The 72089-nt window shown below is 43.3% G+C and overlaps 1 protein-coding gene across 2 annotated transcripts; it reads right to left on the bottom strand.

Moving 5' to 3' along the window:
- Positions 1 to 27854: 27854 nt before the first annotated feature.
- LOC147902657 (acireductone dioxygenase 3-like) lies at positions 27855 to 55187 on the bottom strand. Of its 2 annotated transcripts, none has more exons than XM_087373183.1 (8): positions 55128 to 55187; positions 55064 to 55095; positions 54856 to 54964; positions 54683 to 54777; positions 54454 to 54568; positions 53978 to 54102; positions 53810 to 53880; positions 27855 to 28334 (listed from the first exon to the last, which is right to left on the bottom strand). In XM_087373183.1, the coding sequence occupies exons 2-8, from the start codon at positions 55073 to 55075 to the stop codon at positions 28277 to 28279; spliced, it is 585 nt and encodes a 194-aa protein (XP_087229309.1). In that variant the 5' UTR covers positions 55076 to 55095; positions 55128 to 55187; the 3' UTR covers positions 27855 to 28276. The 2 variants fall into 2 exon arrangements, with proteins under 2 accessions (XP_087229309.1, XP_087229310.1); XM_087373184.1 differs by having other exon boundaries at positions 55064 to 55101; positions 55135 to 55152.
- Between the last annotated feature and the right edge of the window lie 16902 nt (positions 55188 to 72089).

The raw sequence follows: 72089 nt of genomic DNA on the forward strand, positions 1-72089 counted from the left end.
AAAGACCAGGATGAAGAGGACCCCCAGTGAAAGGAGGAGTTACTATGGGCATATAAGTCGATAGAGTCAAGCAAGCAATGTGTAATCCGAGTGTGTGAAAAGGTCTACCATTGTGCATCAGACTGGCCTAAAGAGCTGGAGATGCTTGCCATAGAGAGTCCGATAAGATAGTTGGGAGTTTGGAATTTCCTTGAAAAAGCAAAATGTCATTGTGTTTTGAAACAATAAAAATCTTGCATACATTTCTTGGACTTGTGGACTTTCTCATGGTGCTCGTAATACCTAATTTTGTATCGACCTGCTTCCATGTTAGTACTTAAATGTTTTAAATAGCCCGGTGGTTGAAATCTGACGATTAATGATAACCAGTCTAAAGGGCACTAGCACTATGCAACAAATTTTAGGATAGCACGACAGTAGTGTAGGGATAGCATGGTAGTAATGCAAGATAAGTTATCCCCAGCATGGTGGTTGGTTACATTAGGATATTAACAACCACCAGCATGGTGGTTTGCTTCTATTATTACAAGATGAATGGATTTGTAGGATATGTGGATTCATTATGGGAAACCAGTGCAGTGGTTGTTGGGATATACTAAAAACAAGCATGGGATCAAATCTGATGGTTAACGAAACGATAAATAGTCTAAAGGGCACTAATTTAGTATAGCACTATGCAACAAATTTTAGGATAGCATGGCAGTAGTGTAGGAATAGCATGGTAGTAGTGCAGAATAAGTTATCGCCAACGTGGTGGTTGGTTACACTAGGATATTAACATCCACCACCAGCACGATGGTTTGCTTCTATTATTACAAGATGAGTGGATTTGTAGGATGTGTGGATTCGTTATGGGAAACCAGCATGGTGGTTGTTGGGATATACTAAAAGCAAGCATGGGATGAAATCTAGCAGTTAACTAAATGATAAACAATCTAAAGGGTACTATTTTAGTATAGCACTGTGCAACAAATTTTAGGATAGCACGGTAGTAGTGTAAGGATAGCATGGTACTAGTGCAGAGAATAAGTTATCGCTAGCATAGTGGTTGGTTTGCACTAAGATGTTAATAGCCACCAGCATGGTGGTTTGCTTCTATTATTACAAGATGAATGAATTTGTAGGATGTGTGGATTTGTTATGGGAAACTAGCATGGTGGTTGTTGGGATATACTAAAAACAAACATGGGATTTGTCGTTTGGGATTTACAAAAACAATTTAATAAAACCAGCATGGTGGTTGTTTGGGATATACTAAAAAGAAGCAGTCTCAAATACAAATTCCATTTTGTAGGACAAGTGGACATATTGTTTCCTTGCAATAAGACTACATACATTTTCTTAGTACTATCTCAGTCGTCCTCATCCATCGCTCCAAGACACCCCAAGATGTGCTCATGCATGTCTAAATCCAATTTGAAGACTCTTGCCCTTCTTTCGTTGTGGCACAGGTTGCATCTGGAACGTCATAGCTCTACTAGATGAGAGTACACACATGTTTGTGGAATCTTATGTAGCAGTTCGTAATTGTAGCCTCTCTTGGATGTTTTTTTGTACCAAAAAGATCCAACTACTACATCCCACTTCTCATAGGTTGTTCCCCAATTATCCTTAAATGTTTTCTCAACCTTGTACTTAGGTTTTGTGCACTGCAACAGAAAGTATGGGTCATCTTCCTCGTTCTCCCCAGAATCTGTGACAACTGCAAAGTCATTCCCCTCTTCCAAATAGTCAGTGAGATCATCGAAACTATCCTCAAACTATGGCAAGTTATTGGTCTCTCCATTTTTTGTCACTCCATCTGAACGTAGAGGGAAAACTTGAACTCGCTCCCATGTATTCACAGTTGCAATGTTGTCACAATCGTCATGATCCCCTATGATGCGCGCATTTGATGCGCACATTGCAGAAATAAGAAATTTTTCTTGTTTTAATCTGTATATTGAATGCACGCATGTGGAGAGGTTGGCTGTAAGCCATGTTACATCATCATGGGCATCATTGAGTTTTTCTTGAGGGCATGCTAATTAGTGTTTAAACAGAGCTTGCTTAATAATAGCACCGCATCCATCATGTTCACCCTTGCCATGGCTAGACCCAAAGAAATTCCACATCATGTCTAGACCGGTCAGGGATTTGAATCTTGAGACGAAGTAGAATCCATGGGCTGATTTAAATTGAGAGGAAGCACCATTTGACCACACCCAATGTTGTTTTATATTTTCTACATGGGGATTTTTCTTTTTCAGCCATTTTCAATGAGTAGAAAAGCATGCTGCACAAATAGGATGTCATATTCCCTATCATCTGAAATGTAGAAATGGTACGTGCATTGCACTATCCTAGATCTTGTGAGTCAGCAAGCATATTGGCATCAGGCGTGGAAGAATCAAGCAAATGACTCTATGTGATATGCACAAGAACTGTTATCTGCTTATTGTACCAGTGAGCACTTTGTATCTCATCTTGTTCTTGAAAAGAATAATTTTCTGCAAAATCTATGACAGATACAATAGTGTCACAGGGAAAATTGGCAAGGCACATCCTAAACTACTTATCCTGCTAGCTGGCCGTGAAATTGTGAAGCACATAATTTGGGATGGATTGAACCACATGACCTACAAGCTCCCTTGGTTGGGTGCTCTTATATGATAGTAGCCATCTCTTTTTATCGAATCCTTCAACATTGACATTTTCAAATCTCCTTCTTTTTAGAGCAACATGGTTGTCTTCCCTCATTTCATTTGGACAGACATTGAATGTCTTCTTCAACTTCAAACTGCAATGCTTGCATGTTCTACAAATGCATTCAATCTTGTGCCACTCATGGTCTCCCTTTGGACAAACCACTGGCTCCCACAGAGACTCTAGGCTACAAAACCTACCCTCCCTTGCAACACATGGTGAGGATCCAAGTGGCCTACAAACTGTGCATTCATTGGGGAGACATGGGCATTGATCCCCATGGAGCAATGGTCCAGCACAACCAGATCTCAAGTCATTTATAGCTTGCTGAGAAAGGTCAAAGTCTATGTGTGTTTTGCAACAACAAACATTCATGTCTTTGAGTTTCCTAATATACTAGGGCTTACCATGCTCAAAGCTCCTCTGCCCAATTGAAATGTCCGGATTCTGATCCATAAACTTGAGATACAACTCTGTCTACTAACCCAACATGCGGGAACAATAGAACAATGAGCCCCTTTTTTGTTACTATTAAAAGAATACAAAACATAGTCTTATTAAAGTATATAATGAAGCAAAACAATTTTGAACCACCGCGCTGGTTTAGGATAGTCACAATTTCAATCATCGGGCTGGTTTATGACACGTTTAGGATAGTCAACCACCGGGCTGGTTTAGGACACATTTAGGATAGTCATCATAATTTCAACCACCGGGATGGTTCAGGACACCATCACAGTTTCAACCACTCGGATGGTTTAGCCTAACAGTCTCAACTTCACATATTAGACAATAACAAGTATATTGCTTCTCATTTTTGAATTTCACCATTAGAAAATAACAATATATTGCTTTTCATTTATGAATTTCACAATTAATAGTGGTATATGACCCGAATAGCAGGAAATTAAATTTAACGAATTTAAGTACTAAGAAACACCCGAATTTCAACCACCAGGTTGGTCAATCACTAATGTATGCTCAACCACACTGGTTCAGGATAATCACATAACTAGTGATTGAGCTAAAGCAGCCATGGTTGCATGATGTTCCAACCACCAGGCTGGTTTAGTAAAATAACAATATATTGCAACATATATTGCTGTTAATTTTTGCTCAACCATGCCACTAGACTGGACAACAACTAACGTCTCTTTAATCATTCTGGTTCTGGACAATCACATAACTGGTGATTGAGCTGAACTAGCCTACGGTTGCATGATGTTCCAACCATCAGGCTGGTTTAGGACAATCACATTTAGTCCAAGCTAGGTTTAAGAAATGAAATAAGTAAACTATCCCAAAGCTCAATCACAAACAACCACCGGGCTGGTTTAGGCACCACTGACCTATGTTGTATCTAGCATGTGTATGATGTGCTCCTCAAACACCTTGCATCCCATCTGCTTCTTACAGATGTCTTTTCTATTTGAAGAAACTCTCATATTTCCTTACCAAAACGTCGTCATTGTAGGAATGACTTCCACACTTAGGTTCTCTCCTTTTCTTGCATTCTGTTGAAGCCCATAGACTTCTCGGATTGGGACAATCATGCATTGCTTCTGCTCTATGTTCAACCATTGAAGCCACGTTGGTCCTTCTAATTTACAACATCTTCGACATTGTGCGCCCAAGCTATTTCTCCTTTGTTTCAGGGGACACCAACATAGCTAATGTCTCCCTCTTTGTAGCTAGTTGATCTAAGCTGTGCACCCCTTTCACTTTCTATAGGCCATTTCTCAGGTTAAAGAGCATCGCCTCTTTGGGGTGCATCTCTCGAGGTGTTGGTATGTTTGTTACTCTATGAGCTTTTGGGTGCAAGCTAAAGCTTGTGAAGACTCAAGACTGGTAATCACCTAAATGGCTTGATGTTGTTGCCTCAAATGCTCCCACCAATTGTGACACCACAGCTCATGTTCTTTGCTCCGATGGCAATGATCGAATGCATGCATCTACAACCGCTTCTTGCTACTGCTCTATAAGGAGTCTTATTTCTTCTCGTTGTTTCTCCCTTCATAGATGTTGCAAAAGTGTCTTCCGTTGCTGATTCGATACTGTGCCAGCGCTTTTCTTGACCCGCACTCTGTTCCTTGTGCCTTGACCTAGCTTTTTGGCTTTCTTGTCTCGTAGCCTCTGTTTGCTTCTCTTGCAAGCCATGGGTGAGCTGCGTGTTGCCATTGATGCCATGGCCACGATCAGTCCAAAATAGACCCTGAGAAGCTACCAGGTGAGGCAAGTAAAGAATAGAATACAACTTACCCGAAAGAAGACAATGAAAAACCAAAGTCTGTGTAAGGTCACGTCAAGGTCCGTGTGGGTTTAGGGTGTTTTCAAGACGGGGGTAGGTTGTAGATACTTAATCTTCCAAGATTTGATGGGTGGGAGGTATAAAAATTCAAATTTTGCGAGAGCAGCAAAATTTCAACTACCGGTTTTTCCCCCTCCGATGATACACGTTAGCAGAATTGGATATCCCAAACAAGTGCAATGTGGCCTAAAATGCTTCAAAACACAAATAAGCCAAAGGGCATGCTATTGGGTTTGATGCTATGTATTATTAAATGCAATGACCTTTGGCATGCTTATGAGCCATATAGCAAGGAACTGCATGGAAAAAGAAACAATTCAAAATTGTACATAGTGTTGGATTTATTAAAATATCTTTGCACATGCACAAATGCACTTTTTCAACTTCTTCCATTTTAGGGTGAATCTAGATACAAATACCAATAACTATCAATGTTTTAAGACCACCATGTACTAGTTCCAATAGTTTGGATTCCAAATTTTCAATCCGTTTTGGCTTTCAACAAATCAAAAAAAAGTTATGAAGCGTGCCCTCAAATGGGTATGTATCACTTTAGCACAACATTGGAGGCCCTTTAACCCATGCATAATGATATCATTTATGTGTGTCCTTGGGTTGAGGAGAAGCTCATGTAGTGTACTTTTGAATGATTACTTGGTTGCATGTATGTATAGAACAAAATTTTGATGTTTTTGAATAAATTTCTATATCCTATAGTCTTCAGGATGCATGCTTCACATGCAATATAGCACTTGTAATGCTTTAACGGTCTTATTCCAAATCCTTATTCCATAATTTTTTGTCTCATGTTCAATTTTGAATGTGTACTACAACTTGAAGACAAAGTTTGCCGAATTCCATTGAGTAATGCATAAGTTATGGGTCATGCAAGATACCTATATACAAAAAGGTCCTTGAACCTCACCAAAAATGGCTACACCCAAGCAAACAATGACCCGATTGCTGCCCCCCCTCAATGACAAATTCAACAGGGTGTGGAAACCAAGATAAGACTCAGGAAGAGAATTGAGAGTGATGGTAATCAGCTCTGAATCTAGAATAACTTCATCAATATTCAGCAACTGCTCCCTCTACTCTAGAAGCTTTTTGAGATGAGCCCTCATCCATATGCGTATGAGATAGCTCTCTCTTCAGGAAGGAAACTCTGGCATCATTTCTTGTTACAAACATACTCTCTAATATCTCCTAAGCTACCTTTGAGGTCTTGCATGACCGAATGTAAGGAATAATGAACCTCTTGACAGAAAGAGAAATCATTGATTGAGCTTGTGCATCCCTAGAATCTCATCTTTTATGTTTTGCTGTGGGAGCCACTGGAGCAGCAGTTGCTCCAATTACTTGTGCTGAATTTTGACCTCTACCCCTGCCTCCAGCTATAGGAGTGACAAGTGTAGCCACAGAATCTGGCCTTGCTTCATCTCCATTAACATAATCCCAAAGATGTCTACCAACCAAGATGTTGCAAACCATAAAACTCCACAAGGGTAGTTGGCGCCATCCAACTTATCCCCCTATGTGAGGACTCCAAACACCTCATTGGGGTTGTGTTGAGCCATTTTTGCTAGATAAAGTCAAAAAACATAGCAAACTGAACAAGTAAAATCCCTTCTTGGGATGTAAAATGCACAACCAGAGTCTGCCAAAGAAAACCTACCCATAGTGACAAATACTGTCATAGCCTATCAAAGGCTTGAAATGCACCACAATGCTCTACAAATGCCCAAAAATTTGCAAAGTAAATCTACATAAAGTGGCAAAAGTTTGCAAATTGACTCACACTGAGTCCAAAACTACTTGCAAATGTCCAAAATGATGTTTCAACTACCAAATTGCATCAAAATGCCAAAAGCCCCGAATTTCTACAAGAAATTGCAACCAAAAGGGGGAAATTTTCTTGAAAGCCCCAAATGTTTCCAAAATTACACTTTGCCTACAAAAACCCCAAATTTCACTGCAAAATTGCAGTGTAAAACCAAAAGCCCTAAATTTCTTCAACACCTGCAAACTAACTGCAATGTCTACTCACAAATACAAAATGCCCCAAAATTCTGTAGTAATTTCTTGCTACAATGGCATTTGATTTCAAGTGCTCCGACAATCTTGCAAATAGATCCTACAAAAAATAGTGACAGTACACCCACAACTACCGAGTTATCTTCAACAGAGATGAATGCATTATCAAAGACAAATCCAAAAGATTTTAGCTAGTAGGAAAAGGTGTCAAGGAAGGACACTTGTACAGAATGCTAGCTATAGTACCAAATTTTCATGCCATGTCAGTTCAACCCCAACAAATGCCACTATCCGCAAAATGGCACAAGAGATATGGTCATGTCATTTTCAAGAGCTTATTAGATCTCAAGAATCAGAATATGGCAATTGGGATTCCTAAGCTACAGTTTCTTAGAAAATTTTGACAAAAGCAAACCAACTTCAACAAAAGCACCTCTTGAGCATGAGGTATTCTTGATTTGATTCACACAGATGTATTGGGTTATGCCTAGACCCGTAGCATCAATGGTTCACTTTACTACTTGACTTTCATTGATAACTACAACAAATATTGTTGGGTCTACTTTTTGAAAGAGAAATCTGAAGTGTTTTCCAGATTTCAAGAATCCAACGCCATGGTAGAAAACCAGACAAGCAAAAAGATCAAAGTCATGAGATCAGATAGAGGAGGTGAATACATGTCTTTAGCATTCATGAACTTTTGCATAAGTCAGACTTTTGAAGACAATTCATACGTGCAGATACTCCTCAGTAGAATGCAAGAGCTAAAAGGAAGAATGGTACTTCAACAAATAGTGCTAGAGAAATGCTTAGTGAGAAACATCTTCCAAATCAGTATTGAGCAAAATCAATAGCCATTGGAAACTATTTGCTTAATCGGCTTCCTACTGAGCTGATACAGGCTATGACACCTTATGAAGCATTCACTAGACATAAGCCACACATTGGGCATCTTTGCATATTTGGTTGCATAGCATATGCCCACATACATGATGATCATCGCAGGAAATTGGATGCGAAGTCAAGAAAATGCATCATGGCTGGCTATAGTGAAGAAAGCAAATCATACAAGTTATATGATCCCATCAACCGCAAGGTCATTATCTCCATATATGTAATCTTTGATGAGGAATCAGAATGGAAAACCTCAAATACACAAGAGATAGACACACTGATTACTCAGTCATCTACAGAAAAGGTTGATGAAGAAGAGCTAGAATTGCCACAAATACCCCAAGCAGAGCCATAGCAGCTCAGATGTTCTATTAGGGAAAGCAGACCTCCAACCAGATTGACATATGCTTAGAAAGGCAAAGCAATTCAGGTCGAAACCACCAACTATGCTCTTATGACTACCATCATGGCTACAAAAGAGCCAATGTACTTCGAAGATGCAGTAGACAAGCCAAAATGGCAAACTGCTATAAATGAAGAAATGGATGCTTTGTACAAGAATAATACTTGGGAATTATGCGACCTTCCACTAGGAAAGAAGATACACAATCAAGTATATGGCGTGGATTAAAGAGCATTCAACCTCCCATCTCCTCCATGAGAATTTTTTTTTGATCAAGGGTGGATATATTATCCCTCTATCCTTTGATGGCATAGGAGTGACGATCATGGATCCAAACTATGGGTTAGATTGATGGCATAGGAGTGACGATCATGGATCCAAACTATGGGTTAGAGGTCTCCCCACCCTTAAATTCTTTTTTCAACTTTAGCATACCATTGCCTTACACCTCAGAGCACTGTCATTGGTACACCTTAAATTGCTCTCTAATTCCTTGAAATTAATTTGAGGCCCTTACGAGATCTCATTTCTCCCCAAATGATAATTGTATTTTAAATGGCATTATAACTAGAAATTTCTAAAAGTGTAAGATTGATTTCCTATTCTTCTAACAATATGGTACCAGCTCAAAGGTAATCTGAGCCTACGAATTAGATGGTGCTAAGTGCACAGCTATATTTCTAACAATATGTTCCAATAGTTTGATTTCCTATTGTTCTAATGATCTAATTCTAGCTCAATTCTAATCCAAGCCTACAAATTAGATGGTTCTGATGGCACAGTCATGCAAACTGGGTGTTAGAACCATATACATTTATACCCAAAAAATGAAACTAGCTACATCAAAGTAGCATAGATTTAGTATCATACATTGGATGTATTCAAACATGTGTATACATTCATGATGTCAATACATTTAAGTGTAGTCACTTGGGCTTTAGATGTATTCCAAATGCAGAGCATTGTCATATCATTAAGCACTTTTTGAACCCCTTTTAAGCACATTTTTACTTATTTTCAACTTTTGTCACCGTTCCACCTTTGAGAGTTTTTGAGCACTACAAGAGCACTTTTGAGGACCTTTTTAAGAAAATTTGGGCATGGCCATTATTGGTTTCTTTTTGCTTGTTATGATGACAAAGCTAAAGAGCTAGGATTAAAGCTTTAAAATTTGCATATATTAGCACATGACCTAAAATGGCTATCAAATGAATTGATCTATGAGTGCTACAAATTCAATATCAATTCATGGCATGGGATCTCAATCATGAGCCCAAAACTCTGGTGGCCTAGGAGACAGCTCTTTGTGTCCCTTTTTTCAGGACGAATTCTTCAAAACATTCCTACTTTTTTTTTGCTTCGTAAACACCACTGCAGTGGAGGAAAGAGTCTCCTATTACTTTTTAATGCTCTCATAACACCTTTTAGCACTCTCATAGCACTTTTTAGTGCTTGTTGAAAACTTCATGCCATTATTCTACTCACCAATAACTTTCCCGCATAAAATCACGAATCCAAGAGGTTGATGACAAAGATCACAAACTATATTTCATGGGTAAAATACTTCAATCAACATGCTCATGCCGACCAGCCTTGTTGCAATTCATACAATGAAGACGACTCGACTAAGAACCCTATGACTCTTGATAGCAGCTGCTCTATATCTAAGACTAAGAACCCTACGACTCTTGATAGCATCTGCTCTATATCTAAGACTAGAGAGTTAAGCCTAAGCTCCAAGCTCACGACTCACAAAACCTCGACAAAAGGATAGAGAATGTCGACTCTTCATGCTTTAATAGAATCACTGCATGACTCTGCCTCAAACACCACCATGACCAGCTACAAGTACATTCTAAAGCACCATGTGTTAGAAGACCAATCACCACAAAGCTTTCTACTATGTAGTCGCGCATGCACTAGTTAGCCAATCACATACCCCTTGTTTGCATGGTCAATCACCAACAAGGTTCATGTCAACAAATAATTCATAAGTGTCCTAGCAACCTTAGGGCAATACATGCCTCCCCATGAGGATGACTTTCCAACACATACCTCCCTCAACCAAAATGGGGAGAAACAATCCAAATAGGCTCATCCCTACTGGGCTTGTTGCCATTTATTACATCACAAAACATACGCTCACAAAGAGCATCCAAAAATAAAATGATGCTCACGAAGAGCATCTCAAACACACACCAACAACTACTAGTGTTCACAAAGAACTCCAAACATTGCAACAATCTACTCACAAAGAGCCCAAATCTCAATAGTCAACACTGCCCTTCCTATCTCTCAAAAATGTTAGAAGGCCCAATCTTAATCATTAAGATGATCAGCTTACCAACATAGTAACTTCTTCCTTTTTGATTTCATTCATTGTAAGTGCCTTCTCTTTTCCCTTATCCAACTTCAGTAGCTCATCACACTGCTTAGTATAGCAAAACTTTTCAATGTGCCCATCCCTACCATAGTAATGACACTTCTTATCCTTTCAAGAATCACAAGTAGGTTTCTTCTTGTCAGTCACAACATATACTCTTGGATCATAGACAACAGATACATTATTGCACTTCTCTTCACTAAGTAACATCCCAACACAATCAAGAAAGTCCATCTCCTCATCAAGGCATAGTATACATGCCACTTCTCCATATTGATCAGTAAGTAAACATTTTAGTGGGATTGCCTTTTTATCTTCATCTTCGATCTTTGCTCCAAGCTCATTTAGCAGCCTCAACAAGTCTTGCATCCTATTTAGAAACACACCAAGTGTCTCATCTTCATGCATACATAAGTCGAACCAATCTTGCTTAAGATTAGCTTTGGAGTGTTTCATGCGAACTCCAAACAATGTCGCTAGCATCTGCCAATTCTCTGCTGCTGCAATGGCCTTCACATCAAGATGGTGAAAGAACTCAAGTCCTAGAACTCAACCCATGTAACCAACGGCCTTCTCATTCTTTGTCTCCCATGCACTCTTCTCTACTTTTGATGCGTTACCCTTTGGTTTCTTCTCTGTGTTTGCCACAATTCCCCAAAGTCCATTTGCCATGAACAGTAGTCGGGTAGCCAGTTGCCATGACACGCAAATTTTTTCATTGAATATCACTAGAATTTCTCTGCTCCTATCTTTATTTGATGTATCCATCACCAAGACCTAAAGGGATTTAGAAGAACATGAAAACAAGCTTCAGCAAGCACATTCGGTGGTGTCTTTGACAAAACATGTGTGCCTTAGGATCTATGGAGCACTCTAAGGTGGATGAAACCTATGTGGAGACATGATCAAGAGAGTGCTCATGACATGTACCTCAAGTCAATTAGGTTCCAAGATAGATTAGCTTGGACTCATAAAGAGAATCTTGAGATAGTGCAAAGTGCTTGATTGATATTACTTCAAATGAACCTCCCTTTTATAGGTGAGGGTACTTACATCCATATGCTTGCTCACATGTGGGATATCTCCTCCATGCCATGTGACAGCTTGCTCTTTACTCATACCTTTGCTCTACATGTGCTCATGGCACCACAACTCTCAACACCTCCCCTTGGTGCCATGATCCTTTGGCTACTGCAAGGTGGTCAGATGTGAGTTACATTCCATCACCTCCCCTTAGTGCATGCATTGCTACTTAAGGTGGTTAAGTGTGGTTTTTACATGTCAATACCTCCTCTGGGTGCTTTCATAGCTACTCTCAGGTGGTCAGGTTTGATTTACAAAATATAGGCAAGGTTGGCAAGGTTTTTGTTTCTCAATACATTCCATTGATGTCACCTTTTGGCTCATGGCTTGATGACGATGGCATTTTCTTCTTTGCTTGGTGTAGCTTCATGCATGATGCTTTGTTCTTCCATGTGCCTTGATGCTTTCTGTGTGGATGCCATGCTTTCTGCTATGGTCATCTCATGCACTTGTGCTTTTGGCATGCTTATGACAATGATGTGTGCATTCATGCTTTGATTTGTCATTTGTTGCAAAGGTCTTACCAATTGATTTCTTTTAATATTGTTAGTGTCTAATTGCATACAATGATTCTGACTTAACAAGCACATAGATTTTGAAAAGACGACCACTTTTCCTTTTTGGAGCATGGCCAAATTCTTCCTGGATTGCAAGTTATGGCTTGTTGAAGATTTTGTGAAGAAGAGTGCCTTTGATGATGTGGCACAGGGATTCACATGCTGAATTCCACACTGTGCTTAGCAAGGGACTCTGTGCTTAGGTGGCACTTAACTAACCTTGAACTTAAATCTAACCATGGTTAGAGTGGGTTGAGTTGATCAAACTTGGGTTTACTTAACCATTGACCGAGGTAGAGTTAAATTTAACCATAGTAAAGTCTTATCTTCACCTTGCCACGTGTCCTAAGGTTAGACCTTAGAACTTTTCTTGGCTTGGAGAAGAGTGTGAAGGCAGGGAATGTGGCTATCTGTTGATGCTTCGTATCGTGTCTACAAATCCTCTGCAGTGAGCCATAGGAGAAACCAATTGATGAAGACTTGATGCTAGAGACGGAGCCATCGGTGGGCTGGTAGCTCTGTGGAGTCTTGCTGAAGAGTTACATGCTGGAGGCGTTGCAGTAGGTTCTACCGTTGAAGCGAGGAGGTTGACAGTTTCTTGAGGGAGGCATTGCCTTGTGTGCAGAAGGTGCACTGGTTGTCGGGAGTCTATGAAGCAGTGAACCTATTGCTACTTCTGGCTCATGAATGATGGGTGACTGATCTACTTGGCGGCTAGCTCATCAATGGAGGGCCATGGGCATTGAAGGGAAGCTTGGAGCAGGAGCAGCCACTGTTGGGTGCGCTGTTTGAAGGAGCAGGCCAGTGAGCCATGCGACTGGCTATTTGTTTTTATGTCGTGGTTGCTCGTCATGTGTCGTGTGTTGTGGCTGCTCATCGTGTAGGTGGCTTGCAGCGTCTGTAGAGGCTTGTCAAGGGCTCTTAGATGGCAGTGAAGCGGTGGTCATTGAGGGAGGCTATGGAGGCCATAGCTAGTTGTTAGGAGATAGGAGCACCTCTCTAGAGCTGTCGAATGGAAGCACTGCGAGCCTATTGATAAGGCTATGATGGCAGATAGAGTCGCACTGTAGATAGGACCTTGAGAAGGCGTTTGATTGTTGGGAGTTGCAGGTAGAGCTCTTTGATGGAGAAGTAGTCGTTGAAGGGAGCTTGTTTGCAGAGCTTGGCTAAGGCACAGTGTTTTCGAGCTACTTTGGGCCACTCTGTGATCTCCTTACTGCTTGCTTGGCCTTGCTTATTGCTTTCTTGCAGGTCTCTCTTTTTCTCTCTCACACAATGCTCTATTCATGGTGTAGAATTCCTCCAAATGAACTCTCTCTCGCAGACAAGACTCTATCTCAAAAGAAAGAATGACACTCTCTTTCTCTCAAATCTCTCTCAATGATGGAATTCCCCCAATGCAATGGAAGGAATCAATGGACGGAAATTTTCTCTCTCTAGGGACGGAAATTTGTTTTCAACCTAAAAACTAAAACTAACCTAGGAGAACTCATGAGCTCCTAAGACATGCCTACAACTAATCTAGGAATGGAAGCAATCCTAGTGAACTACTAATGAGCTAAACTAGGAGAGCTAAACCTAAGCTCTGATATCATGACAAAACATGTGTGCCTCAGGATCTATGGAGTGCTCTAAGGTGGATGAAACCTGTGTGGAAACATGATGAAGAGAGTGCTCATGACATGTACCTCAAGTCAATTAGGTTCCAAGATAGATTAGCTTGGACTCATAAAGGGAATCTTGAGATAGTGCAAAGTGCTTGATTGATATTACTTCAAATGAACCTCCCTTTTATAGGTGAGGGTACTTACATCCATATGCTTGCTCACATGTGGAATATCTCCTCGATGCCATGTGGCAGCTTGCCCTTTACTCATACCTTTGCTCTACATGTGCTCATGGCACCACAACTCTCAACTGTCTTTTCCTTCCTGGAGCTTCTACTTCTTGTTTTTTTAAGCTTCTAAGAAACAACAAAGATTATGTCATCAGCGGAGCTATACCTCCTCAACATATGCTACTCTTCTTCAAGAACATAGTTAAGAATCTCACCCACACCATAGCTCTCACAACCAATGGATGCTCTGATACCACTTGTTGAAAACTGCATGCAATTATTCTATTCACCAATATCCTTTCCCACATAAAATCATGAATCTAAGAGGATGACAAAGATCACACACCATATTTCATGGGTAAAATACTTCAATCAACCTGCTCATGTCGACCATCCTTGTTGTAGTCCATACAATGACGATGACTTGACTAAGAACCCTACGACTCTTGATAGCAGCTACTCTATATCTAAGACTAGAGAGCTAAGCCTAAGCTCCAAGCTCATGACTCACAAAACCACAACAAAAGGACAGAGAACGTCGACTCTTCATGCTTTAATAGAATCATTGTATGACTGCCTCAGTCACCGCCATGACTAGCTACGAGTACCTTTTGAACCGCCATGAGTTAGAAGACCAATCACCACAAAGCTTTCTGGTAGGTAGTCACCGATGCTAGTGAGACAATCACACACCCCTTGTTTGCATGGTCAAATCGCCAACAAGGTTCATGTCATCCGACCAATCATAAGCATTCTAGCAACCTTAGGGCAATACATGCCTCCCCATGAGGATGACTTTCCCCAACAGTGCTCTCCTAGCACTTTTTAGCGAGACCAAAAGAGCTTATAGAAATTAATTTGCCTTGATGAGTTAGGATAACTTGGAGCAAAGAGGATGGTGACAATGTGATGAATGCAAAAGCCAACAATGGCAAGGGAAATGACAGACACACAGAGAGAGAGACAGAGAGAGAGAGAGAGAAGGGGGGGGGGGAGGCGGGGTTAGCTAGAAAGGTTTCCTTTCAATTATGTGGAGTAAAATGGCAACATTACAACATCACTTAGGTTGCACTCCATAGAGGTGTAAACCTTTATACTAAGCTAGATATTGATATTTGTGTCCCCGCAAAAAGAATCCCTCCATCAATGTGTCTTTTCTGGTGTTCATCAATGGCACTTACTATGGTTACTACTTCAAGGTTGGTTGGCATTTATGCCACTTGCTTTTGCCACATGGTGGAGGCTTTGATCCCATCGCCTTCCTACAAAGAAGGGACAACGTGTCATAGGGAAGAAGGTAGGTGGTTGGAGGCTTTAATCCCATCATCCTTAGCCTTCCTACAAAGAAGGTTGACCATTTGCAGTTATTCCTTTTAGAGATTCTGGCACTTGCTATGGTAATGCATCCTATTTAGCTTGGTTTCCCATCTTGCAAATTCCCTCGTGTGCTTTGGGTAGCCCACTTGTGCCTAAGGTGACCCATTTGGCTTGGTTCACCATCTTGAAACTCCTCTGGTTGTGGTTGCGGCCAATAAGTATTGGAAGATGGTGAGCCAAGGAAGACCATGCATTCCATGATTTGGGTAGCATGATAGACTTGCCTTTCTCCTCCATGAGTGTTGCAATCAGTAGGGCCCCCCAAGGTCCCAGAAAAAGATTTATTAGCAGAGGGGAGGAAACAAGTACATTTAAGAGAGAAGGGTGCTTTGAGACCATGCAAATGGGGGTGGGAAGGGCTTTCCCTTGGTGCGGTGATTTTTTTCTCCTCTCTTAAGTCTTAATATAGTTGGGGTTTGGGGGCTTTCCACCCTTCTTCCCCCTTCATTCTATATGTCAATTCATGTGACTCTAGGTTTGTTCACTGCTATATCTTCCCCGAGATTTTGCCATCTCAAGACCATTGTCACTTTGGATATTGGCACTCCCTTAAATGATATCACACAATCCCCTTGGAATTCCATCATCTCAAGACTATTCCTTGACTATTGTCACTCTTGAGTGGATGGATTTATGTGTTTTGATGAGGGGAGAAGTTGAAGATGAGAACTCTGGAGATGAGGGGGGGTCATGTGTAGAGTCCCACTTGAATATTCCAACCATCACCCGCCTCATTAGTAGCCTATCCTAATATAAACAGTCATTTTGGTCATTGGAGAATATATCTCAAACGTCAGAGCCCATGATGTGTGAATTAGATGGTTGCCCCCAAAAGAGAATTCCTCTTTCATTGGAGCCCAGATCATGATGCTTTGGGAAGCCTAATTCAATGGCAATCAAATTTAAAATTGTAACTGGACTTTGAATGGCGTTTTAACTAAAAATTCTAAAATTCTAACGGTCTGGTTTTCTATTCTCCTAATAGTCTAATTTTGGATCAATGCTAATTTGAGCCTACAAATTAGATGGTCCTCATCATCATTCTAATAGTTTGCTTTTTTGTTGTTCTAACAGTTTGATTTCCTATCATTCTAATAGTCTAACACAATTGATCCTACAAATTACATGGTTCAAGTGCATAGTCATTTTTCTAATGGTATGATTTTCTATTGTTCTAATGGTCATGATCACGCCCTCATGCAGTCCCAGTGTTAGAGCGATGTATGCTAGCCCAATGGCCATCAAGCAATCCCAATGTCTTGATTGTCCCTATGGCTATTTAGATCATAGGTCCCATTTAGAATGAATCAAAAGGAAGCAATTATCAGAGATAAAGGCAAGCTTAATGATGCTAAATATTAGCTGTGCAGCATGAAATATGTAAGGCCTATGTAACAGATTTGGAGGATTGAAATAATAGTGTCTTTCAGCGTGCGCGCGCGCACACACACACACACACACACGTTCCTACCATCACAATGGCCCATAACCACCACCATGGTGGGTATTAGGTAATCCAAGCCTAAAAATTGCAAGCCCAAGCAATCGAGAAAAATGTTGAGAAATAATCCTATAGTATTGATGAGGACACATCACACCATTGCTACATGAAGTAGCGATGGATTGCTTGAATGCGTTTGCCTACATAGACATTGCCACTACATTGTGGTTCCATGACTAGAGAGCACAAGGCTAGCATGTTTGATACTTATTATACAAAATTCTGCTACATGGTATTATGTGAAAGTGGCCTAACTTATATTTCCATTAATAATGGCAAACTTAGATACTTAGTAGATTCCATGACATGTATCCAATTATTCAAATCTTACAATGCTACTTCAAGGGTTTAAAGCCAGATTTTGTGCATAAATTGAAGGATTAAAATACCTACCATTGTATTGCACATGTTCAAATGTGCTATATAAAGGATTTAGGCAATCGAATGTGCCAACAAAAGTTTGGAGTCCATGGAGTATCATGCTCCTATTCATATGACATTATGTGTTGGTCAGATCAGATCCCTCACTTGTAGATTCTCAAAATGTGTATCCAAAAGTGTAATGGTTCTTTGGGAGTCCATATTATGTGCAAGATTAACTGGATCTACCTTCTAGGCACACAAATGTGTCATGGGACAATGTAATGACTGTGACATAAGATTGCCCTTGTGCTTACATGAGGTTGCAGCTGAGAAAGTGCAAGTCTGTAAATGTTTTCAAGACATTGAAGCTAACATTAGTAGAAATGGAAAGAAGTCAAAAAGAAAGGAGTTGTTATGCAAGAAGATTCTTTGCAGGGATCTTCTTCATTTACAAAAGATATATTTTGCAAGATTTATCAATCACAACTTCATATATAGATGCTAGGAAAACCATTCAAGGAATTTTTTCTATAGACTCTATTGAAAATTACTCATTTAAAGAGAAAAATGAGATTTATTCTATACACCGGCATTCAAGACAAGTGATAGTTTTTGTTTATATAACATATTGCTACATGGGAACAAATGATCTGAAGAAGACCATTCATTTTTTATTTCAAAATGGTAAGCAACAGGACACTTTGTTCATTCAGCATTGTTTTTACTACATGATAGGTGGCTGAAATATCAAGGCTACACTCTTAAGGCGCATTGGATATGGTCCGATGGAGTGGCATCTCAATTTAAAGGTAGATTCCCTTTGTATTTTGTTGCTAGATTTGGGATGATCATAGGCCTATAGATGACATGGAACTTCGTTGGCCTCAGCCCCATGGAAAGGATGAGCATGGTGGGGCCGGAATTGTTACACATGAATAGCTAAAGAAAAGTAGTGCAACTAAAATGTGCTAGAGATATGGTTGAATTTTTTAGGACCCACTTGTCTATTGGATGCCATTCCGAGTACTTATCTAAAAGAAGGGAGGTAATATAGTATTCTAAGAGATCAAAGAAGATGACGTGCAGAGAAGTCGTATATAGGATTGCAAACTTGTCTGAAATTTGCAGTCCATGAATTTTGTTAGTGTGGATATCCTCCACTTGACCCTTTTGCAATTAAAACTAGCAGCACCGACTGTCATGCTTTTGATATTGGTGCATGCAACGACATAGTAGGTGATGCACTAGTCAAACACATGTGGAGATTTGGGAGTACCACACACATGTCCCCTTGCAAGATAGGAAATGTGGCAAAGAAGTAGATGAGTACCTATCTAATTAGAATAATGATGATGAGAACACTTCTAGGCCTTTCTATGAAGGTCATTATGATTCCTTGAGTGATGCTCTCTCTGTTGGAGATAGTTTTGCAGTGATATCATAGAGGAGGATATGAAGGAGGAGCAAATTTTTACGTCTCAATTGCAAAGTGGCAAAGGAGTTGACAACCAACGCTCAAATGATGCATGGGGAAATATATTTCAAAAGTGGCCTATGTTCTTTAGGGATACTACGATGCTTAAGTAGAGGAAGACAAGTATACATTGCTTGCTCTTAAACTAGTTGTTTGGTTGTACTCACATCTAGTTAGAGCAGTTGGGTTTTCCGTGGACCCAACTGAAGGTGCCTCAAACCTCTTGAAATCTATTTTGGATTTCACGTGAGATGTCAGAAGCAATCTACAATATCATGCCCTTTGATCTATAACCTTTATAGGGATGCTACACATTGAATACTTGTAATGTGACATGTTGTATGTTTACTTAATATTAACTTGGACACGGACTTGAATCTTCTTGACCTACAAAAATATTTGATTGTCTTTTTGTAATCACTAGGATGAAGGATACACATCATGCAATCAATCCATTATACTCAAAGTCAAACAATCAATTGGAGCAATCATGATTTGGATGCACCTTCATCTAGTTTAATGTAAGAATAGAGTCTTTTGCACTATCTCTGTGTTGTGAGAATTATTTCCATACAATTCAATTAAATTGTGATTTGAGAGAGGTGGGACACTATTAAATCTTGAAATTTTTGATGGAATATCTATCATTGGTATCATAGCACTTGAGGCCTAATGCTTCTATAATGGTGGAGTTTGCTGAGTTGTCCTATTGAGATTGATGGCATGATAGACTCCAATTTCACCTTTAGATATGATGGATTGGGCCATTGTCTAGTAGGTCAAAAGTGTCTTAACAATCCATTTCCAAGGCTCTGACAACTTCCTTCTCTGTAATCATACAAATGCCTGTTTGGTAAAGTGTCACCCATCCTATAGATACCATCGTTAGGCAACAAATCTTGCAGACAGATATAAATCATACTAGGAACTCTTTTGACTATTCACATGTCCTCTACCCCAATGGCCTCATCTCCTTCATCAGCCTGCCAAATTGGTGAAAAATGAGGTTTGTGGCGAGTTTGACCATCTAAAGCATATCTGATGGGCACGATACATTGCACAATCCTCAACATCTATTAGATTGACTTGTATCAATAGTATCATACCGATTGTGTATGTGCGTGTTCAAATAACACACCTCAAATACTATTTTTTTACAATTGTGTATAATACTTGATGGAAAACGGGATTTGTCGCGACTTTGATTATCCATAACATACATGATGGGCACGATAATCTACACAGCTCAAAATAGGTTGTATTGATGAACTTGCAAAGTATCATGGCCATCGGATATGTGCGCATTCGAATAACACACCTCAAAGCATGTTTTTTGGTGGTTGTGCATGACACTTAGTGAAAAATGGAGCTTGTGGCACGTTTGACCATCCAAATCATATTTAATGGGCACGATACTTTGAAAATACCTCAAAATAGGTTGGATTGACACGAATTCAAAGTATCATATCCATCCAATATGTTCGTGTTCGAATAACACACCTTAAACTCTTATTTTTTGCAGTTGTGCATAATACTTGATGAAAAAGGCGGTTTGTAATGACTTTGACCATCCAAATCATATCCAATGGACATGATACTTTGTACACAACTCAAAATAGATTGTATTGATGCATGTGCAAAGTATCGTACCCATCGGGTATGAGATCATTTGAATAACACACCTCAAATACTATTCTTTGGTAGTTGTGCATAACACTTGGTGAAAAACACGGTTTGTGGTGCGTTTAACCATCCAATGCATATCCGCCGATGGGCAAGATATTTTGCACACACTTCAAAATAGGTTTGATTTATACTTGTGCAAAGCATCATACCCTTTGGGTATGAGCGCATTCAAATAATACACCTCAAGTACTATTTCTTGGCGGTTGTGCATAACACTTCATGAAAAAAGGTGTTGTGGCGTGTTTGACCATCCAAAGCTTATTCGATGGACATGATATTTTGCACACGCCTCAACATAGGTTGGATTGACATAAGTGAAGATTATCGTTCCCATTGGGTATGTGCGTGTATGAATAACACACCTCAAATAATATTTTTTGACGGTTGTGCATAACACGATGGAAAATGGGGTTTGTGGTGACTTTGACCATCCAAAGCATATACAATGGGTGTGATAATCTGTATGTGCATTAACATAGTTTGGATTCTCCCCTACTATTTTGTGACTTTCAATGGATTCTTTGATAATGAAAACCTCTCCTTCAAGAAGAACAATGCCTCCATGCTCCAACTCAAATAGTCTCACCCACCTTGTCATTGTAGAGGCATGCATGCTAAGGAGTCTCAAAATGCAATGAGTGTAGAGGGAGATTAGAACTATATTCAACCGCATGTGCTCAAAAAATGCATCTAATTACCCATATTACATATATCTAATCCAACATTGGGAGATTCTCTTATCATCCTAACCACTCAAAACCAATGGTGCAAAAATATTGGATGCCAGTGGCATAGTTGTTGGAAGGGGCACACAATGCAACCATATCTATGAATTTTGACTTACAATGCCCATGTCGATATAAGCACAAGGCATGAAAATTAAGAGAGATGCAAAAAATAATGATGGTGGTGTAGACCTACCAGGACTAACAAATTTGCCATATGTATATGAAGTTTGTACGATGGGCAAGTAGCATCATCACCCATTTCCATAAGAGACAAGCAAAGCGCAGTCTCCTCTACTACAAATTGTTTACATAGACCTCTATATGAAAACATATGGAAGCATTGGGTTGTTCCTTCTACTTCATGATGCCAATCCATAACTATGACAGAAAGATTGGAATATGCTTCTTAAAGAATAAGGATGAGGCCTATGGAAAATGGCATGCAAACATTGAGAATGAATTAGGCAAGAAGCTAAAGATGTTGAGATTGAACCAAAATGGACACTTCACATTGAGTAAATTACCAAGTTACTGCAACAGGCATGGAATCAAGGAGCAAAATCCCCCTGCCCTTATACCACACCATATAGTAGTAGTAGAATGAAATAATCATGGTGAGAAGTATGATCAAAGGAAAGGATCTACCAAATATTTTTTCAGCCAAAACATGTAATAGCCTAGTGTAGACTCTCAACAAAAGCTGTACCAAAGTGGTAAATGGGATGACCCTCAACAAGCTTACTCAAGTAAGAACTCTTTTGTTGCATATTTCAAAACTTTTAAACATGATTGTTATGTGCATGTATTAGATGCATCAAGAACCAAGTGAGATCCAAAGAGCCAAAAGGATATATTCCTAGGATACAACAAGGAAATGAAGGGTTACTACATCTATGAGAATACAGAAAAGGAACATCATGGTAAACCGATATGTAATGTTCACATATCAGCCTCATCAACTAGAGGAGGTGTCCTCTCTAAAATACTAACGAATCTTTGTTCAATAGACAACCACCAAAAGCAATCCTACGTCTCGCCAAGATGGACGAAAGGCTATCTAAAGATAAAGAAGATGAAAACAAATATGATAATCCTATAGAACCATGAGGGAAAATGCCATTACCTAAATGGGTGATTTTTTATGACAAGGACCTTGTGGTAATTGAGGATGCACCATAAAATCACCTCCATTCAATGACTTAAAGAGGAAACAAATGGCCCAATGTCACTTACCCTACTATGCAGTTATCAGACTAAAGTGAAAAGCTCAAGGAGACCTAAATTGGATGGAAGCTATGCAATTAGAGTATCACTCCATCATTAAGAACAACACTTGGGACATTGTGTTTGTCCACAGAAATCCAAGGTCATCGGCATCAAGTGGGTGTACAAAGCATGTACAAGTGTGATAGTTCATTACATAAGTACAAGGCCAGCTCATAGGAAAATTATTTATACAAGTTGGAGGATCCAACTAATAGGAAATATTTTCCCCTCCAACTAGGTTAACCACAATCCATACTATCTTTTAGTAGCACAAAAAGGGTGGCTAGTTCTACAAATGGATATACTTTTTTTAATAGTAATATCAAGGAGGAGGTATACATGGAACAACCACCAAGTTTTGAGATCTCTAGTTCAAAAGGCAAAGTTTGTAGACTTAGGAAGGCATCTTATGAGCTGAAATAGGCCCCATGTGCTGGTATTAGAGGATCGACATGTATTATATGAGTATTTGTATTATCAAACTCTCTCGGATGCTAGTTTATATGTTTTAGTTAAGCAAAGCAAGTATATGGTGATTGTAACTTATGTGGATGACCTTATCATCATAGGGAGTGTCAAGATCTCTTAAATGTAGGAGATGTTGAGCAAAGAGTTTGAGATAATAGGCCTTGGGCTTATGCATTTCTGTCCAGGAATTCAAGTTTGGCAAGAGACAAATTACCTTATCTATGTTTAAGGGAGCAAAGAGTTTGAGATAATAGACCTTAGGCTTATGCATTTCTGCCTAAGAATTCGGGTTTGACAAGAGACAAATCACACCTTCACATCATAGGAAAAGTATGTTGGAGAGATTCTGAAGGCATTCAAAATGTCTAAATGCATAGTAGTCACTTATCCCTCTAGAGGATGATGTGAATCTCTCGAAGGAAGGTTCTACTCCATTGGTGGATCATGCTATGTATAGAAGGCTCATGGGGAGTCTCATTGATTTATGCAACACACGATGGGACATTAGCTATGTAGTTGGTGTGTTGAGAATGATTTCCACAAATCCCCTAGAGAACCATTGGTGGAAGGCAAGGATGTGGGTGTTTGAAATACATAAGAAGTACTGTGGAGTATGGCATCACCTATGCAAAGGGCAAGACCTTGATCCAATTTTATGACTTAGATTGGGCAGAAGAAAGGAATAGCACGAGATCAATGATAGGATATTGCTTTTCAATTAGATCTAGAGTTATCTCATGGACCTATAAGGAGCCTACTATTGCTCTCTCTTCTACTGACGTTGAGTCAAGGCAATTTGCTTTGCTTCTTGTGAGGCAATATAGTTGAAAGGATGATTTTGGGAGACATGAGATCAATCTAGGCAAAGCCAACAAAGGTACATTGTGAGAACGAGAGTTGCATGATAATTGCAAAGAATTCTATGTTCCATGCTCGTGCATCGAACTTTGAGATTCAGTATCACTTTGTGCATGAGCTCATCATGGATGGAGAGCTCGAGCTATTTTGTTGTCCAACAATGCAGGATGGGGTAGACATCTTCACAAAGGATCTTGAAAGAGATTTTTTGGAAGAACATCTTAGCTTCACACTAGAGGTGGTTTACCTTTGGGTGGACATTGAGGGGGGGCATTGGAAATCAATGTTTGACTCTCATGTAGCAAGTACTGGTGGATAGCTCTACTTTGCAAGCCTTCCTTTATGAGGAGAACTCATTAAGTAGCACAAATGCCCTGTAGGTCGAATTTCATAAATTGGATGGAGGCCGACTATGGTTTGAAGAAGCATTAGAAAGGGGATCTTATAGGTGGAAGTGATTTGGTCGACCACCGACCTAAGGCCTGATCTCCCAATACGGGCTATATAATGATAGCCTACATACCCCATCAAAATTTACTATCTATCGCCCTTGTATTTGCTTGGCATAAAACCTCCATTCTGTTGTTTGTGGCATGCCATTAAAGCTTCTTCACCAAAGTACATGGTTGGGAAGGGACTATCATCTATTGTATAGATTTATAGTAATACAGTTTTATTCTCCATATTCTCTCTCTCTCTCTCTCTCTCTCTCTCTCTCTCTCTCTCTCTCTCTCTCTCTCGCTCGCTCGCTCGCTCGTCCACAAAGGTCTATTTTACACACAAAGTTGTGTTTTTTAAATATATGCTTTCTCTTTTCAAGCCAAATTTTCCACCATCTATCAACAACTGTATCAGGTAGCACCTAGCAAATTCCCAATAATTGCCCAAAGCCAGCTAAGATGTAGCACACTTTGTTTGTCAAAATTGGTGCAATTGCTTTGTCAAATATTGGGACTCTTTATAATAAAAAGTTCAAAGACAATGTGCCTCTTGTAACACTGGTTGAGCAAAAGATAGATCTCCAATATATTTCGAAAACAAGTTGAGAGTCTATGCACCCCATGTCAATGAGGGATGCTTCCACATGATCAACTCACCTGTTGATTTAAATTTTGCTACATTATTTGTTACTAATACAATAACATTCTCACTTCCACCAACCTTGACGATTGCTCTCTTGTATGTTTTAACAATGTAAGGTGAGATTTTTCCTTTGAGAGAAGTATCAATACTTTCTAAAAACATGGTCTCCTTTGGAATAATAGCCCTCCCTTTTTTCTCTTCTTAAGAGGACTTTTATGGCCTATGGCATCCACAAACTCTACTCATTTTGCAATGTTCCTTCATTTTCAGCATGTGCACGTTTAAGCCTCGCATTGATATAGGATCGTTTGACCAAATTTTGTCAACCATTTGAACGTAATCATCATCTATGACATCAATCCTTAATACACAAGGATCTACCACCCTCATTACCTTTTGAAAATATGACTTACAAAAAGTTGACCCCATCTAATGGGGGACAAGGACACCACGACTCAACGTCTAAGCCACATGCTAAGAATGTTGCTTTATCCAAGTAGCACCACCAATGAATTTGTGATCACAATGTTTTCATTCTAAAAATTAGATTTGATGTAGATACTTTTCTCAACTCGATTACATACGACCAATTTTTATCCAACACCATGCTTTCGTTTCATTCATTAGCATATGTAAATAAAACAATCTTAAAACTCATACATATGTATAGATGTAAGAATGATTTAAGACAAAGACATTCATTCATTCACATATCCAAGTGAGAATGAGAAATTGGTTCACATGCATATAATTCATTCACATGCATATATGTGAAAATGATTTTATTTATTCACATGCATACATGTAACAATGATTTTATTCATATACATGCATAAGTAAAAGGATATCACATTCTTTCAAAAGCATAGGTATAAGAATTATTTTGTTTCTATTCATATGCAAAAGTGAAGGAATAATGCAATCATTCAAAAGTACAGGTGTAACAATGATTATTTTTATAGCTATCCATTCATATGCACAACAATTCTCACATTTTTTCAGACAAGCACAAGTATAAGAATGACTATTTTTTAATTCCATTTTCATACACATGAAAATAAAGTTTCATTTATTCATATGTATAAGTGTAAGAAGAAATACTTTTAAGAAAAATTATAAACTAATTTATATAAGACAATTTCACATAATATTCATTCACAAAAAAAAGATTCTAATATACTTTCTAAAAAATACTCAAATTCAAAATACACAAGCCTCTAAGAACTCAAGCAAAAACACACACTGAAGCTCCTTTTTATCTCAAACCAACTCTTCTTTCTTTGATCTTGCTTTTATGATCTCTTTTGCTCAAGTGAAGAACCAAGCATGAGATAACCAAATTGTCCCAATCTTTAAGTATATATAAGAAATGTTATTCTTATTACTTTGGGTACTCATATGAACATGTTTTTCGTATGAATAGTTCTTTGTACGAAAAAATATATATTCGTACAAATATTAAATAATGAAATCATGAATTCTTTAAAAAATGCAATGTCATCAAACCATACGCCAATTTCTTTGCATTTTTTGAATTACAAATTTGAATTTTTCCCACTTAGATCATATCCAAGGTTTCTTAAGTGCACCCGCAAAGTAAGACACCTCAATAGATCTAGTAGGAAGTGTATAAGCCCAAAAACTAGTGCATATATATTTGGAACCCGAAAAGAGGAAATTAGAACTTATCCAAATCTCACCCATCAAAAACTCAAACCCGCTAGTCTAAGACATGCAAAATCCGAAGCGAGTACCAAAAAAACCCAAACCCAAAAACTTGCACATTCGAAACTCAAGTCTTAAACCACGACAAGGCACATCCAAGATCCATGATTAGGAGCAATTCGTCAATCAAAATACAACAATAATTCGGAGCAAATGAACCCAAAACTTGAGATCCTCTTGAAGAAAATATTACTTACCTTATTGCAAAACAAGTAGACTTGGAGCCTTTGCTCATCCCCTGATTCCCTAGTGCACTAGTGTGTGTCCGGGTGTGCGTGATGAGTGTGATGCATGCACGTGTGAAGAACCAATCTATACAAGACTATAAGTAAGCTAGTGTGTATTTGTTTGCCTTTGGGCGTGCGTGATGCATGCCTGCATCTATGTGCGCATGTTTGAAGAACAAATCTATACAAGACAATGTATGTGATCTAGTATGTTCATGCGGGAGTTTCATATGTGCAAGCCATGCACTCGTGTGTGCGTGCGTGCGTGCGTGCGTGTGTGTGTGCGCACGCGAGAGAGAGAGAGAGAGAGACTAATCTTTGAGCTTGTGCATGTAGCTATGTTTGCACACATGGGTGCATGCATCCATTTGAGACTTTGTGTGTGTAATTGCACGTACGCATATACATACTAGGCACATACATACTTGCAAACATCATATGGTACAAATGGTGAGGCAATGATAACATTCATCAAATCCTACCATAACAATACATACATATAAATATAAACACACACACACATGCACACACATACAAAGATGTGTGTGTTTTGGGAGGGAGGGCGCGGGGTGTGGGTTCCGCCTAAGCCTAGGCCAATGCATGTGTGCATATGGATTGCATGTGTACATGCATTTGTATGTACATGATTGCATAAATGCATGTTCGTGTGTGTATAAATGACAATGTTAAGTTGATGAGAAAATGAGAACATTGGACACAGACACACACACACAGAGCACTCACGTGTAAGGAGAAAGAAAACACCAAGGCAAGGAAACAGAGACAGCTGCTCTCTAACTTCCCAAAGGAAACACCCTAAGAATTCAGGCAAGACAATCTATCCATTATTTTAGGAAAACTCTGACAAACCTATAAAGTATACAATTCACATGATTAACTGAGCACATTCCGCATGATTAACAAAAACCACATTTCTGCAGAGACTCTTGAAAAATATGCATATCCCTGGACTTGGTTATTCAGTGTAACTCTCTATTTCTGCCCAAGACTCTGAAATCAGATCTAAGCTTGGCTTTAGGTTTACAACTTTAAGGCAAGCCCACATCCACAGAATTCCCCCAACAGAAGCCTGCATTAGACACAACCACTGTTTATTAAAGCACTCTTCTGTGATTACAGCCAAGCAGCCAGCAAAATTATTGCCATCTTCCATATATGTGATTGAAGCAGTGCTATATAAGAATTCTTCCAAATATGTGCTGCAAGGGCTATTAATTAACCCTACTGTCTAATAAGTGGACTGTGGACAACATGGTTCTTCATGTTCATGTCATGCTAAAATAAGCCTAATGACTCATAAAATGGATTTCAGAGACTAGTGAGCCAAAACTCCCAGGCTTGTATCTTTCTTGAAACTGTTTATGTACTCTTTCCTGCAGTCCAAAGAACCACATTGTCAAATATACAGAACAAGAGGCTAGAGAACAATCTTACTATGATCTAAAAGTGACCCGCACTCACTACACAAGGCAAATGTCCCTTAGTAAAAATTTATTCTAAACTTCCAAATTTGAAATTTGAATAAAACAATTCAGGAAAAAGAGGAACTTGAAGAATTAGAGAGCAACATAAAATATATTCCAAACAAAACAGAGCAAATAAACACCGGTAAGTACAGACTTTTGATTACCTCATCAGGAAAACAAGCATGGCTTTCTATCTAGAATTTCAAAGACCTCAAATATAATTTTAGATGAATGATATTGAGTAACAATGCCAAGATAATGTAAAACAAGAATTGAAGATACAGCTCCTTATATGACACATATTTTACAAAACCTACTACTATGAAGAGCGGAAGTTGACTCTGAAGCTCTATGTGTAAACCCAAAACTTTTTATGTAAACCCTACACCATGCTATTCTAGAGACTCTTAAGAATTATTAGCTTATACTTCGATATTTTAAGGTCCTACATTATTAACAATGCAACATCTCAAAACAAAATAGCTTCAAAACATTCTTTGGCTAATTTTGAAGAGAAAATATGCAGCGAGTATGGAACACAAGACAAGCAGCAGCTTTTCCTGGAAAAGATTCCAGCTTGAAAGACTGGCTTTGAAATTATTTGTACTAGCGCTAACACACCATATTACCTGGCATGCTTATATAAATCTCCTTATGGCCAATAGTATGCAATTCAAGTTTCTCAATAGCCAAGCACAGGTCTGAGAAGCTGGTGTAATCATGCAAAGCCAAATCCAGTAGGAGCATTGATATTGCTAGCCAAGCACAGTTTCTTGTTCCTGGTTTCCAAAGGTATATTTTGGGCCATTTCAATCAAGTGGGGGTTAGGATTATTAGTACTTGGGGGTGTTTGCAAGATAGAGGGATTTTAAGTACCCTGTGCAATGTACTTTTGGATGTGACATCTAATCCTATCTACCCTCCTTCATTTCTGCTACTTGCTGCCTACTCTCTCTCTATCTCCCCCAATCTCTCTCCCCCTCTCTCTCCTTCCCACCTCTTCCTCTTTCTCTCATACCTCTTCTCCTTCCTTCTCTCCCTCATTCTTCCTCCCTTCCACTCTTCTATCCTCTTCCTCTAATCTGCCCCTACCCCCGTTTCTACATTGGTATCAAGCTCCAACCCTAGCACCATTGCTTCTCCTTTCACTTCGCCCTGATCAACGCAAGGTAGCACCATCACCAAATGCCACACAAGCTTTCAAGGTTTGTGTGAGGAGAGCAAGCGTTGAAGGGAGCATACTCTATTCTCTAGTCTCTTGCAGGAGGTAGATGCAAGCTTGCTAATTCGAATTAAAGGAAACCCAGGCACTGCCACAGGCACTTCTACTGCCGCTCAACGACATAGTAAATCCAGTTAAGATAAAATAATAATGTTGGACGTGTGCCGCTCGGTTCTGTGAGCACAAGAACAATCACATGCGGGCCACTCAGTCAGTCTACTCCTATGCTAGTCGCTCCACCAGCCCTCCAACACAGATTTGACGTTCCGCTCAGTGCTAGCGTCATCCAACTAATGATGTGTCGACCTGCGAGAGTATAGCTACCCGACAAAACGTCTTGCAAGCGTAGATGCCTATCTTAACACCGTCGACCAACACGCGCCGAGTGAGGTGATTCTTCTCCATGGGATTCTGCTAGCACCTCGTCATGAACGCCTCCCCTCCAGCCTCTTTTTAGGGCCTTTCACAGCTCCGTTTGGAGTTATTTCAAAGCCTCTTCATCGACCTTCCTGTCGAGCTTCACCATCAACATTTTCAGTGTTTCTACACACTGTATCAGGGAGCCAGATGAGTGCATTGCATCCTCATCACCCACCTTCTTCCGAGCCTCTCCATCACATCTCGAGCTGTGAGATAGGCAAGCTTTGGTAGGAATACAGCACACGTGCAAGCATTTGGCACAATGGGGACAGCAACAAAGCTTTATTACACACCATGGGACAGTCAAATGCCTATGGGGACAACATACCTCTAGTTTTGGACAGGGTTTTGAGCAGCATGCAACAAGCTTAGGGCAGCTTCAACATGAGGAAGATTCACAGTCCAACGGAATCCTTTTTATTACCATCAGCAATCTATTGTACTCCATTACATTGCATGTGTTGCATCAAGTATTTTTTCCATTTGGACTTTTTTTGTTTTTCAAAGAAAGGAACCTTCTATTAATGCTTGAAAGATTTCATACAAGACAGCAAACCCGAAGGTGCTGAGTATGGAAAAAAACCCGGAAAAGGCTGAAAGAAAAACCAGCCTGTTGCTGAGAAACCCCAGCTCACTGCCTAGGGGATCTTTGGAATTGGGGCTAACAGCCAAGTGGAGGGACTATACAGCCAATGAATCCCTCACGGAGTGAAGATGTAGAAAACACCTGCAGGCCAAGCCTTGCAAAAATGAGCACGCCTCTCGATAGTCGCCCTAGAGCCTGGAGTCCCGCACTCCCAGGTGGACCGTAGAGTGTAGCTGATATCCTACCATATGGCAACTAGGGTAGCCGCGCGTGGAACCGTCGATAGTCGCCCTAGAGCCTGGAGTCCCGCACTCCCAGGTGGACCGTAGAGTGTAGATGATATCCTACCATATGGCAACTAGGGTAGCCGCGCGTGGAACCGGGTGCTCACCCATCACAAGACTGCAGCGATCCACCCAAATGTTCCAAGCCGTGATGCTGGCTACTACCTCCCAAACATTGTCCTCCTTAAGAGAAGGAGGTGTTAGACTATCAGGGGGGACTGCCTCGTGAAAGAAAAACCAGCCTATTGCTAAGAAACCCCAGCTCACTGCCTAGGGGATCTCTAGAATTGGAGCTAACAGCCAAGTGGGGACTATACAGCCAGTGAATCCCTCGCGCAGTGAAGATTTAGAAAACACCTACAAGCCAAGCCTTGCAGAAATGAGCACGCCTCTCGATAGTCGCCCTAGAGCCTAGAGTCCCACGCTCCCAGGTGGACCGTAGAGTGTAGATGATATCCTGCCATATGGCAACTAGGGTAGCCGTGCGTGGAACCGGGTGCTCACCCATCACAAGACTACAAAGATCCACCCAAATGTTCCAAGCCGTGATGCTGGCTACTACCTCCCAAACACTGTTCTCCTTAGGAGGAGGAGGTGCTAGTCTATCAGGGGAGACTGCCTCGTGGAGTGCGATCCTCTGGATGCTCTGACCCTATATCCGGTAGGCTGGGGAGATCTCATCAATCTGAAACGCGTGTCCTCCCTCTGTCAACCAAGCCACCATCCCCCAGGGTAGTCTCTATGAAGACTCTGCATACGTGTCATGATCCTAAGGGCTCCCATCTAGATGCTCGCTACGCTACGATAGCTCCACAGGCAATGTGAGATAGTCTCTAGGACACCATCAGAACAACAATGACACTGCCCGTCCACTCGCATCTGCTCCAACCACGGTCCGATGGGCAAGCCTCCGTGGACGGCCAGCCAAAAGAAGTAAGAGATCTTCCTCGGCCGCAAACTGGACCACAACCACGTCCAAAATCTGGAGCGCACATCCCGGGGCACTCTCTGGGTCACCCAATGTCTCTCCCTCGAAGAAGTCCACCTCGACGAGTCCATCTGAAGCCTCCTGCCAATCCATGCGGTGTAGGAATGTCACGGGGGCGTGAAATTCTAAGTACTTTAATGTACTACAAGACCGTGACAACTTTGGTTTTAAAAGTCTAAGCATGGGCTTAATAATGTGTAATTAAACGCGGCATGGTGCCTAGCACATAAGCGTAATTAATCCCTAGGCCCAAAGGCATTCCAAGAAATTAAAAGAGTGGTTGTTGGGAAATGATGATGTGGCATTTTTAATGGGCCCCCTAGAGAGCCATGTACCTTCAATGGCCCCCCCTAGAGTTCCGGGTGGCTCTAGTGCCTTCTACATGCTCCTTTGCCATTCCTGGATCTTCTTGGGCCTTCTAAACTTCACATGTGTGGTTTTCTCTCTCATCTTCTCCCTTTGTTGAGATTTTGGATTGGTTTTTCAGCCTCCTTCAACTAAATTCCGTTTTTCTTCATAACTCCTCACCTGTTTGGATTCCTCAACTTCCGTTTGGCCCAATGGCTTCCCCTCTGCCTCCCCTTCGTAGTGATATGCTTTTCCCTCCGTGCGTTTGATAGAACGGGCAGAGCTGAGCACTTCTTTTGCTGGTCGAATTTGCAAAAGTGGCTTTTTCTGGACCTTTTTGCTTCTACCGCCTCCTGGACCTCTCCTCTTGCAAAGCTACAGCTTTCTGTTGAATTTCGAGTGGTTCCACGTGCTGGTTGACTGGTTTTTCTCAGTTTTGGAGGACTTTCCGGCAATGAAACTTCTCCAAAACCTTCTCAATGCATTCCTCTCTGAAGCACGCTTCTTTTGAGCACAAGAACTCCCATTTCTTCGCGACAAAAGTGCTGCTTTTCGCATTTTTCAGTGAAATTCTTGCTGGTCGGCTCTTGTAAATGCTCTTTCTTCATGCCTTTGCACTCCTCTTTGGCTAAGAATGCAATTGGGCATTGGCTACTATGTCCTCTTGGCGATTGAGGACTTGGTTCGAGTTTTCAGCGCTTGGTGAGTTGTGATTTTGCTGCTGCAATTTCTTTTTGCCATAAGCTATTGGTTGGCCTCGTGTGCCGCCTCTTTCTTAGCTCACAGGTGCCCAGGCAATGCTACATGAGTCATTCTTTGGTTAGGTACTTTGCAGATTTTATTTTGGAGCTTTGAAAAGCTTTGTGAATGCCATCTGGAAACCACTCAAAGAGAGTGCAGCTAGGGTGCAGTGTGATTGCATCTGGATAGCCAATGGAATTGCACTCGGAAAAGAGAATGCCTTTGGGTTGAGCCTATGGGTTAAGTGCACTTATGTGATGGTGTTCTATGCTTGAACACCTTGCGAAGGCTTAGTGAATTGGGGTTGCGTGCTCAGTTGTAGGAAAGGTCTCCCAAATGCAACTTATAATCATTTCACTGTGAAATATAAAGAAATACCGAAAGGGGCGCCACGGTGTTTGGGGCCAATCGGGTGCACTTGTCTATGTTTGTTGAGCAGGGGCATTCTAGCCTCCATCCCTTTTTCAGTGGTTTTGTTTGTGAACAAATGGGTAAATGCCAAATGGTGATCATGCAATGGTTAATGGTTGTGATATATGCTTTGTGAGCTATAAACAAGTGCTGAAGTGATTAAAGGTTTAGTTCCACTGCCCTCTGAGTGATTAGAGGCCGGTTTCATTGGTTCCATTGCTGGGATACAACACACTTTCTCAAGAGGTGGGCCTCGGTAGCTTGGTGGAAGGATATCTTTGCTGCACTTTTTGACAGCTGAATATTACAACCATAAACATGGTAAGTACCCATGAGCAAGAGAGCTCCACAACTCCTCAAAGGAGAAGGTAGGAAAGCCTTAATGATCCAGCTAGTGTACAGCTGCAGGGAGCACAACAAATGCCTTTTGAGCAGGCCACACATGAAGCTACAACTGAGCTCAACGGTGATACTAGTTCTAGCAGTGAGTCAGATGATGCTACTATGTTGAATGCACAGCTTGCAAGTGCAGTGACTGCTTTGACTCAACTGGCTCAAAATTTGGCTCAGATTGTGCAAACAAATGCCAAGAAGAAGAAGAAATCAAGAAAGCACAAGCACGGAAAGAGTGAGTACACACATGCATCAACTTCTCATGGCGGACTGCACACTCATACCCCTAGAATAAATTATTTATTGGATGAGATGAGAGGAGCAAGGTACTTTACAAAGATAGACCTAAGATCAGGCTACCATCAAATAAGAATGGAGGATGAGCCAAAAACATCCTTCAGTATTGAAATCAGTTCAAGGTGATGGCATTTGGCCTCACTACTGCTCCAGCAACCTTCCAAGCACTCAAAACAAGATCCTACAGCCCTGTCTCTCACATCTGTCCTGGTTTTCTTTGATGATATACTCATCTACAGCTTAAGTCATCAACCCCTAGTGACAGGCTGACTAAGGCTGCCCACTTTATTCCCACAAAGACTCAATACATAGCTTCTATTGTTGCTTGGACAATGTATTCAAGCTGCATGGCTTACCTCAAGAAATTGTGAGCCACCGTGATGCCAAGTTTATGGGTCAATTTTGGCAAGAGTTTTTCGGATCCATGGGCACACTCCTTACTCCTAGTACAGCAGATCATGCTGTACAGACTGATGGGCAGACTGAGAGAGTTAATAGGTGGTTGGAAGAATATCTAAGGCACTTTTGTTTTGATACCCAATCTACATGGGACAAGTGGCTTCATTTAGCTGAGTTTTGCTACGCATACTTCTATTGGCATGAGTTCTTTTAAGGCCATGTATGGTTGCAAAGCCCATGTACCATCCACCACTCTTGGCAAGGCACTTATCAACAAGCAAGCTAAGGATGATCTGGCCAATATGACTGCCTTGTTGCAGCAAGGCAAGCACAACTTGATGAGAGCTCAAGCCACGATGAAAGAGTATGCTGATCAACATAGATCTCCAATTTGAGGGTGATTATGTATTACTAAGGCTCCATAAATCAATGTATGCATCTCTGAAGGAGAATACTAATGTCAAGCTTGCCCATAGGTATTATGGACCCTACAAGGTGATCAGGAAAGTTGGTGAAGTGGCTTATCAGTTGGAGCTTCCTGCTACTACCAGAATTCATAATGTTTTCCATCCCGTTAGGCTAAACTAGATGGGAATTGCTTTAATTAGAAGCAGTCCACTTGCACCTCCATTCTCTCAAAATCTGAACCCAAAACAAGCGACTGAAGTCTAAATGAATGCACACAGAATATGCATACCATTGGATCCACTTGCTTGCTTTGAACGCAAGCCAGGTACCTCTCGAAGGCACCCACAACATCCATGTGTAACCTTGCATTGCAACCTTCAATGTCCCCGCATTCTTCTAACCCTAATCCTGAAAGTCCCTCCAAATACAATTCCTCCAGCCCTTTCTTCTGTTAGCCCTCTCTACTCTGAAGACTAACTCGAAACGCACTACTGCGACAGATTTACATGCGTAATCGAACTTCAGAACTGCGTATGAAAATTCATAGAGTAGAACAGTGATCGACAGAATCATTCATGATAAAACAATAAGGTAGATGCAATAGAATATCTGTATTACACTTCTCCAAGCAGTACAACACCGTACTCTCTGATACATAACAATGTTCCTCTTCTGATCACACTGATCCTTGCTCCGATCCTCATCAATGAGCCCCCCGAATGATCGCTCTCTTCTCTTTTATCTAACCGGCACACATAACTCCTTCACGGTTGCCGTGACGGTTGCCGTGATGGTTGCCGTGATGGTTGCCATGCCTCTTCAGTTCTCCGCCTGGTCCTAGAACTTCCGCAACAACGGTATAGAATGAACCCGAACTATGCCCAGAGGGTGAAGGAGGAGCTGGACAGGCTGCTAAAGGTCGGGTTTATCTATCCGGTTGACCGTGCAACGTGGCTTTCGCCAATAGTGATTGTTCCGAAAACAAATTTGAAGTTGCGGGTCTGTGTTGACTACAGAAAGCTTAACGCGGCGACAATCACGGATCCGTTTCCCTTGCCGTTTAATGATACTATGCTGGATACAGTGGCAGGTCACGAGATGTATTCTTTTCTGGATGGCTTCAGTGGGTATAACCAGGTGCAGATGGCACCAGAAGATCGAGAGAAAACAGCCTTCATCACGGAGTGGGGAGCATTTGCTTTCCTGGTGATGGCATTTGGGCTAAAGAATGCTCCGGCAACATTTCAACGCATGGTCCAAGAAATATTTGATGATTATTTACTAATCTTTATGCAGGTATTTCTGGACGATTTCAGTGTTTTCGGGAGTCGCGAGCAGCACCTTGAGCATCTGAAGAAATGCTTAACCCGGTGTAGGGAGGCACGGTTGTGTCTGAACCCTATGAAATGTGCATTCGCCGTGGGCAGCGGTATGCTGCTGGGTTGCATTGTCTCGGCGGAAGGCATTGCGGTAGATCCGGCGAAGGTCGAAGCGATTCGGCAGGCAAAGGTTCCTAGCAACGGTAAGCAGCTCGGGAGATTCCTAGGGCAGGTTAAATGGCACAGCCGAATGCTGCGGTATCTGGCGGATGTGGCGACACCACTGTATGACCAACTCAACAAAGTACCGGTAGTCTGGTCTCCTGCTTGTGACTTAGCTTTTCGACGGCTCAAACTGATGTTGGCGACAGCACCGGTGGTTCAGCCGCCAGATTGGACGAAGATGTTTCATGTCTTCGTGGATGCCTCGGACGTGGCTATTGGCAGTGTCCTCATGCAGGAAGCGACAAGCAAGTGGTTCCGACCGGTGTATTATGCAAGTCGCAGGTTGTCAAAAGCCGAACGGAATTACTCTACGACGGAGTGGGAAGCATTGGGGATGATTTATTCCGTAACAAAGTTTCGTCACTACCTGTTGGGGAATCGGTTCACGTTTCATGTGGATCATTCCGCCTTGTTGTATTTGGTACACAAGCCCGAGCTCACTGGAAAGTTGGCCCGGTGGATGCTGCTTTTACAGGAGTTCGACTTCACGGTGGTCCATCGACCAGGAAGTACACATGCCGTAGCGGATTACCTTTCGCGGTTGGAATCTGGCGAAGATCCGATGGGTGTGGAAGACGATTTTCCGGATGCCCAGCTGTTCGAACTGGAGGCGGTGGTACCGGCAGCTCCAAAGACGTGGTACGACGACATGTTTCACTTTGTCGACACGGGCCAGATGCGCGACGGAATGTCGCGAGACCAGCGGAAACGGCTCGCGCTCAAGAGCAGAGACTTCCGGATCATTACTGACCAATTGTATAAGCAGGGGCTAGATGGTGTGTTGCGACGGTGTGTGTACCCACATGAGCAGGAGTCATCCTGGAAGAGGCTCACCAAGGAATCAGCGGTGGACACTTCGCAGGAGAAGTAACCGGACGGAAAGTACTCCAAGGAGGTCTGTGGTGGCCAACATTAATGGGGGATGCGCATAGGTTCGTCAAAAGATGCGATGTGTGCCAGAGGTTGGGCCAGCCATCAGGTCGGGACCGGATGCCGCATAATCCCATACTGGCCCTCGAACCGTTCATGAAGTGGGGGCTGGACTTTGTAGGTCCGTTTTCGCCGCCGGCGAGGAGGACAGGTAACCGGTATATCCTGGTGGCGACGGATTACTGTACCAAATGGGTGGAGGCCAGAGCACTGAAGGATAATTCGGCAAAGGCTGTGGCCAGATTCCTTTATGAAGCCATTATGACACGGTACGGATGTCCGGTTGAGCTCGTCACGGATCAAGGTGGGCATTTCATTAATGCGGTGTTACAGGAACTGGTTACCCGGCACCTAATCATTCATAAGAAGTCCACAGTGTATTACCCTCAGGCAAACGGACAGGCGGAGTCCTCGAATAAGGTGTTGCTAGTCATTCTGAAAAAGCTGGTCAATGAAAATCGGACAGATTGGGATGAAAAACTTTACTCCGCATTATGGGCGTTCCGGACTTCCTATAAGGTTGCGACGGGGTTCACGCCATTCAAGTTGGTTTACGGAGTTGAAGCAGTGGTCCCCATGGAATTCCTAGTACCGAGTCTGCGGATTGCAGCGGCAGAGAAATTGGGCTGGGACGAGTCCGTAGACCGGAGGATTGAACAGCTGGATCGGCTGGGTGAGGAGCGGTTCAACAGTGCGTATCTTGCACAGGTAGTTCAGGACAGACGGAAGGTCTGGGGGGACCGTCATTCAAAGAAGAAGACCTTCAAACGGAGAGATGCCGTGATATTGTTTAACACTCGGATGGGTCCGCATCCGGGTAAGCTGAAGTTACGGTGGGGAGGTCCGTATTGGGTGGTGGAGCGTTATGGTGACGGCACGTTCCGATTAGGAACAGTACAGGGGGAGCTGTTGCAGAAGCCGGTAAATGGATTTCGTCTCCGACCATATACAGGGCCCATGCCACCTTACCCATTTCCGGAGATACCACCTGAGATGATCATTTCCAATGCATTTATAGCCATTTCGGTGGAGAAACCGATGATGGGGGCTATTAGTACGCACGTATGGTATCACTCACTTTATTCCGAGAAACGGTGGGAGCAAAGCTTCGTGTCGCGGAGCGAGGACGCCGCCATGCAATCTATTGAATCTTCGAAGTGGGGCTTTTATCAGGATGATGGGACACTTGATCGTTGCATGCAAACAAGGAGTTCACTAGGGCATCCAAAAGGCAATTTGGAAGCAAAAGGGGGCTTATTTCCAACTCTTTGTTTTCCAGAACTCTTCTCCCTCGCATCCCAGCTTCTCGCCGCTATGGTGGTCTTCCATCTGATCAATCCGTTACCTGTTGGGGATGAGGCTGTGCAGTCTTGGCTGACACGAACTCGTCTGGTGGAGTTCGCGGGTTTGCCATGGGCTACGACACCAGTTCATCCATTGGCGCAAGATATCTTGGCGCAGCTTGCACGCGGGCGCAAGGTCGTGGTGTATGGAAAGACTTTCACCTTGTGCAAGGAGCTGGTAGCGGCCCGGTTGCACTTGCCGGTGGATGGTCCATGCAAAGTCACGAAGCTTACCAGCAGTGCCATGGAGGCAGCTCTCGGCGCAGGTTGCAAGAGGGAGTACAACATGAAGAAGCTGGATGCTTCGAAGAAGACATGCTACAAGTTTATTGCGGAGGCACTCTGGCAGAAGGTGAAAGCAGAGCTACTGGGACAGGCCCAGTTTACCTATTTCCAGAGGGCGGAGCAAGGGAAACCGGTTCCCTGGGCGAAGCTGATGGCGGACAGAATTCTGGAGGTGGCCAAGAAGCTCTTGAAGCCCACGGCAACATCCCGGATGGGGCAAGTCTTATTTCTTTTGTTCGGACCAGATGCGGAACCGGTAGTCCCAGGGTCGTATGTGGAGGTGGAGGAGTCCACAGACGATGCTTCGGACAAGGAGTCCAAGGAGGTGGAACCAGCAAGATCAACAACGGAGGGAGCTCTGACGCCAAGGAACCAGGTGACTCCGGTAGTACCTGCGGTGGAGGTTACGGCGGTAGTACCTGCGGTGGTGGTTCCGGCAGAAGTTCCACAGGGCAGCCAGAGGAGTAGGCCAGCGGTCTCAGCAACATCGAGCCGCATGGCCAGTTTATTGAAAAGAAAGTTGGCTCTTGTGCCGGAAGGAGCAATGTTGAAGAAAACCCGCCCGGAAGCGGAGGCCTTGCAAGGGGAAAGCTCAGTCCACACTCGGGAGGACAGTTCGGGGAGACAGGCATGTCAGGAGGAAACCCGTGTAGTCCCTGCGGTGGTAGTACCTGCGGAAAAGCTGCCACAAAAGCGGCTGCTGCGTCCGCTTGGGGTCGTGGCTTCATTGCGGGAACCTGTGCGATCTCGGGTCTTTTTCCTCTGGCCTTCGCTCTACGGAGGGCTTCTTCCAGTTCGGCGATCCGTTTGACATAGCCTGCGGAAGAATCCACCGGTCCCGCCGCTGTCTGCTTCCCGAGAGTATTTGCCGATGTAGAACTTCCACCCTCCAGTTGTGCCGCAGTTTCCGTCACCGGTACTGGTGGTAAAAATGCTGTTCCTGCGCCCCCGCCCGTCGGATCATCCTCATCCCTCCGGGCCAACCGTCGATCGAGAGGCCTGCAAGCCCGCTCCAGCTCTACTCGCAATTGACGTTGATGATCAAGAAAAATACCCTGCATCTCTGCGACGAAGGCTTCCGATAAATCCAACAAAAGTGTCTCGTCCAGCATGCGTGTAGAGCTAGAGGGTTGCCGGTACCCCATCACTTCCGCTTCCAACAACTGCACCCTGGCGGTCGCAGTTGTAGCCTTCTTCGTCAATTGTTCCGTCAGCCGCAGGTGTTCTTGAGTTTGGGCGACAATCGCCGTCCTTGCTTCCTCCATATCCTGCTGTCGCCGTGCATCCATCTGTTGGAATTGTAACAACTGCTCCTGCAGCTGTTGATTGCGTTCGAGCAGCCGGGCATTTTCCTAGCGCAACTTCGCCTCATTCTCCTCCAGCTGCCCCTTCTGAAAACATTGGAGCAAGCGCTCCGCCAACCGTCGTGCCGTGACCAGATCATATGTCTCCACTGGCGGAGATAGCTGCAGCTCACCACTCCCCCTTGGGACTACACGGGTTTCCTCCTGACATGCCTGTCTCCCCGAACTGTCCTCCCGAGTGTGGACTGAGCTTTCCCCTTGCAAGGCCTCCGCTTCCGGGCGGGTTTTCTTCAACATTGCTCCTTCCGGCACAAGAGCCAACTTTCTTTTCAATAAACTGGCCATGCGGCTCGATGTTGCTGAGACCGCTGGCCTACTCCTCTGGCTGCCCTGTGGAACTTCTGCCGGAACCACCACCGCAGGTACTACCGCCGTAACCTCCACCGCAGGTACTACCGGAGTCACCTGGTTCCTTGGCGTCAGAGCTCCCTCCGTTGTTGATCTTGCTGGTTCCACCTCCTTGGACTCCTTGTCCGAAGCATCGTCTGTGGACTCCTCCACCTCCACATACGACCCTGGGACTACCGGTTCCGCATCTGGTCCGAACAAAAGAAATAAGACTTGCCCCATCCGGGATGTTGCCGTGGGCTTCAAGAGCTTCTTGGCCACCTCCAGAATTCTGTCCGCCATCAGCTTCGCCCAGGGAACCGGTTTCCCTTGCTCCGCCCTCTGGAAATAGGTAAACTGGGCCTGTCCCAGTAGCTCTGCTTTCACCTTCTGCCAGAGTGCCTCCGCAATAAACTTGTAGCATGTCTTCTTCGAAGCATCCAGCTTCTTCATGTTGTACTCCCCCTTGCAACCTGCGCCGAGAGCTGCCTCCATGGCACTGCTGGTAAGCTTCGTGACTTTGCATGGACCATCCACCGGCAAGTGCAACCGGGCCGCTACCAGCTCCTTGCACAAGGTGAAAGTCTTTCCATACACCACGACCTTGCGCCCGCGTGCAAGCTGCGCCAAGATATCTTGCGCCAATGGATGAACTGGTGTCGTAGCCCATGGCAAACCCGCGAACTCCACCAGACGAGTTCGTGTCAGCCAAGACTGCACAGCCTCATCCCCAACAGGTAACGGATTGATCAGATGGAAGACCACCATAGCGGCGAGAAGCTGGGATGCGAGGGAGAAGAGTTCTGGAAAACAAAGAGTTGGAAATAAGCCCCCTTTTGCTTCCAAATTGCCTTTTGGATGCCCTGGTGAACTCCTTGTTTGCATGCAACGATCAAGTGTCCCATCATCCTGATAAAAGCCCCACTTCGAAGATTCAATAGATTGCATGGCGGCGTCCTCGCTCCGCGACACGAAGCTTTGCTCCCACTGTTTCTCAGAATAAAGTGAGTGATACCATACGTGCGTACTAATAGCCCCCATCATCGGTTTCTCCACCGAAATGGCTATAAATGCATTGGAAATGATCATCTCAGGTGGTATCTCCGGAAATGGGTAAGGTGGCATGGGCCCTGTATATGGTCGGAGACGAAATCCATTTACCGGCTTCTGCAACAGCTCCCCCTGTACTGTTCCTAATCGGAACGTGCCGTCACCATAACGCTCCACCACCCAATACGGACCTCCCCACCGTAACTTCAGCTTACCCGGATGCGGACCCATCCGAGTGTTAAACAATATCACGGCATCTCTCCGTTTGAAGGTCTTCTTCTTTGAATGACGGTCCACCCAGACCTTCCGTCTGTCCTGGACTACCTGTGCAAGATACGCACTGTTGAACCGCTCCTCACCCAGCCGATCCAGCTGTTCAATCCTCCGGTCTACGGACTCGTCCCAGCCCAATTTCTCTGCCGCTGCAATCCGCAGACTCGGTACTAGGAATTCCATGGGGACCACTGCTTCAACTCCGTAAACCAACTTGAATGGCATGAACCCCGTCGCAACCTTATAGGAAGTCCGGAACGCCCATAATGCGGAGTAAAGTTTTTCATCCCAATCTGTCCGATTTTCATTGACCAGCTTTTTCAGAATGACTAGCAACACCTTATTCGAGGACTCCGCCTGTCCGTTTGCCTGAGGGTAATACACTGTGGACTTCTTATGAATGATTAGGTGCCGGGTAACCAGTTCCCGTAACACCGCATTAATGAAATGCCCACCTTGATCCGTGACGAGCTCAACCGGACATCCGTACCGTGTCATAATGGCTTCATAAAGGAATCTGGCCACAGCCTTTGCCGAATTATCCTTCAGTGCTCTGGCCTCCACCCATTTGGTACAGTAATCCGTCGCCACCAAGATATACCGGTTACCTGTCCTCCTCGCCGGCGGCGAAAACGGACCTACAAAGTCCAGCCCCCACTTCATGAACGGTTCGAGGGCCAGTATGGGATTATGCGGCATCCGGTCCCGACCTGATGGCTGGCCCAACCTCTGGCACACATCGCATCTTTTGACGAACCTATGCGCATCCCCCATTAATGTTGGCCACCACAGACCTCCTTGGAGTACTTTCCGTCCGGTTACTTCTCCTGCGAAGTGTCCACCGCTGATTCCTTGGTGAGCCTCTTCCAGGATGACCTCCTGCTCATGTGGGTACACACCGTCGCAACACACCATCTAGCCCCTGCTTATACAATTAGTCAGCAATGATCCGGAAGTCTCTGCTCTTGAGCGCGAGCCATTTCCGCTGGTCTCGCGACATTCCGTCGCGCATCTGGCCCGTGTCGACAAAGTGAAACATGTCGTCGTACCACGTCTTTGGAGCTGCCGGTACCACCGCCTCCAGTTCGAACAGCTGGGCATCCGGAAAATCGTCTTCCACACCCATCGGGTCTTCGCCAGATTCCAACCGCGAAAGGTAATCCGCTACGGCATGTGTACTTCCTGGTCGATGGACCACCGTGAAGTCGAACTCCTGTAAAAGCAGCATCCACCGGGCCAACTTTCCAGTGAGCTCGGGCTTGTGTACCAAATACAACAAGGCGGAATGATCCACATGAAACGTGAACCGATTCCCCAACAGGTAGTGACGAAACTTTGTTACGGAATAAATCATCCCCAATGCTTCCCGCTCCATCGTAGAGTAATTCCGTTCGGCTTTTGACAACCTGCGACTTGCATAATACACCGGTCGGAACCACTTGCTTGTCGCTTCCTGCATGAGGACACTGCCAATAGCCACGTCCGAGGCATCCACGAAGACATGAAACATCTTCGTCCAATCTAGCGGCTGAACCACCGGTGCTGTCGCCAACATCAGTTTGAGCCGTCGAAAAGCTAAGTCACAAGCAGGAGACCAGACTACCGGTACTTTGTTGAGTTGGTCATACAGTGGTGTCGCCACATCCGCCAGATACCGCAGCATTCGGCTGTGCCATTTAACCTGCCCTAGGAATCTCCCGAGCTGCTTACCGTTGCCAGGAACCTTTGCCTGCCGAATCGCTTCGACCTTCGCCGGATCTACCGCAATGCCTTCCGCCGAGACAATGCAACCCAGCAGCATACCGCTGCCCACGGCGAATGCACATTTCATAGGGTTCAGACACAACCGTGCCTCCCTACACCGGGTTAAGCATTTCTTCAGATGCTCAAGGTGCTGCTCGCGACTCCCGAAAACACTGAAATCGTCCAGAAATACCTGCATAAAGATTAGTAAATAATCATCAAATATTTCTTGGACCATGCGTTGAAATGTTGCCGGAGCATTCTTTAGCCCAAATGCCATCACCAGGAAAGCAAATGCTCCCCACTCCGTGATGAAGGCTGTTTTCTCTCGATCTTCTGGTGCCATCTGCACCTGGTTATACCCACTGAAGCCATCCAGAAAAGAATACATCTCGTGACCTGCCACTGTATCCAGCATAGTATCATTAAACGGCAAGGGAAACGGATCCGTGATTGTCGCCGCGTTAAGCTTTCTGTAGTCAACACAGACCCGCAACTTTAAATTTTTTTTCGGAACAATCACTATTGGCGAAAGCCACGTTGCACGGTCAACCGGATAGATAAACCCGACCTTTAGCAGCCTGTCCAGCTCCTCCTTCACCCTCTGGGCATAGTTCGGGTTCATTCTATACCGTTGTTGCCGAACCGGTATCGCATCCTTCTGCAGACTGATCCTGTGCTGATAAAATTTGGGATCGATGCCGAGCAAATCTGTGTAGTCCCAGGCGAACACGTCTTTGAAGGATTTCAGCAATGTCTCCAATTTTCCCCGAAATCCTTTATCGAGCTTCGCACTGACACGGACGTTCTTTGGCTCCTCCTCCGTCCCGAGGTTAAGATCCAGCAGCTCGTCTTCTTTGACCCTCCGCGAGCGACGGAGTTCCTGCTCGAAAACTCTTTCCGCCTCCGCCACTCCTGCTTCGTCCGGCATGTCTCCTGTGCCTTCCGGTAGACTCCCTTCGACTGGTTCTTTCGTGGAACTGGATGACTCCTGCGTAGCCGAGGGAATCTGATGCTGATATTGCTTTAAAACGGCAACCACATCGACCTCGAACAAGCTTACCAGCTCCGTATTTCTACTGAAGTAATCATCCTCCTCTTCGACCCCCATTCCGTCCATCATATGGATACCTTCCGCCATCGTCGGTCGGAATGGTGTCCTCAGCCCTTGTTTGGTATGTACCGAGAGCTTCAGCTTCTTTTTTCCTTTCCGAATGGTGATGCGGTCTGATTGCCAGTCTTGTTTCACACGGGCCTGCCGCAACCACGGTCTTCCGAGCAATAACGGGTATGACCCGCTAATATCCTCCATCCGGAGAATCACCGCAGCGATTTCGAACTTCACGCCGTAAACCTCCATTTTCAATCCACGGAGCAATCCTAACGGCTGCACTCTCCGTTGGTCTGCCATCCAAACGGCGAAGGGTGATGATTCCCATTTTGTGATACCCAATGGCACCAGCATTTGTTCGGACAGGATGTTGACCCCAGACCCTCCGTCCAGCAACACCCCTCCCACACGGCTGTTCTCCAGTGTTACGGAGATTACCGGGACCGCTTCGTCAAAAACAGGAGGCTGTACTTCCGCTGCAGGCTTTGCAGATTCGTCTGACGACACTTCCATTGTTACCGCTTCCATCTCCGACTCCATCGCCCTGACTGGTTCCGTCAATTGTTTGATGAGAGAACTCCGGAAATTGGGTACCAATGCTAACAATTGCTCCATTGTCATGTGTATTTGCTGTTACCGCAAATCCTGCCATAAATCATATGGTTCAACACCCTCCTCGCCGGTCATCAGGCTGTCCTTCTGACTGGTAGGTAGACAAGTCGCTTCTGGCTGCTCTCCTTGCAGGCGCCTTGCCACCTTCGCACCATTCTCCGTCACCGAGACTGCCTTTTCCGCGCTCGGCCTAGGTAACACCGTTGGGGTTTTCTGGACCCATTCACCGACCGTCGACCGCACCTTTTGTTGTGCCTGCCAGTCCAACGCCGTAGGTCTCCCCTTCTCTTGCTGGGCCTTGCATTCCCGCACCTTTTCCTGGGATCGTGTGACCACGAGCACATCTCCGCTCGCACTTCCTCCCACTTTGCCTTCAACAGGGACACCCGCCGGTACTTCCGGTACTTCTTCGGACTTCGGACTAGGCTCCTTGCTATCCTGTTGCTGACTGGCATCATCGCATTCGATAATCAGAACCGCATTCACTGCTGGTGCGGACTTGCCTTCTCCGGATCCCCGGGTTGCTTCCTTTTCCGCCTTGTGGCGCTTAAATAATTCGCAATCTACCTTTCGATGTCCGGGTTGATTGCAATAAAAACATAGGAACGTCCGTTCCCCTGCTGGTTCATCTGCACCTGTTCCAGCCGTTCTCGGCCGCCAAGGTCTTTTCGCCGGTGCGGCTGGTACCGCGGCTGGTGCTGCGGCTGGTGCCGCAACTACCGCCGCCACCGCTGGTGTCGGGGCTATTCGTGCGTTATAGCGGCAGATCTCCGTGGTATGCGTCGCTGTTTGGCAAATCGCACACCACCGCTCATTCAAACCGCATTCCTCTGCTAAGTGTCCTGCATTCCGGCACCGATTACACCAAGTATCCTTGCGAACTTTTGAAGAGGACCCTATTCCACTATCCCGGCTTTTGGCTCCGGCAGCAGATCCTTCCGGAAATAACTTCCCTGCCGCTTTTCCAGCCTTCCGCCTCATGGAACGTTTGTCCTCCTCCTCATCCGACTGATCCGACTCCTCCTCATTATCGGTATCGGAGTCTCCCTCAGCCTCCTCATACTTCACTTTTCCTTTCCTTCCCTTGGAAGTAAACAGAACTTGTTCCGCCCTCACCGCTGCTTGGACGACTTCTTCCAATGAAAGAGCTTCCAGATCCAACGATGCCAGGGACCTTTTCAATCCTTTAATCAGCCCCTCCATGAAGTAAGCATTTTGGATGGGGACTGCCGGGGTAGTTGCTGCATCGAGGCGGCGGATCAACGACCGAAACCTGGCCGCATACGCCTCCACTTCTTGGTTCTTCTGTTCCAGTCTCCCCAGTTTGGCCAGGACATGAACACGGGTCTTGTCCTCCCGAAACCGGAGCAAAAAGGCATCCCGCAGTAGATCAAACGTGGCGAAATGGGTAGCTCCATATTGCGCGATCCATACTGCCGCCTGCTTCTGCAGTGTCGGGATGAAAGTCGCCATCTTCATAAGATCTGTCGCCTGCACTGGTGGAGCCGTATTCACCATCCATGCCATCTCAAATGACAGTATATGTGCATCCGCATCCTCCTTATCCCGTCCCGAAAACTTGGGATACTTCACCGTCATCCTGGGTACCAGTGGTGGAATAGCCGCGCTACTTACCGCCGGAACTCCACCCCCGCCTCCGCCTCCACCTCCCCTACCGGGATCTGGTGACGGACCTGGGGCTCCGCTTCCTGCAGGCACACCACCCCTCCGTCTCCTGGGACTCGGTGGTGGGGAATTCCGCAACGGTGACGCTTCGTCTTCCGGAGGAGTACTTGTTAAATCGAACGGGCTACTGCGTCCGGAGGATTCGCCTTCCTCCTGAACACCGGAAACGACTGGACCTTCCTCTCCTGGGATCAGCGGAGGTGTGTCAGAGCGGCTACTACTCTCACTATCCGTGAAGAAGCCGAAGAGAAGATCACGTTGAGCCACATATCTGTCATGCCGTTCCTCGCGGGTTGTACGTGCCGATACTGGAGTTGCAGGCTCCCGAGGCCGTTCCGGAGAGCGCGATGTTCCCCCTGGCTCACTCCCAGCGTCATTCATGCGCTAGTCCACGCACCGAGGAATCAGAGTATTACAGATGGGGAGCATCCAACCTCTCCGGGGTATCCACCGCGAGGAACATGGAAATCTTCCGTGGTCGCCAAAGTGTTAGCCCTCTCTACTCTGAAGACTAACTCGAAACGCACTACTGCGACAGATTTACATGCGTAATCGAACTTCAGAACTGCGTATGAAAATTCATAGAGTAGAACAGTGATCGACAGAATCATTCATGATAAAACAATAAGGTAGATGCAATAGAATATCTGTATTACACTTCTCCGAGCAGTACAACACCGTACTCTCTGATACATAACAATGTTCCTCTTCTGATCACACTGATCCTTGCTCCGATCCTCATCAATGAGCCCCCCGAATGATCGCTCTCTTCTCTTTTATCTAACCGGCACACATAACTCCTTCACGGTTGCCGTGACGGTTGCCGTGATGGTTGCCGTGATGGTTGCCGTGCCTCTTCAGTTCTCCGCCTGGTCCTAGAACTTCCGTCTTTTCATATCTCACTATAAACTAGATACAACGTATTAATGATAATGATCTAAGGACTCCCCCCCTAGTTCCTCTTTGCTGTTGCTGCTTTTGCCCTTAACATCTTCTTTCTTCCCTCTCAGATCTGCCCAGCTTTCTTCTCTGCCCACGTGGCTTCTCTCTCAACCCTTCTTCTGCTACAGGTCATCCTCCCCCATGTCTTCCTCATTTGGGGGCTCACGAGTGCCGTGCCCCTTTTTAACTGTCTGCATAGTGGCAACCTACATCTTCTTCTTACTTTTTATAGTATTATGATCATTGCCCAATTGTACTTGATCTTCGCCTACTGCATCCACGATGGCCTCATAAGTATTGAGAAGAGGTGCGTTTCATCTTTGCGATACCCAGTTCTTTCGAGGTGGCGATCGAGAGGCGAGGTGGCGATCGAGAGGATCTTGTTCCATAACCTCCATTCCCGGGTATGTTCTGATGGATAGTAACTTCCAGAAATGCCTTTGACTGGGTTATTGCCCAGATAAGCATGACTTCTCTTGGCACTACCGCAGTTTTGGGTAGTCTGAAAATCCAATTCCTCTTATTCTTGCTCCACAAGGGCTGGTGTCTTCTCCTTGGCCTCCTCTTGTAGATGTCTTAACACAGTCATATTCATCGTCATAGATTGCAAAAAAATCATACTAGGATCCAATCTTTAGAAAAATGACAGTGCTGGAAGACCTTTTGATTTTGAAAGGAGAAATTGGGAGCTTCCTACATCAGATTAGATGGTCTAGATTTCAGCTTTATTGCTTGGCTAGGACCAACCAACGGCCTTTCACCCACTCTGTCTTTGAGGCATTACAACCTTTTTCTGGGCCTTCTCCAAGTCTTTAGCTCGAGCTTTCCAAATAAAGTTTCAACAACCTCATCCTACATAGTCAATGTTCACATCCCAATTCAAGCTTTTTGCTTTTCCAGAATGACCATCCACAAATTGAGCAAGCCGGATTTTTTGCTTCTGGAAATGGATTACCACCAAGGCCTTGGGCCTTGTTTCAACAGAACTGGATGTTTCAACAGAACTGGACCCTCCATCAAGGAGTTCAACCATCACCATATTGCCTCTATTTTTCAAATTTGCTTGGCACTTCTCGGACTTCATAAGAGACATTTGTTTCATCAATGCCCCTTCACATGCAACAGTAATAAATGATGACAGCGAAAGGTCAATGGAATTCCCATCAACATAGGCTGGCTTCAGCTTGATTTACTAATACTAAGGCCTTAGTTTATGGATCATTACCCTTGTGAAACACTGCCAACCAGGTCAGGCCTTGGTAGGGTGTAGCCCTTTGAGCAAGAATCATATACTCATCAAACACACAGATAGGAACCCATTGAGGTTGACTAGCAGCTCACCTCCCAGCCATAGGCTACGTACTTCAAGCCACTCCAGAGCCTGAGGTGTAGACCACCACGAGAACTTGCCAATATCAAAGTCAAGGCATGCGCCCCATTCCACATGACCCATCCCCTAGCTACAATTCCAATACGTCTATATCCACATGAGACATCCAACTGTAAAATTCTCTAGGATAATCTATTCTGAAGTCCTGGGCTTGTATTTATAACCCCAATCTGGCAATCTTTAGCAGTCTGCCTTGACTTTAGGCTCTCCTCTGCTTTTCCTTTAAGCCATGCTTTTCCCAGAATAGCTTACTTTGGCTTTGCCTAGCTCAATGTCCATTGGATCTAAATTCATCCATGCTACCTCCAGCCTGAACTCCTAACCCCTATCCATCCTAGATCTTAGATTAGCCTGGCCTTGACCCTAGATAGTCCAATCTTGGTTAGGATCTAGTTAGTCTAATTATGATCATAACATTCTCCCCCTTCAAAATAAATTTATGCTGGCATAAACTGGACAGGAAAACTAATCAATGATTCTCAGAATGTACTTCACATCCAGTACCAAAACCCAATCATAGCATATGTATTGTAGTATCTATGTAAGATCTTGGAATCTGAACAATTACCATACAGGGTAAATTGAGGACTATCAAGCCAAAATCCTGTGAGTAAATTCAAAAACTGATTATGGCTGGTTTACTCAGTTCTCATTTGAGGATTGAGTAGGCAATTCAACATCCTGTTGAATAATTTGATTCTGGATAAACAAATATCATCATAGATTTTTGACAAACAACCACAAGATCTCTAAGTTTATCTAACATTTTAGATTATGCTGAATTCTTCTGACATAGGTTACCCTATTCCATCTCTCCTTGCTGAATTACATGTTCAGATAAAGCTCCGCTTCTCTGCCATCCCACTCATGTGGAGCTGTGCTACTGCTCTGGTGCTAACTGGTTGTTGAAATTGCCCTTACACACTATGAAGCTTGAGCACTTTTGCTCACAGTCCTGTAGGTTGGCAATCACCATGTTGTCGAGCAAATCCTTCAAATTGCCGCCTGAAAGAGGATAGTGGCCTCGCATACTCCTACCTCTCCCTTCTATTAGACTGCTGAGACTGCTCCTAGGGTTGCAGCAGGTTCTAATGGGAGGAAGGTTGTATTGGTTGCACTATCTAGGGGGTGGAACTGGGGACAATGTCCCCTGTCATGGTCGTGCTCATGGCAATAATAATAGAGATGCTCCTTGTACTGTTTCTATTTCCCATACTATGGCATGAGTCTCCAAGTACTTTTTGTTGACGGGTCCTTTGGATCCGTGACCGTTGAAATTTTTGAGCAAGCCCATGAGCCGTGTTATATCTCTTGAGCCTGAAGTTTCGCACATATCAATGGATATCAGAACAGAGACCATGCCAAAACTTGCTGATCCGGTTCCCATGGCCCCTTAAGTCAACTCAAAGAGCTAGACGTGAAGACTGTTGATGTAGTGTAGTGCCAAAAATCGGGCTCGGATGTCCGTGATAAACTCCCAACAATGGTTGGCTACATCCAACTGTCTTGTACTAGTATATGTGCCACTTGTGCCACAAGTGATGGCTTCTTCTGTCGAGTGCATGGAAGTAAGGATGCACTTCTCATATACCTAGCTGAATCCAAGAACATTCCCAAACTCATCCTCTGAAAACTCAACATAGTGCAGTTTCAATGTCATGATAGTCACCCATAAGATCGAAAACCATAAACTCCATCACGCATAGCAAGGACTAGCTACTATGACATCCCCACTGACGTCATCAGCGCCCAACAATGGGTGTAGACCATAGTATAAAAATATGCTCTCACACATACAAATCCACACACCCACACATACTTGAGCATCCAATACAAAGTCTTCATACTGAGTTTCTGTCGGCACTCTGGAGGTGAAGGACAGACTCAGCCATGACGAAGGCTAGCACTAAAGGAGAAGGCTAATCAAAAAAAGTAGTCCAAAATCTCTTCATTCAAGTTACAACTGCTTGTGAAGTCTAAACGATTTCATTTTAGTCTCTCCCAAACGAGCATCTAAATCTAGCTGATAGGGCAACACACCATAAAGATAGAAAGAATTATCACAATACCAACAGGCCGCAACTGGGATGAAAACTTCGCAAGGTGAAATTTGCATGTCCGCTAATACGGCAAAAGCATATACCTAGATGAATCCAGAAACATTCCCAAACTCATCCTCTGAAAACACAACATTGTGCAGTTTCAATCTCACAATAGTCACTAATAAGATTGAAAACCATAAACTCCATCACGCATAGCAGGGACTAGCTGCTATGACATCCCCACTGATGTCATCGGCGGCCGACAGTGGGTGTAGACCATAATATAAAAATATGCTCTAACACATACAAATCCACATAAAAATATGCACTTCTCATAGTCTAACATCTGCATGACAGAAAATAACTGTCAACCTGGTTGAACCAAGATGAGTACTAATGGTGTTTCCCATCATACTTGTTGAAATTAATATTTCTTGGTAATGAAGACTTTGAAAAGGGGGGGGCGAGGGGGCTCTGCTGCTTTCGCCTAGAGCAAAGATAAGATCTCCTCCTCATCTTGAGCATCACACACCTCCGGGTCTTGCTCTCTTTGGCTTAAGCCTTCCAGTCCTGTTCCCTAGTTGCACGGTCACATTCTTCTTGGGCTTCTCTTTATGAATGGTCACATTCCCTGGCTGTTTTCTGAGCCGCTAGGGTTGGAGGCTAGGGCTTTGGCGGGCACTTCTTCGAGCTGCTGTTTGCTCCATGGCTAGTAAGCTAACTCCGTGGGCTGAGCCATGGAACTCAGCTCAGCCAGGACAGGCAGGAAGAGAGCAAAAGGAAGGGAGGACAGAGAGAGAGAGAGAGAGAGAGAGAGAGAGAGAGAGGGGGGGGGGGGGGGGGCGACGAGAGATTGTGGGCATGCATGGAAGACATCACACCATTGTTGCATTGATAGCTATGCTAACTACTACCTTTATTCTTATGTTGGGGCCTGGCAAACTCATATACCCCTGGCATACAACTATTTGGTTTCCTTCAATGAAGGGGTTGAACTGCTTTACCTTGGTCCCATTGAAGGGGCTACATCTGTAAGCTGAGGCTAGACTGGCTACTCTGGACTATGACGATGAAAGGATGGGATAGGAGGGAACTGTGGAAGTTGTAGGAGCTGCCGAGGAAAATATGAGGACCGCTGAAGAAGCTGGAGGGATTGCTGGAGTTGGTACTTCTGCTGCTGAAGGGGCAGGATAAGCAACTGCTTGGAGCTGAAAGTTGAAAGGCTGCCTCTGCTGCTGTATACCTGCCACTGGCTGATGCAGGACTGTTGCTTGCTGCTGTAGAGCCACTCAGGCTGATCCTGTTGCAGCTGCTGCACTAGGTAATCCTGCTGCTACTGGAGAAGTGAGGGGAGAAGGCCCTCCTTTTATAGATCCTCCAGGGGGCCGGGCAACTGGACAGACTGGCCGGCTGATGCCTTGACCCGACTGAATCTAGATAGCCCAGACCTGCTGCTGGCCCACACACCTGTGCTGTTGCCTGTACGGCTGCCTGCGCAGCAAGCAGTCCGTACCTGTCCTGCTGCCTCTCTATATCCTGGGGTCGGCCTGACTGTGACTGCTTGCTATAGGGCTGATGAGTCCAACGGATCTGTCATGGCTGCTGGACACCTGTGCTGATGTGGCAGATGGCCAAGGGCTGAGAGATGTCTGTGCCAGCACCCCCGCCTTGGGCAAGGATATAGGAATGTGATCACTAACTTTCAGGTCACCCTCCTTTTATCGATGCCATTGCAAATTTTGGCATCGCTACAATAGAGCTGCGTTGTGAAGTTATTGACAGAAGTCAAAAGGCTTTGAGACTCCTTTCCATGCAGAGAGATTTGTAAATTGCAAGATTTCCTTTATGACTTGAAACAAAGTGCAAAGCACAGTATAAAGCCTATGCGCATAGCATGGGACTTTCGCTAGGACCCCTTTGAACAGCTAAAGGAGGCCTCTAAGTAATGTTCTTAGTGACTTTACGCACAAAGAGAAGTGCTAGCCCCTGAAAATGGGAACCCCATCAGGGTCTGAAATTTGAATAGACCTCAGATCCAGAGGAACACACAGCAAGATGATATAGCACATAAAGTAATTGACCTCTCCTTAATCTTCTGAAACAAACTCCTAAACAAAATAACCTTTACCTTCAGTGAGCAAACTCAACCAGACTACGTGAACCACCCAATTGTTGCTGGTTTATCTGAGGTACACTCAATCTACGTCTGTCTACACATAAACAGTATATCTACTTTGTGTTACCTCACTGGATGCTCATCTTGAGGACGGTTGTAAGGAGTCCATACTGGCTCACCAACAAATAACCTCAAGACCTGCAGAGGTCAAAAGTGGCTCAAGACCTTTTGCATTAATAATACAGCAACCATTTAAAATGCCCTTGGACAAAGACAGCCGCAAAAAGATAAATACCTTGGCATAGTTATTTGTGTCAAGAGTAAATCTATGGTAGATACCAGCTGGAAGAATTATCAAATCTCCCTTCTTTACCCAGATTCGAATCCATCTATCATCAAAATCTCTAACATCAAAGTAACCTGTCCCATAAAATGCCAGAGTTCAGAGAGACTATTGTAGCTCACATAAAAACCTCCTCCCAATCCAGCTCTGTTAAAGCAAAATTTGTTTATTCAAAAAATATTCAAAACACCATGCTAAACATCCATGCGATACAGCAGATACGACCCAGACACCACTTCCCTGAGTGTGGTATTATAACTGACACAATTAATTTACGAAACCAAACCCCAACCGTATAGTGCAAATAAAGGGGCCTTTATGGACGAAGTTGTAAAACAGCAAACGCATCACATAACGTTTCTTCTGCAAGGTCAGATACGATTGCAAGCTATCATCAAAGACAAACCTGCCATCTGAAATTTGCTTACCACTGCCACTAATAACAAAGCGTATTTCTTCATCAGCGTGGATATGCTCCTCATAGAAAGTTTTCAGTTTTGCCTCGTAATTCGGAAGTTTGTCTGGAGCTACATCGACGATGTCCTGGTACAGAGCAGAAGGGTTAGTGCATTCTGATATCCATCGATTAAAAACGTAGAAGCATCGTCGGACAGTGGTAACCACAGAACGTTTTAAACGGCTAGCCCACTCACGCACGTGGTAGGTGTATCCTCTTTCTTGTCGAATATTTTGCAACTCCGGGTCATGTTCATAGTTGTCCGCATCCAGCACCCACTGCAACACCCCCAGTTCTGCGAGCAATCTAACTCAGCCGGAAAACTGGAACATTTATTGAGGCAGAGGATCGCGCTGAGGCGGCGAGAGGTTACCTGCGAGCTTGTCAAGGGGCACGAATTGCGGAGGGAGAAGGTGATGAGGGAGACGAGGGTCTTCGGAGGAGTCGTCCATGAACCAAGCTTCAAGAGGAGGTCGAGCGACCTGCGGAAAGAAGCAGAAATGGTGGTTAGGGAAAGGAAAGGGGTGAGAAAAGGAGAAGAGAGGAGAGAGGAAGGGAGAGGGAAGGGAGGAGAAAGGTACAGGGACTCCCATAGCGAGGGGGATAAGTGGCCGGGGGGGTGGGGGGGGGGGGGGGGCGAGGGGGGGGCGATGGCGAAGTGGAGGTGGTGGAGAAATGAGAATATGAGAAAGTAGCTTGTAGCTTGTAATATAAGAGCTTACAAAAAAGAAGAAGAAGAAGAGGGTGACGTCCTCACAATCTGTATTTTATTTATTACACCCGTGGCCTCCGCTCCTAGAAACAAGTTGAATTTAATATGTTAGCTTTATTACACCCATACTTAGTTGCTTTGAGCTTCACATGTTGTGATGGATATTGATAATAGCTCCCTATTTGAAATTTTGAATGTGCGTGTGTGTGTGTAAGAGATAAAAAGAGATGTAAACGTGCAAGAGAGACTCGAGTTTTTATGAATAAATTTAATGTGAATAGAGAGGAAGATCCGGAGGGCATGTGCATATGAGGACCATATACATTGTATGTGAGATATGAATAAATTTAATGTGAATAGAGAGGAAGATCCGGAGGGCATGTGCATGTGAGGACCATATACATTATGTTCTCACGTTGCAAATGACAATTCAAATGAAAATTTATAAGTACGAATGGTTCATTTCAAAGGTGAACAAAGAAAAATGAAAATAAGATAATCCTCCCAATGGTTTTAGCCATCTAATCCAACCTTAAACCACATATAGGGGTACTTGGTTGTGCTTGGATGGGGGCATGTTTTTTTTTTTTTGGATGGGGGCATGTTGAGCAAGCATAGGTGTATTGTGAAAATGTGTAAGGTTAACTAGCCCATTGGCTTCGTCTCAGTACATGGATCGATTACAACTCAAGGCTTTCAAAAGGCAAATTTAGTCGCCTCAACTTGATTGTCGTTAGGGTGTTCACAAAAAACATTTAGCTAAAATGCCTTTAAATTTGATGTTTTTGGCTTGCCCATAGGTAGGATCGCTTGAGTTGTTTAGTGAAAGTGAGAATTTTGAATTTTCTAATTTTCATTTGCATTTTTATGATTGGGTTAAAGTTCTACTTTCTATTTGTATTCCTTTTTAAATCCTACGTCTTGCTATTTGTAGCCCCATCTTTTTCACCTCTCTCTCTCTCTCTCTCTCTCTCTCTCTCTCTCTCTCTCTCTCTCGTTGACAAATGAAAAGAAGACAAAGCTGAAGTATTATCAAGACAACATAAACCCTTCATGTTGGTCTACATACATGTCCATGGAGGCCTCTACTTAGCCCTACATTAGCACACCTATTCCCCTTCTCTATCGCATAAATATAGCCAGGTTTCACATCAGATCTCATACGCTTGCTATAGAGAAGGGAGCTTGGATGCATCAGCCCAAACACGCTAGAGTTTGTACTCTCTATGACTTGCAGCTAGTTGAGACAGAGGCACATGTAGCTTTACAATGCCCTCAATATCTACATATCAGGGAGGACTACCAGCAGATACTAGAGGACTCCGCTCAATTGACATCAGTTCTCTCTATTGCCTCTCTGGCAACATTGGGATCTTTTGTCACCATTCTTTTTACATGTCGTCAAGAACTCATAGATTCTTGACCTCTCTTTTTAAGGAGACTTTCTTTACATTGTATTGAGATGGTCCCATGGGTCATTTTTGGGCCCCTGTGGATGTTAATAAATTCTACTTCTACTTCTCTCTCTCTCTCTCTCTCTCTCTCTCTCTCTCTCTCTCTCTCTCTCTCTCTCTCTCTCTCTCTCTCTCTCTCTCACTCAAGCTCTCGATCTCCAAGCCCACATTATTGTGATGCAACCAAGAAGCTGCATCCTTGCTCCAACTCTATCACTTTTGCATTATTCACTTATTAGTTAAAAACTTATAAATTTATTAATAGTAATGCTAACATATTAAAGCTATCTACACCCCTAATTGCTCATACTCGCTCGCTCCTTCAATGTTTGTAATTAATTCATTAGTGTATCGCGTCACACCCCCCCCTTCATTTATTCCCAATTAATCTAAGGTTAGTCAATGTATCGTGCCCCCCCTCCCATCATTCATTCACAATTATTCATTATGCGTTGCATGGGCAATCTGCACTGCGCCTCTCCCTCACTGCACATCTGCCTCTCCAACCTCCTGGCCTCTGCCTCTCCTCCCCTCTAAACCTCTCCATCATTGGGCCTGCTCACCTACCATGCCCTCCCTCGCTAAGCCTTAGACTCTCCATCCTCTCCATCGCTCCTCGCCTCTGCCTTACCTCTCTCTTATATCCACTCAAGGGAGTCAGAACTTTCTGGAATTTGAACTCCTGGAACCTTCTCGAATTTGTTGATTGATGTGTCAAATCACTTACCTTAATTTGCTGAAATGTGCCCCCTTCTCAAATCTTACCTTAATCTATGATGCGCTCCACCCCTCCCACCAAAAGTAATCAATTAATAGAGGCAAAAAACCTCATTGGGGGGCCCTATTAAAGCTATCTACACCCCTTACTTCTTTATCTTTCTCTTATTAATTAAAGACTCCTATGGTTGGGGCCTCTCTGTGGCTTCACATCTTGAAAAAGGGGCATCTAACCAATTGAATTATTATATACAATTAACAATGCCATAATAAGTGAATTTGGTCTGCCTTATGGAGACACCCAATAGAAATAAAAAATATATATTGAGAAACTTTATGGATATGACCCATTTTTTGGATCCACAAGAGAAAGCAATCCAACTCTTCTCAAGAGTGCAATGGTATATTCCCCACTCAAGAGTGTCCTAATGGTAAATGTGAGTGGGAATAATGTGAGGATGCTCAAGAAAGAAAGAAGCATTTCTTACTTTCCTCACCCTAGGCTTACCTTTGTTTGTGGGGAACTTCATCTTATCTACCAAATGCTTAGATAAGCTTGCAATAATATGGTGGTCATTTCAACACGAGTGGCATTGCATGTGGTGACATTTGTACTTCATATACTTGGCGATTTAGATAAGGCAACCAATAATCATTTATCATATTTAAAGAGGTCTGATGATGTTGTGCATTATTATTTTTTTGTACCTAGAATCAATGATGTAAGCATGTCCCTTTGTTCATTGAGTTTGCATCTTGTCTTCCACTCATTTTCTTATTCTACACCTTTAATATGAGAGAATATCTATTTTTTCACATCTTTTCGTTTTTCCACAATTAGTGTTCGATAGCACATATATTCGATATCAAAAGAACATTAAATAGTGTACAAATATTAGGGAGACTCAAAACCTATGTGCATGTGCATGTCATGTACGTGCACTTGTGTGGACATGTGCATGCATGGATGTGGATATGTGAGCATGTGTGTGTTTAAAATCTTCATTACCTACATACACATGTCAATGCTTCTAGGTTATTATTTAATGCAAAGGTGAAATGGAGTACAAGGGTGTACAAAAAATGCTCTTCAAAATTTGTAAAAATGGGATGAGGGCTAGGATACAATGTATATTGAGATTTTTTCCTAATAACCAAAGTGGGATCAAACTAGAATTGAAGCTAGGGTTCAATGTGCAGTGGAACTATAATCATCCTATAATTTATCTATGTATTGATGGCCACTATGCAATAAAAAACCTTAGGACAAACAACCAATCTCATACCACTATATATCTAGATGATCATAAAGACGACCTATATCTAGATGATTATAGAGGTCGCCTATAAACTTAATTACCTTAGTCACCCTTCTTCATGTAGTTTTAACCTTATGAGGAGCATCCACAAGGTTAGAAACATTCAACTACATCATCATGTCATTAATGTCATCAATGCCCTGTGGTGGGTACAATCACTACAACATGCCCATCAATGTCGCTAGTTCTTATGGTGCAATGCTAGCCACTACAACATGCCCATCAATGTCATCAATGTCCTATATAGCCTTACCACACTGAAATTCCAAGCACGACATTGCTAATGACTTAGTTGAAATTTCAACTTACTATGCTGAAATTCCAACCTTTACCATGCTAATCTTCAACTAAATGTCAACCTAAGAGCTAGTCTAGTACTTACTCAGGTCTTCATTTGAAAAAATAAAAATAGCAGCCAAAGCAAACAAAATCTCATCCCATGAAGGCAAGCTAAGTGCCAAGATAGAGCACGTCGCACAGCCTCAATCAGCTTAGCTCCATTTTCTAATAGAGAAGTGGTTAGATCAGGCACTCTAGTGGTTAATGTGGTTTTCAAACCAGATATGGTTGTTAAAAGTGAGTAATGTAATAATGGTCTAGTGGATAGACTTTTTTGTGCAATTGGCCCATTTTGTCTCACTGAGGTAGAGTTATACTACGTATAATCTTTTTGAATTACTAATATAAACCATCAATTTACACTAGGGAAAAATATCATCCTAAAACATACATGTATTTTCATCTTGTACCCTCATGGACATGTTACCCATTAACAAAAGCATGCTAGAGAAAAAAGATCCACCCATTGTATATGCAAAAGAAAAAAAAACACAATGATGGTATTAGTTCTTTTTGAGATTGTGTTAATGACTACCTACCATAAAATTAGGAGGCTGCAAAATCTATAAATGGTTTAAAAGATACATATTTTGTAGTTTTACAATAGCTTCATCAATCACCAAGGCCTAGGATTTTTTCTTATCTTTTTATGCTAAGCTTCTAAGAGTTTTAGTTTTGGCTAAACCTATAATTACCTAAGGAGATTGTTGAAAAAGAATTTCTTTAAGAAATATCCCTCACAATAACTCTCAATACCAACCTCACATGAAAAGGATGCCGACATAGAGATGGCTATGTATGATGAGAGAAAGAAAGAAGATGAAAATGATGAAATGGACCAGCCATGTGGATTTGAGGTTATAGGCTAGGAGGAAAAGGTTTGCAAATTATGGTTGGAACCAAGTACCTTGTGTTTGGCATTAAAAAATTACTGAACATTTCCATGAAAAGAGTTTCAATAAAAGTTCATTAGATTATAATCTATGTACAAAGCATGATGCCAAAGGAAACATATTTCTCAAGTTTTATATGTTGATGACCTTGGCCATATGCATTACTATTTGGGAAATGAAGTTTGGTGAGACCAAGATGCTATCATGGCTATGCATAAGATGGCTACAAAGTCTATAAATGGTTTAAAAGATCCATATTTTGAAGTTTTACAATAGCTTCATCAATCACCAAAACCTAGGATTTTTTCTTATCTTTTTTTGCTAAGCTTCTAAGAGTTTTTAGTTTTGGATATACCTTGTCGTGTTGAGTAGGTAAACTATAGTATAAATTATTCTAAGAATTCTAAAGAGACTGATGTCTTTTGGCTAGCATATTAAAAGGCTCATGAAATTTTAACATAAATACAAAAACATGTTTACTAGAGCTAAGCTTAAAATGATCTAAAAGTAGACGTTGATGTACTACAATAGGAATCTCACCCTTAAACCTAGCCTAATTCTCATTCTAGTAAGTAAAAAAGTAGCATGATATTTGTTAAACTTTTATCCTAAAGAAAGAGTAGCCTCAATGCAACATAGGATCAACACAAACATAGATTAAAATATGGAAGAAAAGCCTCAACACAACATAGGCTAAAATATGAGTAAAAAACAAACTACAATTCTAGCCATATAACACATGTTCTAGTCATTACAAGAGAGTAACCCTTGGAGCACTCACTAGCTAAAAAGAATGGCCAATATTCATGAATATGCTGTCAAGGCAATGATTGTACTAAGAAAAATGGGGAAAAATGGCAACATGCCAAGACTAAGTAAATGGCATCTACAATTGGAACCAAGTAGAGCTTCTTTAAGAAGACAAAGTATAAAACCTAACCCAATCATGAGATACTAAGGAGTTAGAATTCCAAGAAAACATATGTTTACACGACAATGAGGGGACCTCTACATGTATTATCTTTCCAAGCCACTTTTGCCTAGGAGTTCAAGACAAGAACTTAAAATGCCCATATAACAATGTTCAACTATTAATGCAAGTATACTGCAAACGGAATATAAGACAAGTGAAAACTTAGCAATGAATAACACAAATCCATAATGCCATCTCTTACTATATTAGTGATCCCCAAAAATTCCAAATGTGTGTCTAGTTATAGGGTCCATAGTAATTACATGAATGGAAGATGTGTAAAAGCCACTATTCATTGCTAGTATAGTAACCTTCTATGCCCCCTACCTTTACCTTCATGGTAAGCTACTTGCAGCAGCGAAGGCCAAGGGCGAATCGTCCATTTTGACCAAATTTTGTATAAGATCTTGCGGTTAGGGCTGACCACCCTCTTAATACAAATATAACTTTTTTTGGGGGGGGGGAATCTTTTATGCCCCTTTAAGGTGTAAAAAAGTTCCAAAAAGTGTAGAATGATAGTAATAAAGATCCAAAGGAACAATGGAAGCTGTGTACATGGTCCAAATCACATAAACAGTGAACTTTTTAATGATAAACACCACTATGCACATTGAGAAAATAAACTCAAATGTCAATTGAGAGAAAGAAATCACGAGTACAGCTAAGTAAGCACAATGCGTCTCCATAAGCACATGTATTTATAACTTCATTATAGAATAATGGAAAACTACAATAGATTGTCAGTAAATATTTTTTCTTTGGATTTCTTACATGGGTTGCATGGTGTATAAAGTTATGATGAATATCTTACACAAATGAATGTTTCAGCAATGACACAAAATGTCCTATGGAGAGATCATTTGCCATTTTGTGGAGCTCATCATTTCAACAAAGGTCAATCCATCTATGGTCATTAGTAAGTCAACGAATCTACATCAAATATAGAGACAACTTTAACACAATCCCATTACAAATCTTATATGAGAATAATCGTACAAATGTGCCCCAATTTAAGCCCATCATTTAAATAGGAGTAGCGGGTTGAATGTCAAACATTAGTTACTATAGATGATAACATGACAATTGATCTTATTCAACCAAAAGAAAATCAAAACAAAGACAATGAACTACGAGGGAGGATGAAACAGAAACAAGCTTACTTGAGAATCAAGTTATGTCCAAATCTGTAATCTGCTTGGATGGAAGCTATGATACAATGACACAAACCTTAGACATCAAAGAAATTGATGAAAACTCTCAATCTCAAATACAAAAAACAAAGAGCCTAGAAACATATGCTCTCTAACAAATGGCGATGATGCCACTTTACAAGATATTACAAATAATCTAAAATGCAAAAGTAAACAATATAACTAGACACCAAAAAAGAAGACAACGTAATAAGAGTCTATCATGCAAACAATGCCTAAGAAACAACAAGAAAAATTGCTAAATAATTCAAGAAACACAAAAATGAAGAGAACCTCCCTTTATCAAAGGTAACTCAAAGGTAATCAACCAGATAAAGCATTTAAAGAAAACGACAAAATGCTTGTTCTTAACTACTGATAGTTATAAACCAAATGATATAAGAGAGAAATGAACCAATGTAGTTGACCAAAAAAATGCTATTACTTGCATATTTCGAAATGTCAATGACACATCGAAGTGAAAGCCGGTGCAAGCCACAACTCCTCTGTTGCTCTTGCCTTTGCACAATCTCTATAAACTATTGTTCTTGCCTCCATGCATACTTATTAGGTCCATCTCTTCCTTGTGCTACAACAAACTTCTATCCATAGTGTCACCTATTTGCAACTCAACCTAGGGCATCAGATCCATAGCAAATTAGCATCATCTAGAGTAGGAATAGCATGTAGCAGATGTTGATTTATGGTAGCAGTAATCAGATCTACATCATAGCTCAAATGAGCACTCTTTCTCTATCTCCTATAGGTTTAAAGAAGATATTGTTGTGTGTGTATCACAAGATTCATAACCTAGAAGTTCTTGCAAAGGACCTAGAAGGATGGCATTTATCAGGATGGTCAATTTTATTGATTTACTATGTTCATGCTGGGCCACATTTACATGATGCAAGGCCTAGAGAAGTGGCCTAGAAGATCTGATTAGCTCGCTCATTGTGGGACTTGAAAACCTAGTGGTTGCTAAACATACGCTTGAGGTTCCATTCATTATATTTTGTATTTTCAAGTTAGAAGACTTTTCTAAAGGTATCACCATGCTACGTGACTTCTGACTTATTAATCATTGATACTAATTCAATAAGCCCTACTTAATATTAGAGAAAATGAATTTGGAATCTTAAAGTCAACATTGAATTAAGTAAAGCATTTAACAATTTGAAAATTCTATGGATATTAAAATGGTTGGTCCAAGATGCCATTAGTATTTAGTAAGTCTCCAACTATCTTAAATTCAAGAGTGATCCTAGAAAATATTAGACCATCTTTTGATAAGTTCAAAAAATCTCTAGCTTCTTATTATCAATAATACTTTTCTTTTGAGTTTTGTTTCAAAGCCCTTTCCTTTGAAGGGTAAAAATCCTCAAGAAGAGTCCCATAGGCTTTAAATATGAGACTTGGATTCCAAAGGAAGAGGCGTGTAAGTTAAAACCAGCAAAAGAGATGATAGTGATGGGTTGGAGATGAGGACAATAGCAAAAAAGAAGTTGCTAATTGATATGACAAAAACTGTAGAGAGATCTTGAAAAGGTACAAGTAGGTGGCCCATGACTAACAACAAGTTAGAAAAAGAAGATAGAGACTCGTTTGGTTTGCTAGAAGGAATAAAGACACTAACATGCCTATCTCATTTGAAAACAATGTAGAGAGATCTTGAGTGATAGAAGGAATAAAGTGCAAGGGGGAGATCCATGACTAAAGACAAGAAAAAAGTAGATAGTGAGAGAGATCTAAGATCTTGAATGATAGAAGGAAGAAGGCGTAAGGAAAAGGCCCATGACTAAGAAGGTAGTGACTATTTTGGTTCAAAATGTTGGAAAATTAATGACAATGCACATTCCTATCTCCATTTCAATCTCTTTTTCATTTTTTTTAGTCATGGCCCTTATCATCTACGCCTTCTTCCTTCCTTATTCATGATCACTCTACAATTTTTTTGAAAGTAGTTGCCATCTTCTTTATTTAAAGCATCCTTATCTCTTATGTGATATTGTCGTTCTAATATAGTTACAACTATGAGCTTTGTATTATGTACTTCGAATCATAGGTGCTTAAATAGACTAAATACTTTGATGAAATTGATAATTTTAATTTAATTTGTGTTGGGATTAAGGAGTGGGTTTCTTGAGGCATTGCAATATGTCTTATGAAATTTTAATCATAGATGATTAAATAGACTAATGGTCTCCTCCATTTACTCTCGTCTATTCACTCTCCTCTCAAAAGTCACTTAATTACCTCGATTCGCCTTAATTTTGACACTATTGCAAGCCTTATTGCGATTAATCTATTTGCAGGCCGCACTTAATCAGCATGCCTTGTCGTAGGCCTTATCGCAATTGAGTTGCAATTGGAGTGGGTTTGTGTAAGTAGTGCACATCTTGTGTCATTTTAATCAAAGGTGATTAAACAGAACTAAGTGTTGAAAAGTGAAAATGAAAAAGTGAAGCGGTATTACAATGATCATATGGAACTTTTCAAAAAAAGAAACAAGGTGAATTACATTCATAAGGCTTGCCCTGATGGGAGATTTAGGTTTTTGTAAAGAAGAGAGTGGTCAGACCAATAAATAAAGTTTGTCTCGAAGTTTGTATGATTTGTTTTGTTGTTTCTCCAGATTTGGTCAATTGTGGATCCATTTATAGTTGTTGGTTGATGTATTAATTGTGTGAAATTCGCTTGTGCCATGAATGAACAAAGTTTTGTTGTATTGTTATTGTGATATTTGAAGTCAATGTTGAAATCTCCTATGATTGTGGTTGGTATTAAAGGATTTATTTTGGCTAGGAGGCAGTGTAGCGATGAAAGTAGTGCTATGGTTGTTGCCACATGTGCTTTGTAGACATTTACTATGGAAATGTCATTGAAATTATCCTTTGCGAAGACTGTGATTAGGCACTTTGCTCCCTTCTCATAGATGTATCCCTCATATTGCAAATGCATTTTGTCCTTGTAACAAGTTTCAATCCAAACTCTGTTGCTCAGCATTTGAAATTTGGTAAGGAGAGTGTTGTGAAATTGTTGTTATGAAACTCTTGAAGACATAGGGTTGTTGCACTTAGGAGGCTTTTGTCGTGAAGGATGTCTTCCACATGTGAGTTTATAGTTCTTTTGTTTAGTGATTGCAATGTCTTATTTTGATTTTGGTGGGTTAAGAAGTCCTCTTGTGTGGTGATCCATTTTTTGTCTTGTCATAATCTCTCAATTTCTTTGATAATATTGTTGTCTACTTTGATGTGCTTTGGTTCTAGTGGATTAACGAGGAAAAGATTGTCAAGGTTGCATATACGTGACAAGGTTGTGTACGTAAGGCCATGTGCTTTGATGAAACATGGGTCAAATGCCAAGATTTCCATGGTTAGTCCCTGAGAGCGATGGATTGTTCTAGTAGTTGTGGGTTGTATTGGAAATTGGCATATTGTTGACTGAGTTTAACATGTTCTTGCCTATTTGGAATTCCCTTGTGATTGGATGTATTGGAGTCCAAGCAGATGGAATATTGTCCTTGTACAAAGACAAGTTATTGAGTCAAGCTTCTCTCCCTGTAGTGTTGTTAAATAATACCCACACAACATGGGGTTCTTTATTGTGTCAGAGTCTTTGAAAATCCCATCTACTCCATTCACCAATCCATCTACAATGTCCAGATTACTGGAACAAATTTTGATTAGCAGTCCATGTTTCAAATGTAGTGCTTTATGTAAACTTGTTGTGTTCCTTGAAAGCATTGGGATTGTAAAGTTTTTGCTACATGTCTTGTGTCTCTGGTCCATTGCTTGAGGAATGTGTGGTTCTTTTGGCCATGGTACGTTGATCCCAGGCCGTGCACTTTGGGTTGGTCTAGAGTTGGAGGGCTCCAAAATAGGAATCCTCAACATCTATGCACCCACAGACCTCCGATGCAGAGCCACTTTCTGGAGGACACTCACAGAGATTCTCCCAGACATGGATTCGTGGATTGTTGGAGGTGACTTCAACAATCTGGAGACTTTGGAGGACCAGCAGGGCAGAGGACCAGAGTTTACAGGTATAGCTCAGGCAGAGCAGTCCGCTTGGGATTCCTTTATCTTCGCAACAGGAGGTAGGGACAGCTGGAGAGACCCATCCTTCCGCCGATGGCACAGGAGCTTGGACTTCTCGTGGGGCTTCCGCAGGGAAGGAGGCAGACTCCTGGAGAGACTGGAAAGATGTTATGTCAGTGATTGGGCCATCAGCAGAGGTGCTCAAGTGGGTGTAGTGCCAGGGACGACACTCTCCGACCACGCACCAGTGCTCTTATCACTAGACTCGGCAGCTCAGTCCCTTCCTCCCCATTCATGCAGGATTCCTGATTCCATCTTCTCTAGGGAGGAGGTGCGCAGTAGTATCGGTAGCCTTTGGGACAGAGATTGGAGCGAGTGCATGGATCTGGTAGAGTCGGTGGCACAGGCTTTGCAGGAGTCCAACCAGATTTGCCAGCTTGCAGCCCTTCAGGTTCGCCAGGAGTGGTGGGGCAGAGAGAGAGCTCTTCGTAGGGACCTCGCCTCCATTCAGCGACTCCAGCAGGCAGCTCCGGGTTCGGAGGAGCTTCGGATCCAGGCCCTTCGAGCCAGAGCCCTTCTTGAGGAGACTCTCCAGCGTCGCTCAGAGTTTTCTTATCACACCTCCCTCTCCTACTGGGCTCGGAAGGGCGACCGGATGAGCAAAGAGTTCTTCAAGACGCATGGCCAGAGGGCAGCAGGTGACCAGCTCTGGAGTCTTAGGACAGCAAAGGGGCACATCGTTACTGTTCCGGAAGAGGTCTTGGGGTTGGCTACCGACTTCTACAGGACTCTTTTCCAGTAGGAGCAGCTTGCCCCCCGTACTAGACGTTCCCGCGAGGAGGTGTGGAGGCACATTCCAGCCCTTGTTCAGCCCAGCATGCAGACGACGTTGATGGCACCGTTCACTACTGTCGAGATGCAGGAGGCCTTGATGGCCATCGATGGGCAGAAATGCCCTGGCGAGGATGGGCTCTCTCGTGCTTTCTTCACCTCTTTCTGGGATCAGATCCATTAGCCCCTCCTAGCAGCCCTCCAGAGGATTTTCAGCAGCGGACATATGCCAAAGAGCCTCTCTTCGGGATTGATTTGCCTCATCCCGAAGGGAGGAGACCGATAGGAGATCCGTCAGTGGCGCCCGATCACTCTCCTCACCACTGCCTACAAAATCCTTGCCAAGATGATCAGCGCCAGAGTTCGGCCACTACTTCCTGACCTCATTCATGACACTCAGACAAGCTTTGTCCATGATCGCAGTATCCTGGATAATGTCTTCACCTTCTCAGAGGCGACGGAGTGGGCTCAGCACAGCGGGTCGCACTTAGCCATCCTACTTCTCAACTTTGAGAAGGCCTACAATCGAGTGGACTGGTCCTTCCTGGAGGGTACTTTGGAGAGACTGGGATTCTTAGTAGGATGGATTCAGGGTATCTCAGCGTTATACAGGACAGCTTCCAGTAGGGTCATCATCGGCGGCAGGATGGGAGAGCGATTTCGATTGGAGAGATCAGTGCATCAGGGTTGCCCCCTCGCTCCTTACCTGTTTCTCTTCTTCGCCGAGGCGATGACATGCTACCTTCGGGCGAGGATCCGGGGTGTTCGCCTTCCCATCAGGGAGGACACGGAGCTCCTGGACTCGGAGTATGCAGATGACACAGCACTGTACGTTTAGGATGATGAGATGATGCTGGAGAGGGTGAGGCTGGCCTTAGAGGTCTTCTGCTCGGCAGCCGGTGCGAAAATCAACTGGAACAAATCAGTTGGTTTTCTCACAAACCCTGGGGCATGCTCACAGTGGGGGAGGTTTTTGGGTTTCAGATGGATCCCGCGGGGGCAGACAGCTAGATATCTCGGCTTTCAGGTCGGCTTGGACATCACGCCAGCTCAGCAGTTTCTCCCGGTGCTACATTCCATTCGACAGAAGCTGGCTTTCTGGAGCACTGCTAAGCTTTCTCTTGTAGGTCATGCTCTTGTAGTCAACCAGGTTCTCTTGGCCACCGCTTGGTATGTGGCCTCTTGTTGGTCCTTCTCGAGATCCAGCGTGGCACAGCTCAGGAGGATGGTCCGGAATTTCCTGTGGTCTGGGGGGGATGAGATACCAGAGCCAGGGTAGCCTGGCAGACAATCATTCTTCCGCAGGCTGAGGGTGGCTTGGGGGTCATTGATCCTGAGCTTCAAAGTCAGGCCCTGCTGGGCAAGTTAGTTATCCATGGTTTGAACCCGGGGGGGCAAACGTGGAAGATGTTACTTCAGCAGGGGATCAGTTCTTGTGTCCCGCGCCACGGTGGAGAGTGGCTACCGTCCCTATGGTGGATCTTCACCTCTGCACCGCTTACTCACCCCCGCTCCCCGCTCATTCGTAGCCTTCTCATGGTTTGGAGGCGACTCCGTCTCAGTCTCCTCCAGTCCCCTCCTAGCAGTCAGGAGGAGATCGATCGCCAGCCGCTCATCTGGAACGATTTGGTCAGAGATACCTTGGGCCTTCAGCTGGGGGAGAGGTCACATATCCTGTGGGACGGTTGGATGCGGGGGCCAGCCCGGTCCCTTCGAGTTTGGAGGGACACTTACAGACACTTGGAGACCGTTGCTCTAGCAGCCGCAGCCGAAGGTGTCCGTGGAGCTCAGGCGAGACGCATAGAGATAGACGGAGCGATTCCTGCCAGTTGGTTGGTTCCACCCGAGATTCAGATCCTCATGCCTGGTGATGACCGTTGGCTTGGACAGTTCACCCCCTGTGGCATCCCACTGGTGGTTGCAGGCCGGATAGACGACAACTTTGTTTCCTTCTTCGCGGTTTTGGGGGACGGCCGACTCAGGAGAGAGGGTGTGCTCATCGACCCCCTTCTCTCATGGCAGAGGGTTCGGGTCGTAGGCCTCGTGGGGAAGGTTTGGCAGATCGATCCTAGTATAGAGCAGGATCAGCTACAATTATGGCGACTCTGGCTTTGGGAGAAGCGGGCCCTTGTCAGAGCTTGATTGGGACCCAGGTGAGTGGAGATGGCCAGAGGTTCTGGTAGGCCAGGCCGACCCCTTTCTTCGCTTACAGCACGACATTGGACAGGAGAGTTCTCGAGAGGATGCAGAGCCGCCCGCCCACCCAGCAGCCCAGTTGGTATGCTCAGGGTATCTCCAGGCTATTTTTGCAGGCCTTCTGGAAGGCCTTGTGGGAGAGCTGGCAGCCGCGAAAGATTTCCTACTTCCTTTGGCTACTCGCTAAGGGTCTTCCAGTGTGGAGCTGGTTGCGGCAGATCGGTCAGGATGGACTTTGTCAGATTTGTCATGAGGACGAGGAGTCACCAAAACACTACCTGTGGAGCTGCACTCGTGCCCAAGAAGTGTGGAGGTGGACCTTCGGGATCCTTACTCGCACAGCACCGGAGCTAGGTTTGATCACCTGGGGCGTGTTCTGCCGGTGCAGCACCACACCTGGCTATCATCAGTTGTTCGAGGTAGGCCCGCAGGACCCCATGTTCCTTATCACACAGGGGACTTGGGGGCCGCTTGAGGGCATCCCGCCGCACCTGGCAGAGGCGGACACAGGATCTCAAGAGAGGCAACCAATCTGGGAGATTATTAGCAGCATCGCTGGATGGCACATTTGGACCTCGCGCTGCACGCAGATCCCCGATGGTACCTCTCTTTCGATTGCCCAGGTCATGGCCGACATCTGGAGTGAGATTATACACACTTAGAGGCCAGTGGGACCAGATACAGGGAGATTCCTCTGGTCGGGAGAAGCGGAGACGTTTTCTCCAAGATTGGGATACGTAGGGCCTCTTCTTCAAGCATACTTCTCATGGCCTTCAATGGCGCTATTCACCACCTCTCTGGCTGTTTATTCACACCCGCCTGATCCCTCTATGAGAGAGAGCTTTTTGTTTCCATTTAGGGCTGCATCCGATTTGTGAACGTAGCCCTGTCAGCTGCAAAACTGACCTCATGTATTTTATTTTTTCGAAGTAATATAATCAGCACTGTTTTTTCGGCAAAAAAAATAAAATTAATTAATCTATGTGAGCTCTAGGATGGTCAAGAAGATCTTTGTATGCAACAAGGGCATACTAAATGGTTTTAGGAGATCGCTATGTACTTGTCTTAGACAAGTATGCTCAGATCTTCCCGGCCTAAACTTAGGCTTGAGAGCTTGGATTGCCTGTATATATATCTAGAATTCCAATTGAATCTTCTGAACAAGAGATTCATTTTTATTGTTTAGTATAATTGAGAAGGCATGAAATCTAATAGCTACTGATCAAAGATTCAATGGCCAGAATATAGCTAGCAAGACACATCATTGCATCTAATTGAGAAAGGAGTGTACCTAATTGAGAAAGGAGTGTGGAGGTTGAATGTATTAATCTACAAGGGGGAGCTAAGATTATAGCATTATGGACTTGATAAATAGAAACAATTTGGAATCATAGGGCCAGGACTTGGAGGTCGATCCATACAGTATATGGATAAAATATTAATTGCTAACGAAGCCTAGGAAATTTTCATGACACTACTGGTAAGCGCACAAAGCATGCAAACGAATTTTCAAATTTATATTGATCATTTCTAAAGAAATTGGGGATCTGAAAGACAGAGTTGACAATGATGATTTGAAGGCAATATTTATGTCCATCTCCTGTCTAAATTTGCTGACACAGTGAAGATACTTCAATTGAATGCTGAGAAAGCTTGGTGGAAAATGTACTTGAAGAACATTGAAGGAGCAACGGTTTTTTAAAGCCCAAAGTATACCATAGCTTATCATCATCAAGTATTGCTGTTGGATGCAATGAGGAGAACCAAATGGAGTCTTTGGCCATAAAGCTTCCCTTGCTAGATCACATGACATAAGATTTCAGAGCTTCCTGTGCATCCCAAATAGCTTTTCATAACATTGCCATCATTGTGATATCTTCTATTGTGGATTGGGAATTGACAATGAGAATTTTTAGAAATAACTTTCACCTTGTTGTCTATTATTGATAATGAGAATTTATAAATAATATGGTTCACCTTGTCATGTAATTTGGGTCTGTTTAAATGGTCTCCGAACAGTCCTTCACAATTGTTTTGGGGACACCATTGTCACAACCTTCTAGAGTATTTCTTCTCGACCACCAACATTAGCTTCACATCCAATACCTTCTTCATGTTAGCTTCACAGTTCGTTATATATCCAGCTGTAGCTTAGCCATCCACAACATGCATCATTGACTTGCCAACCACTCTCTAGGTCCAGGATGTATTTTTTCTTTTGGACATAGTTTCATCTTCACTTCAGTCTATTTTTTGAAATTTTTTCCCAAGGCAAAGCATGATTTACAATTTAAGAGAGGGAAGTGAAAGTTAATGTTCTAGATCTAAGGTGTCCTCATTGTAAAGACTTTCATTGCATAGTCATTGTGCTCACTCATGCACATACTGCTCTAATATTTTTAGATTTTTTTTGTTTCACTCTTGGTCACTATCATTTACCATCAGATAGCTCAATTCCCTTGAACGTGTTACTAGTTATCTAGTGATGGATTGAGCAACCTCGGGGCCATCTGTAGGATACCTAAATATCTAGTGTCATGGTTGCACATGTTCATCCCGTAGGATATAGCAACCTATGAGTGTACAGAGTACAACAGATCAAGTTACAAAAGATACTAAGTTTAAAAGCTTGCCGAAAAGCCTCAAACTTAGGTCGAGGTAGAGGCTTCATGAAAAGATCTGCCAAGTTGTCTTCAGTGGGAACATAAGACAACTCAATATCATTTGTTGATAACCGCTCTTTGACATAGTGATAGTGAACCTCAATGTGCTTTGTGCGAGCATGGAAAATTGAATTCCATGCGACAGCCAAAGCACTCTTACTATCAGTGAAGATGATGGTAGGAGCAGTCTAACATGCACAAAGATCTGCAAGTAGCTTCCGAAGCCAAACACAATCCACTATAGCTGTAAAAGCCGCTCTGTACTCAACTTCACAACTAGAAG

Source organism: Dipteris shenzhenensis, chromosome 4 (genome assembly GCF_047967505.1).
Source record: "Dipteris shenzhenensis isolate YYH24624 ecotype China chromosome 4, Dip_SZ_1.0, whole genome shotgun sequence".
Lineage (NCBI taxonomy): Eukaryota > Viridiplantae > Streptophyta > Polypodiopsida > Gleicheniales > Dipteridaceae > Dipteris > Dipteris shenzhenensis.

Coding starts and splice junctions, on each gene's coding strand:
- LOC147902657 (XM_087373183.1), bottom strand. Junction 54,103..54,453: donor CTTTGTTATTAGTGGCAGTG/GTAAGCAAATTT, acceptor TTTATGGGACAG/GTTACTTTGATGTTAGAGAT. Junction 53,881..53,977: donor ACACAAATAACTATGCCAAG/GTATTTATCTTT, acceptor TGACCTCTGCAG/GTCTTGAGGTTATTTGTTGG.